The 72,089-nt window shown below is 34.4% G+C and overlaps 3 protein-coding genes and 2 long non-coding RNA genes across 6 annotated transcripts in view; 2 read left to right on the forward strand and 3 right to left on the reverse strand.

Annotated features, from left to right (window-relative positions):
• The first annotated feature begins 6,561 nt into the window (after nucleotides 1–6,561).
• Nucleotides 6,562–8,423, forward strand: LOC129870979 (uncharacterized). 2 transcript variants are annotated; one of them, XR_008762164.1, is made up of 3 exons: nucleotides 6,562–6,888; nucleotides 7,092–8,082; nucleotides 8,187–8,423. It is a non-coding gene; the product is annotated as an uncharacterized LOC129870979 (long non-coding RNA). The 2 variants fall into 2 exon arrangements; XR_008762165.1 differs by having other exon boundaries at nucleotides 6,620–6,888; nucleotides 7,092–7,180.
• Nucleotides 8,424–38,097: 29,674 nt separating this feature from the next.
• Nucleotides 38,098–38,827, forward strand: LOC129871647 (uncharacterized). Its single transcript, XR_008762284.1, has 2 exons — nucleotides 38,098–38,447; nucleotides 38,584–38,827. It is a non-coding gene; the product is annotated as an uncharacterized LOC129871647 (long non-coding RNA).
• A 530-nt stretch (nucleotides 38,828–39,357) lies between these two features.
• LOC129871646 (glucose-1-phosphate adenylyltransferase small subunit, chloroplastic/amyloplastic-like) lies at nucleotides 39,358–44,403 on the reverse strand. Its single transcript, XM_055946602.1, has 9 exons — nucleotides 44,129–44,403; nucleotides 42,295–42,591; nucleotides 41,640–41,909; nucleotides 41,358–41,537; nucleotides 40,764–40,867; nucleotides 40,555–40,666; nucleotides 40,134–40,232; nucleotides 39,858–39,977; nucleotides 39,358–39,640 (listed from the first exon to the last, which is right to left on the reverse strand). The coding sequence occupies exons 1-9, from the start codon at nucleotides 44,375–44,377 to the stop codon at nucleotides 39,524–39,526; spliced, it is 1,548 nt and encodes a 515-aa protein (XP_055802577.1). The 5' UTR covers nucleotides 44,378–44,403; the 3' UTR covers nucleotides 39,358–39,523.
• A 16,232-nt stretch (nucleotides 44,404–60,635) lies between these two features.
• LOC129871587 (ras-related protein RABB1c-like) lies at nucleotides 60,636–65,667 on the reverse strand. The gene is made up of 6 exons (XM_055946542.1): nucleotides 65,439–65,667; nucleotides 63,150–63,289; nucleotides 62,811–62,893; nucleotides 61,944–62,148; nucleotides 61,795–61,863; nucleotides 60,636–60,904 (listed from the first exon to the last, which is right to left on the reverse strand). Exons 1-6 carry the CDS (start codon nucleotides 65,482–65,484, stop codon nucleotides 60,812–60,814), a joined length of 636 nt encoding a protein of 211 aa, XP_055802517.1. The 5' UTR covers nucleotides 65,485–65,667; the 3' UTR covers nucleotides 60,636–60,811.
• Nucleotides 65,668–67,671: 2,004 nt separating this feature from the next.
• LOC129871590 (subtilisin-like protease SBT5.3) overlaps nucleotides 67,672–72,089 on the reverse strand; it is a 7,607-nt gene continuing 3,189 nt past the window's right edge. Inside the window, exons 6-11 of the mRNA XM_055946545.1 lie at nucleotides 69,950–70,490; nucleotides 69,381–69,478; nucleotides 69,057–69,302; nucleotides 68,814–68,928; nucleotides 68,517–68,730; nucleotides 67,672–68,334 (exon numbers count right to left, since the gene is read on the reverse strand). Of these exons, the coding sequence (XP_055802520.1) occupies nucleotides 67,787–68,334; nucleotides 68,517–68,730; nucleotides 68,814–68,928; nucleotides 69,057–69,302; nucleotides 69,381–69,478; nucleotides 69,950–70,490 (1,762 nt within the window). The 3' untranslated portion in view covers nucleotides 67,672–67,786. The remainder of the gene's footprint in view (nucleotides 68,335–68,516; nucleotides 68,731–68,813; nucleotides 68,929–69,056; nucleotides 69,303–69,380; nucleotides 69,479–69,949; nucleotides 70,491–72,089) is intronic.

The following is a 72,089-nucleotide window of genomic DNA, read 5'->3' on the forward strand; positions in this document are numbered from 1 at the left end:
AATTTTGCTTCACCACTCAACACTTTGTCTCGAATGGCCCTCAACTTTTCATCTTCAAACTGGTGTGTACGAATCTGGTCCATCAAAGTAGACCTAGCCTCCACAAATGCCAAAATACCATGATGTGTAGAAATATCCAGTCAGACCAACTGTCTAGCCAATGACTGAACCTCTAACTCCAAAGGCCTCTCCACAGCCTTAAGAAAGGCCAAACTACCCATGCTAGATGCTTTGCGACTCAGGGCATCCGCTACCACATTAGCTTTGCCCGGATGATAAAGTATGGTAATGTCATAGTCTTTCAATAACTCTAACCACCTACGCTGCCGCATGTTCAGATTCGGCTGAGAAAAGATATACTTAAGGCTACGGTGGTCAGTATAGACCTCGCAATGCACTCCATAGAGATAATGCCTCCACAACTTCAGAACAAACACCACTGCTGCTAACTCTAAGTCGTGGGTAGGATAGTTCTTCTCATGTACCTTCAACTGTCGAGAAGCATAAGCTATAACTCTACCTTTTTGCATCAATACACCACCCAAGCCGACTCCCGAAGCATCACAAAACACAATAAATGCCACGCCCTCCTCGGGTAAGGCTAGAATAGGTGCTGAAGTCAATAATTCCTTGAGCTTTTGAAAGCTCGCCTCACACTCATCAGTCCACTGAAATGCCACGGTCTTTTGAGTTAGCCTAGTCAATGGGGCTGAAATAGAAGAGAATCCTTGAACAAACCGACGATAGTAGCCTGCCAACCCAATAAAACTCCGAATCTCGGTAACCGAAGTAGGCCTACCCCAATCACGAACCGCTGCAACTTTGGCTGGATCAACCATAATACCATCCTTGGTCACTATATGACCCAAGAATGTCACGGACTCAAGCCAAAACTCACATTTGGAGAATTTTGCATACAACTTCTCCTCTCTCAATCTCTGAAGGACTGTCCTCAGGTGCCTAACATGATCCGCCTCATTCTTGGAATAAACCAAGATGTCATCAATAAACACAATCACAAACGAGTCCAAATAAGGTCGAAATACCCGGTTCATCAACTCCATAAAAGCAGCCGGGGCATTAGTCAACCCGAAGGACATAACCACAAACTCATAATGCCCATAACGAGTCCTGAATGTAGTCTTCGGGATGTCAGATTCTCGAACTCTCAACTGATGGTAACCCGACCTCAAATCAATCTTTGAGAACACCAATGCACCTTGAAGCTGGTCAAATAAATCATCAATGCGAGGGAGAGGATACTTGTTCTTGATAGTGACTTTGTTCAACTGTCGATAGTCAATACACATCCTCGTAGTCATCTTTCTTCTTCACAAATAAAACCGGTGCACCCCACGGTGATACACTAGGTCTACTAAACCCTTTCTTCAATAAATCTTCCAATTGTTCTTTCAACTCTTTCAATTCTGCCGGAGCCATCCGATAAGGAGAAATAGAGATGGGTTTAGTGTCATGCTCCAAATCAATCACAAAATCGATATCACGATCAGGAGGAACTCCCGGCAAGTCTGTAGGAAATACATCCATAAACTCTCTTACCACCCTCGTAGTCTCTATATGAGATGACTCCGTGGTGAGATCACGTACATGAGCCAAATAAGACAAACAACCCTTATCCATCAAGCGACGAGCACGAATATAAGATATCACCCCCTTAGGGTATGAACTCGGATTACCCTTCCATACTAAGCTAGGTAAACCGGGATAAGCTAAGGTCACGGTCTTTGCATAACAATCTAATATAGCATGATAAGGAGATAACCAGTCCATACCCAGTATCACATCAAAATCAAGCATGTCTAATAAAATCAAGTCTGCACGGGTCTCTCTACCCGAAAATATCACCAAACATCCCTTGTATACCCGATCCACTACTAAAGATTCACATATTGGGGTAGAAATAGTAATAGGCACAATAAGGGACTCACTCACATAATCAATACCCACATCAAAATAAGTCGACGCATAAGAATAGGTAGACCCTGGGTCAAATAATACTGAAGCAGAACGATGGCAAACTGGAACAATACCTGTAATAACTGCATCAGAGGCTTCTGCCTCATATCTACCCGGTATAGCATAGCATAACTGACGGTCACCCTTAGCCTGCGAACCACCACGAGCACCACCTCGTACTCTACCCCTAGCACCATGGGTGCCACCTCTAGTATTCTGCGAAGAACCTCGAATAGTTGGAGCATCTATAGAATGAACAACTGGTGCCCCAGGCCGTCCATTAGAAGGAGCACGTTTGGGGCAATCTTGGGCCTTATGCCCAAACTCATCACACACATAACAACCTCGAGGACCTGAACTCCGTGGGGAATAACTAGAATTATCAAAACGACCTCCGGAGCTCGAAGAACCCTGAATAGCTGCCTGGACTGGTCTGCCCTGATAACCATGGGTTCCTGAACCCGAATATTCTCTACCCTTGGAGGAATGATCGCTGAATTGACCCTGCCGACGGAACCTCTTGGCCCCGCCCTGTCTAGCACGTCGGATACTCTCTATCATCCTGGCATGATCAATAATACTCTGAAACGTACCCCCAGACAGTACAAGAGAGGCTGTAGCCTCCTGGAGATAACCGGCGAATCCCTTCACTAGTTTGCGAATCCGCTCGAATTCGGTGGGAATACTCGACATAGCATAACGAGATAACTCATGGAAGCGAGTCTCGTACTCAGATACAGATAAGGAGCCCTGCTCCAGTCTGTCAAACTCATCCCTACGCTGATCACGAAGGCTATATGGCACAAATCTCTCAAGGAACACCTCAGTAAACTGTTCCCAACTCATCATAGGAGAACCAATAGGTCTACGAGCAAGAACTGACCTCCACCATTCTTTGGCCACTCCCGCAAATTGATATGAAGTGTAAGCAACTCCATGTGCCTCTAAAATGCCTAGGTTGAACAACCTATCTTGACACTCAGTCAAAAAGTCATAGGCTTTCTCTCCGGCTTTACCATCAAACCTTGGAGGTGCCAATCGAACGAACCTCTCGAAACTCTTCTGCTCAGCTACCGACATGGCAGCATTAGCAGAAACTGGCGGAGCTGCAAATCTCGGAGGTGCAATAGAAGGCATTGAAGATGAACCAGGAGTCTGAAATCCTACACTAGGCCCCTGAACTGGCGGTGTAGCACCAACTGTGATAGGAGAACCTATAGTACCTGAAATAATACCAGAGGTAGGAGCACCATCCAGTCTAGCTAATAATCGAACCAATAGCTCTTGAAGCATCGGAGTACTATCGGGAACCACAAGAGGCTGGGATGGCCTCTCCTCCTCAGTCTTCTGCTCTAAGTCATCCTCATGCTCATACATGGGCTCAGGTGATAGCTCTCTAGCCCGTCCACGAGCAGGTGCCGCTCCCCTTGCTCGGCCTCGTCCCCTGACTCCACCACGTCCTCTACCTCGCCCGCGTACTGGGGCTTGAGCAGCAGGTGCAGCCTCACCCTCAGTAATTGTGGCTCTAGTCCTCATCATCTGCGCAGAAGGAATAGATCAGAGGTATACAACACTTGATATGAATAAATCGCACGAAGGGAGTAAAAAGAAAGAAATTCTCCTATTAAGTATCTTGTAGCCTCTCGAAGATAAGTACGGACGTCTACGTACCGATCCGCAAGACTCTACTAGACACCCTGCTTTTTAACTTATAAGACCGGTGAACCTAGTGCTCTGATACCAATTGTCACGACCCAAAAACTGAGGTCATGATGGCACACATCTCAAAACCCAATCTGATGTGTAACCCTAAAAATAAAATTCATACAAGACTTCCAAAGAGGAAAGTGATTCCACGATTTAAATAAAAAGAAACAAAAACAATGAAGAAATTATCCCAAAACCTGGTGTCATAAGTATAAAGAGCATCTAATACAAGGTTCGAATCTGAAGATACAACATAAGTCTCTGAATGATACAAAAGACTGAAAAATAAAGATAGACTAGTGACGATCCGAATTCTGGGACCTCACCACTAATCTGAGAATTACACAATCCGCTAGAATATTAACTGCCACGTGGGGTACCCCGACTAGTATCTGCATCAAAAAGGGACACAGAAGTAGGGGTGAGTACAATTCGCATGTACTCAGTAGGTTTTAGCTGACTGAGTATAAGGAATTAATCAAACCTATGAAATAAACTAAGGAACGCTTCCACCTGCATATAAAAAAGTCCCACTTCGGCATCGGTGCCGCCAGTTTATATATATAGTGGCACGAATAAAGTATAATAACAACTCATAATCACAATTAATCAAATAATTCAAGCAGCACAAATGTCAATGCAATGCAATGCAATATGATGATGCAATGATGTGGTGGTACGGTGGAATCAAGACTGTCGCACAGCCTGTCGTATATACCTGCCGAGCTGTGCTACCAAGCAGGACCCATGGGGGTCTCGCAGACCATATACCTCAATCACAATATCTCATTATCCTTGCCACCTCCTCGTGGTCAAGGGATCACAATGCATCCACTACCCTGCCGGAAAACTACCTCGGTCAGGGACTCAAGATACAAAGGTTGGGATCACAATGCATCCACTACCCTACCGGAAAACTGCCTCGGTCAGGGACTCAAGATACAAAGGTTTAAAGGTGTTTCATTTTCTTTCTCAAAAAGAATTTCCATATTTCTCAACTTCCCATGTTTCATGATGTGATGAATGAGGATGAATGCATCAAAACACATATGCATGGAAGTAATAATCAACTCACATGTGGTATAATGTTCAAAGTTCTCAAAACTTAACCTACACATGATATTCACCCTCAATAAATAGTAACGGGAAGAACACACTTTCATTTAAATATTCACCCCTTTCTCAACAATATTTCAATACTCAAGTATGCTCAAAACCCCCAACTCAATCTCTCAGGCGGCATCACAAGTCAAATAATATACTCAAGCCTCTCTCTTAGGCAAATCATAATTCACATGCTCTCAAAGCAAATAAGATAACAAATAAGGCCCCCACACGGGCTATGTAATACAAATAAACCCCGTCACGGCAACACATTAATAAATAAGCCTCCACACGGACATCATAATATATATAACATTCTCAACTCATACTACAACCCCATCCCAAAGTCTATAACATATGAATAATTAATTACCCCATCTCAATCTCAAAGAAAGATAGCCAAACCTACCTCAATTGCCGAAACCGCACTCGAATACCTCCACCGGACAAGTAACTCTCGAATTCAGCGCTCAGAATGACAACCCACTATCAACAATGAAACATACACGTCACAAGGAGTCCAATGACACCCATATTGATAGGTTTCGGAACCGGGGGTAAAATGGTCCAAAAATTAACTATTTTCGAAAAGGGTCAAATCTGTAAATTTATTGAACAATCCCATTCTATTGGTAATAAGGAACTCATGGTTGAAAAACCCATAAAAATAGAGCTCAAAACGAGTTGGAAATCACAATTTTCCTTAAATTCGGATTAGGGAAGAAACAAGGATTTTTGGGGTTTGAAACTAAAATTTAAGAGTTAAAATCATCAAAAACTTAATGAAAAAGGAAGGTTTTAGGTCAAAAATCACTTACCCAACACTTTGCCTCGAAAATCTCTTCTCAAATCACCTCAAGGAGTTCAAGAACTCAAACAAATGTTGAAAAATATTGAAATGAGAAGAAAGGGGCATTTTCTGCCCAAAAAGTTACTGTTCACGCGTGTTACTGTTCACGCGTGTTACTGTTCACGCGTGTTTTGTACAAATTTACGAAAATCACCCTCAAGGTCATTACAGATTTGTTGGCCCATGACCTTTGTTCCTTGAGGTAGATTGTTGATTGGAATTGTCTACTTAATTACCTCTTTATTTTAAGTCTTCCGCTGATTGAATGAATGAACGGATGTGTGATCAGGTCAAGTGGTTCGCTTGGGAGCCAGTAATGATTTTTGAGTGCCGGCCACGTTTAGGGTACCCTCTCGGGGCGTGACAAATTCATAATTGTATAAATTCATAATTTATATATATATATATATATATATATATATATAATTATCCTGTTTGTATATGATTTGTTGATACATTTGATTTATATAAATTCTTAAAAATTCTTAAATATGTATATACACAAAAATTATATATACTTGCTCTTTTTGTATATTGACAAGCGAAATATACAAACGAAAATATTATAGCAAACGAAACTATAATTATGAAATGTAATTAGATAAACTGTAGTGAAGAAGAATAATTAAAATACTTATAGTAATTATTTGGGAAATTTTCTTTATTTTTTTTTCAAAAAAATAATAATCATTTCCATCTCCCAACAAGGTTTCTCACCAAGTTGGCAGTTTTCAACTAAAGGAAAAATATTACTTTTGTGCCTAACTAAAGTGTATGTGTATCATCTTTACCAACTCATTGTCTTTCCGCCGATAATAATTTATGAATTCCGACTATAGTTGTCTTTATTTGACTGCACATTTTCCATTCAAAACATAAGAGGTTTGACACAAAGCTATATAGATTTGTAAGTCCAAAAACGCGTAACAAAAATGGCCAAATGAGTACTTTAGGAGGTATGTATATTTATTAATTCCCTACAACTTCAAATCAAATCACTCAATTTCTCAATTTAACACAAACATTAATTGTGTGACATACAAGGTCAGGAAAAAAATGAAGAAAATTGGTACTAGTACATTTAATTTTCTCGTAATATTTCTTATATTATCATTGTGTGCGCAAAGCGAATCGAGGATGTTGGAATTGTCCACTGCCGATTTTATAGAGACGAGTCAGATGAGAGGTCGCAGCATCAGGCAGACATTTAAACCCAATCCTTCCCCAATGGCAAATGCTCGTGATCATCAGTAAGTACATATAGTTTTTGAATATCTAAAATTTTAATTTAAAAATATTTAGTTGATTTAATTCATTTAATTAGCTTTAAATATCAATCAAATTTAACCCTCAAAAAGTGAAAAGTACTAAATAATTCAAAACGAAGGAAGTATCTCTTTTTCTTACAAAAGATTTATAACATATTATATTCTGATTATCGTGTTGAATGCAGATTTATAAGTCCACCTCCCATGATCATGAAATAAGGAAGAAGCTCATCCTGAAGATCCAAAACCTTGGATTGAACAACTGCATTGGATGGTATATAGTAGTATAAAAAAATAATTTTGTAGTTTTTTTTTTTTTTTTGTGGATGGAATGTACTGTGTAAATTTAAATTCTTCTGGAAAAATTGTGAAATCAATAGTCGAATTGAAGCAAACTGTGAGATGTTCTTTTCTTGCAAAACATATTGTCAAATTGTTTACTCCTAAATTAATGATTCAGAATAATAATTGAATTTGTGTTAAAGAACTAAAGACATGTGAACTATTAATATTATATTCTTGATGCCAGATGATATACTCGAGACTGATAACAATAATGTGAGAATAATGACGAAGTGAAAAATTTTACTAAGAAAAAAATTATATGTTGATCCTAATTTTCTTCCTGCTTCAAACATATATTGTGCTGATCACTTTTTCTTCTTTTTTAAATTGGAGTTGTGGAAAGAAAAATGAAATAGGGAACTATAAGTTGGGTAATCACCTTCATTAGCAAAGTAAGAAGTTAGATAATCAATCAGCCGAACTAATAAAATTTTCCTCGACAATAATAATTAATGAATTCTGTCTACTTTTTTCCCTTGTTTGACTGGAGATTATCTATTCAGACTCAGAGCTTTGGCTCAAAATTATGGGTACAGCAACGCGTTATTATTGAAAAATGTGTATTTTAAGATATATTTATTAAACAATTGACTCTATGAGTCTTCTACCTCATTTTAACAACACCCAATTTAAAATGAAGAAAATTGCTACTATTTCATTCGACGTAATATTTCTTATTTTATCATTGTATCTGCGAAACGAATCGAGGAACTTAAACTTGTCCTCCACTATCAATTTCGAAGAGAATATGGGTTTAATCAGAGGTCACAGTAACAGGCAGGCCCCGATTAAACCCAATCCTTCGCCTACGCCAAATATGCGTGGTCATCTGTACGGATTTAATTTTATTGATTTCTTCTCTCTTTTTTTCGTTCATACTAATTGTTTTTAGTATAGATTTCTAACAATAAATTATTTTTCTTGTTGGCACACAGAGGATGATCTAGTCCGCCACCGCCGATGACCATGAAATAAGGAAGAAGCTGATCATGAAGAACCAAAACCCGGGCAACGTTCCTAACGACTTGTATTGGATTAGAGGGGAAATTCATAATTTAAGTTTACTAATTTTGAATTCTAAATAACACAGTTTACTGTAGATCTTATAAAGTGGATTCTTAGACGTAACCTACAAAGTTTGAGCGAAAATTAATAATTTTTATCGAACTGTGTCCCTGTATTATATAAATTTAAATTTCTTATTTGTACTTGGTACTTTCTTTATGTAATTTTGGTAATAAGTAAACATAACTTTTTTTTTGCAATTTGAAAAGAAAAAAATTATAAAGGTTTTTTGTGTGTTATTTTTTATTTTTTTATGCGTAAAAATAATGTCTTATAAAAATACACAAAACTAAAATTGTTACTATAAAATAATTAACCACTGTGAATGTCTACTTTAGAAATAAATCATCCACTACGCACACATCTCTTTAATATGCCCCCGTGATCTTCCCGCATAACCTTCATAGTAATACCATATTTAAAACTACTTTTTTGTATGCCTATATGTAAATAGAGGCATGCAAATTTATATTCATCATAATTTAAATATATCTGAGCCTATGGCTAATGTATTTCTTAAGCCATAAATATTTATTGAAAGCGTAATTCCTAGGAAGAAAAGATAAGACACATGAATAAAAGATCTATCGTCCCAAAGTTCTCCATCTATATGTTGCTAATGAATAGGATCGGAGTTGTTAAAAGGTCTTATGCCTATTCGGTATAATTAGACGACTATCGGCATAGTCAATTCAGAAAAAGATTTTACTTGCGGAATTACGTTATGTACTCACAACTGTCCACAGGAAGTTCAATAGGTTATTTCCCTTTATTCATTTTTCGTTTTCTTTGAAATAATTTCTCTCTCTGGGCTGGATTATTAATAAAAGAAAAGTTGAAGACTAATCCGAATTCATTTTTCATCATCTTTGAGATAAATTCATTTATTTGTACATTTTTTTAGTCACGTTAAATTTGTTTGAGATAACGGTGTATATAATATAGCATATATAGTGCTTAACTGATAGGTAATGGAACTTACTATTTATCCATGATATTTGATATAGAATCTAGAAATTCATATTGATTTGATTTATTATGTCATTGATTGAAGTAAGCGTATGAATTCAAGTCTTACTCCATTAAAAAGTACAATATCAAGTTCGAATTTTGATGCATCATAATAATAATATGATGACTTTAAGTCCCAATTAATTATGTGTTGGAAAACTATACGTACAACGGAAGCATACTAGAATCATACTTTTTACATGAATAATAGATAAGACATACATTTATTGTGACACCTCAGAAATTTTTTCGCAAAGACTCAAACATTTCTTCACGTGTGGGTAGACTCGGACCGGAGGACTTGTAATTCTACACATGAGTTAGGATTAATTCCTAAGTATTTGAAGTGTGTTAGATGTGTTTAGGGGTCATAAGGGATCTCTAACACCAAGTCGAGTCCAAAGAACTCCAATCGATTAAGTTTTCGGACGAGTTAGTATAAGGGTCAACGTCAAACGACCATATCTCCTAGGATATAAAGAACTGGGTGGACCACGACCTACCAAATTAAAGGTATTTGAGTCTTCTTTCCAAATCCACCAAGATTGCAATTTTTGGAGTTTGAAGTCAAAAGTTAAGGCCATTTTACTACGGACTAGTAATGCAGGAATATTCTGGCATGGGCGAAATTTAGGCTTAGCGCTCCAGTGGCGCCCCACGCCACTATAGCGCCATAAAACAACCTCAGTAGTTTGGGGCTTGGCGCGATGCACCACTATTAGATGTGGAGGGTTTTAAGCCTATTTTGGCTTGGCGCTGCAGTGGCGTGCCGCGCCACTATAGCGCCAGCAAGGTTTTTGCCCAATTTTTCAGATTTTTGAAGAGGGGCAACTTGGACTTTTCCCTAATTATATATACCCTATCCTTGAACGTTTTGGGACCATTTTTCAGTCCTCTCTCTCTCTCTAAAAAGCTCTAAAATTTTCCCTCTCTTCTTCTTCTTCTTCTTCTCCAAATCCTCCTCCAACAAGAAGAGTTACAAGAGCTTCAAGATTTGAGTTCTCCATTGAAGACCCAACACAAGGTTTTCTTCAAAGTCTTCAAACAAGGTATGTAAGACTAACCTAAAATATGGATTGAGTTCTTCCATATGCCCATAGATGTGTTGATTAGGAGTTGTGAAAGAGTTACACCTTCTAGAAAGGTTTTCTTGAAAGTTTTCCCTAAACTATGGAATGTTTTTAGATACAAATGGTTGATTGATGATTTTAATGACTTGAGTTACTAAATAGTTATTTTTCATATTATTAACTACAAATGTATCTTTGTATATAGATTTATAGGTATTGACGATATTCTTGAGTTGAGTTTTGTTGAAAGTATGGGTTCATGTTTCATTCACATGAACCCAAGATGAGATTTCTTGTCATAAATGTCTTGAGGTTGAGATGGATAGTTGTGTGTATATATGTATTGTTAGAAAGGAATGAATGAATTTGTTAGTTAAGAATGTCCCTTTGCTTCTATAAAATGAACATAGGACAAAAATAAGGATTTTGGGGTAGATGTTTGATGATTGATGTGATGATGATACTTGACAATGATGTGATGATAATGTTTGACGATGATGTAAATGATAATATATGATGATGATGTGATGATGATGTTTTGATGACGATGTGAGTGATGACGTGAATGGTGCTTATTTAATATGTGTAGAATGATTGATGAAGAGGTATATTGATGAGGATGTTATGTGATGGAGCGGATTGGAGTCTAATGTGATTATGTGATATGCGATTTGCATAATCTGAGTTGATTGGAGTCTTATGAGTATTTTGAAAATAAAGGATCTTTTGAGAAGGAGTTTTAAATAAATGATTTGTGAGCATTTTTGCATAAACTATTTATACACTATTTTTGAGTTTAAGAAATGATTATTTTCATCTATGATTTAAAAAGAGTTTAAGCATGAGTTGAGTTGAGGAGTCTTTCAATTATTTTGAACACGAGTATTTTGATTATAAATGAGTTGAGCATTTTACTTGTTAATATGTCTTATTGAGCTCTTTAACCATGTGATTATGTTTGTATGAGCCTTTATGTGAGTATGAGTTGATGAAGATGAGTTGTTAAATATGTTTTATTGATCTTTTTAATTATATAGGTTTGATAAAGGATGTTATTTTTTTAAAAATGTTTCCTATTATTAAGTGTCGATTTAAAGTCTTGAAATTGTGATGAGTCTCAAAGATTTCTCAAATGGATGGAGGAAATGATTGGTTATGTCCATATGTTGCTATAAATGTGCATTTAAATTTCTTTTGAAAGATATGATTGAGATTGCTCGGATAGTATGATTGGAAGAGATTTGATCGTGATAGAGTTGATGAGCTGACAAGGTTGTAATAAGACTTGTCGATATGAGTTAATTGAGTTGATTGGATGGAGTTTTATGAGCATTGAGTCTTGGGAGGAGTATCGAGCACCGAATTAGGCAAGAGTATAGTCCATACTCGAACCCAATACCTGTGTTGCCAAACGTAGGGGGGATTGAACTGCTAAAGTTGGATGCTTCCCCGAGAGTTTTGTCCTGACATTATAGGACTTGGTTGGATTGGATCCATGAGTTGTTGATTCGTTCATACCCTGGCAAAGTATGAACGAACGCAGAAACAACTTTGGTTTGTTGTACTTTCACTGGCTCATAAGTGATGGTTGTCGGTTAAGAGAAACTCCCAAATAGGTCTTGATAGTAATCTGAGTCAGATTGAGTTGAATGGTATGTGATTGGTCCCGTCTAAACCATTTCTTATTAGAGCTGGGGACACTTGAGTGAGTTGTTACATAGTTATTGAGTTGAGTCCTTTGAGTTGATTGTTGAGTTGATTTTATATGATTGGATTTGGTGATGTGTGATGGATTGGATTATATGATATGTGATTGGATAGTGTACGATGAAAAGGTATATGATTGGATTTGATCGGATCGTATATGACCGGATTGAACCGATTATATACGATTGGATTGAATCGGATGGTATACGATTTGATTGAACCGTATTGTGTATGATTGTATTGGATTGTATGATATGTGATTGGTCTTTGCCTAAAAAATGTATTCTTACTTTAGACTTATGACGCCTTATTTGAGTCTCTCTTATCTTTCTGATTCGGAGATATTTGAACCAACGTTATTCTTCCTTGAGGTATGTTTCATTCTGCCATATTACATACTCGTACATTCCATGTACTGACGTCCAGTTGGACCTGCATCGTTTCATGATGCAGAGACAGGTTTAAGAGATCGTCAATAGAAGCACCATTAAGGATCTATACACATTCAGCGTATTGGTGAGTCCTTCCCTACATCCGGAGGACACTGCTTATATCATTCTTGCATCGAGTTAGCCCTTTTCATTTTGAATTGAGGTAGCCATGAACATGTCATTGGCACCAATTAGATATTAGTGATAGAGGCTTCATAGACTAGAAAGTGAAGGGTCGATTGAGTATTTCTTTCCTTACATTATTCTTGTCCAACTATTTTTAATGACAAATATTAGAGTTGATTTGTTGGCCCATGGCCTTTATTCTTTGAGTTAGATTGATGTTTTGAGTTGCCCACCAAATATTCTCTTTATTGTTTTTGTCTTCCGCTGATTGAATGAATGAACGGATGTGTGATCAGGCTATGTGGTTCGCTTGGGAGCCAGAAATGGTTTCTGAGTGCCGGTTACGTCTAGGGTACCCTCCCGGGGCGTGATATTTATGCTAAAACACGTACTATCATGCTAGAACATATAAACTTTTTGAAATTTAATTTGATAAATACCCCTTGAAGCGTGAGCAAATACCTTCAAGCGAATCCACAAGTTAGAGTGCAGTCTGCGATCTTCTACAGTGATCCCAAGTTCACAGCCGAACTCTCTCAACACTTGGGTGGGCAAGTATTGTATAGAAAACTCTCTCTCTATCCTAGGTTAGGAGAACCCCTATTTATAGGGACCTTTTCCTAGTCCAAAAAGGAGAAGAAAACAAGATTTTAAGTTCTAGTTAATTATGGTCACCGTAGGGACCACAGAATTAACTGAGGCTCCCTATTATGAAAATAATTCAAATAATTAATTTGATATTATTCTTACCTTAATAAATTACAAATAATTTCACTAGAAATTCGTAATTGCACTCCTTCATTTATATTTCAAAATTCCTCATTAAACACTTATGTAATTCCCCATGTTAAGATTACAGATACTAATCAATAAATTAAATTACTGACGAATTTAATTTAAAGATTAATTTTCTTTAGAGAACTGCTTAACTTATTTCATGTGTCGGATTCATAAATCCACTTGCAAGATTTGACACGATGAAAACTTATAAGCTTCTCAAAAAGGCATATCATCAATCTCTATATCGAGACATGGATTCCAATAACTAACTTATTATTTCACCAATATATATTATTATCATCCAATCTACCAGACATATTGACCTATCTCAGAATCTCACCTTTTAATAAATCAAAACGATAATTGATATATACAGATCATAATAGTTATCAAGATTGAGAATATAAGTACATTTAATAGTTTAGTAATATCACGCCCCAGGAGGGTAGCCTTGACATGGCCGACACTCAAAAACCATTACTGGCTCCTAAGCGAACCACTTGGCCTGATGACACATCCGTTCATTCATTCAATTAGCGGAAGACTTAAAATAAAGAGATAATTAGATGAACAATCCCAATCAACAATCTAACTCAAGAAAGAAAGGTCATGGGACAACAAATCGAACTCCAATCTATGTCATTAAAATAGTCTGATAAGAACAATTCAAGGAAATAAAATACTCCATCGACCTATCACTATCTAGTCTATGAAGACTCTATCACTACTATCTAATTAGTGTCAATGATAGGTTCATGGTTATCTCAAATCAGAATGAAAAGACTAAACTCAACGCAAGAATAACATAAGTGGTATCCTCCGAATGTAGGGGAGGACTCACCAATAAGCTGAGTGTGAATAGATCCTCAACAGAACGCCTATTGATGATCTCTTAAATCTGTCTCTGCATCATGAAACTTTACAGGTCCAAATGGACGTCAGTACGTGGAATGTACGAGTATGTAATATGGCAGAATGAAACATGCACTAAGGTAGAATAATACCAGTTCAGATATCTCAAATCAGAAAGGTAAGAGAGACTCAATCAAGGTGTCATAAGTCTAAAGTAAGAATGCGGTTTAAACAGAGACCAATCATGTACAATCCAATTCAATCCAATCATATACAATTCGATCCAATCCAATCATATACAATCCGATCCAATCCAATCATATACAATTCTATCCAATCCAATCATATACCATCCAATCCAATCTAATCATATACAATCCGACTCAGTCCAATCATATACCATCTAATCCAATTCAATCACATACAATCCAATCCAATCTAATCACAATAAAGTATTCAATTAACTTAATAATAAACTCAAAGGACTTGACTCAACAGGTATGCAAATTAGAATTTAGCAATGTTTTACAATTCGACTTAATCTTCTACAATCTCAATCAAACCAATCATATCATGCACAATCTACTCAATTTAGGAGTTTATCTAACCGACAATCATCACCTATGAGCCAGTGATGTGCAATGAGCCGACGTTGTTGCTACGACTATTCAATACTTTGCTAGGGTATGAACAAATCAACCAATTATGGATTCAATAATCAATCAAGTTATATCATGTCATGACAGTGAAATGGGAAATATCTGACTTTAATGGTTCAATACTTTCCTACATTGGCTACGTAGTTCATGGGATTCGAGTAGGGACTATACTCTTACATAATTCGGTGCTCGATACTCCTCCCAAGACTCAATATGCTCATATCTATCAAGTGAGTAAAATACTCAAAATACTCATTTAGTCTCTTTTGGAATTAGTTCAAATCAACTCATTTAGTCTCATTGGACTCTTTTCAAAATCAACTCATCTCAATCATTAAACTCTTTTCTTTAGATTTGATACAATCTCAACTCAATGAATGCAGTAAATATTAATGCATTCTAAACATAATTTTAACCCCTCAATTCATTCTCAAAATAGACGTTTTAATGTAAAAATGCTCAACTCGTTTATACTCAAAATACTCATGCTCAAAATAATAAGTAAGAGACTTTTCAAACTCAACTCATGCTCAAACTCTTTCTAAATCAAAGATGAAAATAATCATTCTTTAAGCTTAAAATAATGCATAAATATTTTATGCAAAACGTTCACAAATCATTTTTAAAATTCCTTCCCAAATAATTATTTATACTCAAAATCCTCATAAGACTCCAATCAAATTAAATTATACAAATTATATCATGTAGCCATATTAGACTCCAATCCATTCCATTTCAAGACATCATCATCAACATTACCTCTTCATTAATCATTTTACCTTTTTAAAGATAGACATCATTTACATCATCATCAAACATCTTGCTGCAAAATCCTCATTTAGCTCTATGTTCAATTTCATCAAACTCATTAAAATATGCATCATCTCACTTTGAAAATATTATTTGTATATGAAAACCATCAATCTCAACCTCAAGACAAATTATGACAAAAATAAAATCTCATCTTGGGTTCATGTGAATGAATACATGAATTCATACTCTCAACAAAACTCAACTCAGGAACATCATTAATACATATGAATTTATATACAAAACTCAATATAAATTATAGATAACTCAAGAACTCAACTCATGGAATCTCAAAACTCAACTCAACTCAAATCAATGAAGATGTAGGGCACGTGGATGAAATCAATCCAACGTTGTGAGTAGCCTTACATACATTCGAGTAGATCTTAAAGAAATCTTGATGTTAGGTCCTAAATGGAGAGCTTGAGTTTGAGAAAAAATTTATTGGAGATAATTTGAGAGAGAAGAGGATGAATTTTAGGGTTTTAGGGGAGGCAAAAGACTGAAAAAATGATTTCAAAACGCGTCCAACTTCGTATATATATAATTAGGGAATGGTCAAGTTGCCCTTACTAAAATATGAACATTTTTGCACAAATTTGAACTATATAGGAGAAGGTCCACGACGCAGAGGTGTTTCACCGTAGTTTATTTTTTCTAAAATTTCGAGTTGAAGCAAAAACTGGCCAAGTCCGCAACGCAGACTTAGCGCGCACCTCTCTGGTTAACTGGACATAACCTTTTATTCTGAACTCCAAAAAATGCAATCTTGGTGGCGTTGGAAAGAAGACTCAAAGACCTTTAATTTGATAGTCATGTGTCACACCCCGGGAGGGTATCCTAGACGTGACCGGCATTCGAAAGCCATTTCTGGCCTTCAAGCGAACCACCTGGTACAGTCACACTTCCATTCATTCATATTCTATCAGCGGAAGACTCAATCATAAGGGTACTATTCATAATTTAGGGCCAAACACCAACAAATACCAAATCAATAACTAGCTAGAATAAAACTAGGCAAAACGAACAATTCAACACTTCCACACTCTAGTCTATGAAGCCTCTATCAACAATCCAGGAGGTGCCAATGACAAGTCCATGGCTACCAATAATCAAATTAAAGGAAACAAAACAAATCTGTAAAGATAATATCGCTATCCTCCAAAAATTGGGAAGACTCACCAACTAGCTAGAAGTAAATAGATCTTCAATGGTGCGTCGGTTGATGATCTCTAGTACCTGTCTTTACATCATGAAATGATGCAGGCCAAATAGCGTCAGTACATGGAGTGTACGAGTATGTAAAGTGGCCAAATGAAACAAACATCAAGGAAGAATCAAATCAACTCGAAATCTCAACTCAAGAGAAAGAACAACTCGATTAAGTGTCCTAAGTCTGAACAAGAATATGGTTTAGACTAGACCAATCACATACAATTCAACCCAATTCGACTGGAGTACTATCAAGACCTATATGGGAGTTTTTCTTATCTGACAACCATCACTTATGAGCCAGTGATAGTACAACGAGCCGACGTTGCATCCGTTCATACCTTGCCAGGGTATGAATGAATCAACCAATCATGGATCCATATCCAACCAAGTCCTATTATGTCAGGACAATAATTTGGGAAGCATCCGACTTTAACAGTTCAATCCCTCCTATGTTTGGCGACGTAGTTATTGGATTCGAGTTATTACTTACTCTTACCCAATTCGGTGCTCGATACTCCTTCCAAGACTCAATGCTCATAAAACTCCATCCAATCAACTCAATCTAATCATATCGACATGTCTTATTTGGAACCTTGTCAAATCATTAACTCAATCACAATCAAACCTCTTCCAATCATACTATCCAATCAATCTTAATTGTATCTTTCAAGAGTAGTTTAAATAGGCATTTATAACATCATACAATCCTATCAAATCATTCCTCTTTTCATTTAGTAAATCTTTCCGAGACTCATCAAGACTCCAAGGTTCTAAATAGACAATTTAGGATAATCAACAAATTTAAGAAAATTAACATATTTAAAATAATCAACATATTTAAGAAAATCAATAAAGTATGTTTAACAACTCATATCAATCAACTCATACTAACATGAAGAATTTAGCAATTTCTTGACTCAACAACATCAACATAACAAAAATTAAGATAATAGACGAAAAGACTCATTTGGACATAAGCCTATCAAGAAACTCTATTTTTTTATGAACATTTAACCTCAAAGAAGGTGTAGGGCACATGGGTGGACTCAACCCATGCTTTGAGTAGCCTTACATACCTTTGTGAAGACTTTGAAGGACCCTTGATGTTAGGTCTTCAATGGAAAGCTTGAATCTTGGAAATTCTTGAAGGCAATCCTTGTTGGAGATGGATTGAGAGAGAAGAGAGTGGAGTCTAGGGCTTTTAGAGAAAGGCACAAGGCTGAAAATTATGGTCCAAATCGTGACCAAATCAGTGTATATATAATTAGGGAAAATGTCCAATTTTCCCTTCCTCAAAAATCTGGAAAATCGGGCTAAAACCCTCCTGGCGCTATAGTGGCGCGCCACGCCATTGCAACGCCAAGTCAAATATAGGCTTAAAACCCTGCACATCTAATAGTGGCGTATCGCGCCAAGGACCAAGCTACTGAGGCTTGTTCCTGGCGCTATAGTGGCGCGTCGCGCCCTTGTAGCGCCAAGCCTAAATTTTCTGGGTTCTGGAAAATGGGCTTAAAAATCCTACACATCTAATAGTGGCACGTCGCGCCAAGGACCAAACTACTGAGGCTTATTTCTGGCGCTATAATAGCGCGTCGCGTCCTTGCAGCGCCAAGCCTAAATTTTCTGGGTTCTCGAAAATGGGCTTAAAAACCCTGTATATCTAATAGTGGCGCGTCGCTCCAAGGACCAAGCTACTGAGGCTTGTTCCTGGCGCTATAGTGGTGCGTCGCACCACTGTGGCACCAAGTCCAGGTTTTTCCTCAGTTATGGTCCAGGTCTGAAATTCCTGCAGCACTAGTCCGTCGTAAGATAGTCATAACTTTTGACTCCGAACTCCAAAAAATACAATCTTGGTGGCGTTGGAAAGAAGACTCAAAGACCTTTAATTTAATAGGTCATGGGCCACTTAGTTTGTTATATCCAAAAAGATAAGGTCATTGGAAGTCGACCCTTATACAAACTCATTCGGAAACTTAGCCAAGACGAGTTCTTTGGACTTGGCTTGATTTTAGGAATCCCTTATGACCCTAAATCACACCCGACACTCTCCTATTTCTTAATAATTGATCCTAACTCATGCATGCACTTTACAATCATCTAGTACGATCATATACATACACGAAGAACGGTCCGAATCTTAGTAAATGTTTTTGGGGGTGTTACATCATGAGCCAGCCAATTCGTTATATTTTAGGAGAGATGGTCGTTTGAAGTTGACCCTTATACGAACTCATTTAAAAACTTAGCTGATAGAAATTCTTTGGACTTGGCTTGGTGTTAGATATCCCTTAGGACCCTAAACCACATCTAATACACTTAAAATACTTAGGAATTGATCCTAATTCATATATACAATTAGAAGTCATTCAGTTCGATTCTATACGCATATGAAGAATGGTTCGAGTCTTGGTGAAAAAATATTTGGGGCGTTACAAGAGAATATGTTTTTGTCAGTCAGTCTAAAACAACTATGTCTACTTGGTCCTGTTCAATACATACAAAATGCACTAGCACAAGAAGTTGGAACTGTACCGTTTCCATAATCAAGATAAATTACATGTAATCTTGTGCTACAATCATACCGATGTCTTGTCCAATTTCCATCTTAGATTGTGAACAAAAAACTTTATACTTATAAGAACCGATGATTTAATCCTCTGTGTATAAGCCAAAACTCTATATACTAAATCATCTACTATATAAGTAAATGGACACATAAACGAATATATGATCTATTAAAACTTTTATTAAAATTGAATAGACAATTGTTCTATAATAAATACTATATCTAAACTCATGATTAATAGTATATATTCCATGATTAATAATATATATCCCAACATTATGGTCTAACAGACCTTCATATAAACAAAATATTAGATTCAAATCTCAATATTCTATATGAATGATATAATAATTACTAAGTAAATTAATGAGCTCTTAACTTGACCGGAGATTCTCCACACACAAAAGTCTACAACCCATATATCTCAAAAACACCAAATTTATAATGAAGAAACTTCCTACTACTACAACATTCATTTTTCTTTGTAATATTTCTTATTGTATCATTGTGTGCGCAATGCGAATCGTGGAACTTAAACTTGTCCTCAACTGTCATTTTCGAAGCGAATTCGAATTAACAGTTAGATCCTGATTAAACCATATCCTTCGCCTATGCCAAATCCTGGTTATACGTAGTACGAATTTTATTACTATCATTTTTTTGTACTTATTATTCTAATGAAAGATTTCTAACAGTAAATTATTAGTTTTGTTGGCACACAGAGCGTATAGTCTGCCGCCGATGATTAGGAAATAACGAAGAAGCTGATCATGAAGAACCAAACCACGGCAATGTTCTAATCACGTTGTATTGGAAATTACTCATACAACTTAAGTGGATTCTTAAACATAAAATATAGAGTTTGAGTGAAATTTCTTGATTGTATTGGATGATATAAGAATAAATCTGTTATTCGTATTTAGTACTTTCTATGTAATTTTGGAAATGAGTGAACATAATCCTTTGCAATTCGAATTAAAAAAAATAATAATCTTATAAAGATCTTTTGTGTGTTATTATTAGATTTTTTTATATCTAAAATTAAAAATATTATAAATTAAAAGACTACAAAATCAATTGTGATATAATTATAAGTTGAACTTTCCAAAAAACTGTGAAATCAATAACTGAACTGAAACAAACAGAGAAATGCTTCCATATATATATATATATATATATATATATATATATATAGTCTAACACATAATAATTCTGTTTTAATTTCTCTAATTTTTCGATTCTAATTGTTTCCTTACTAAATTACCCCCCTCCCCCTCCTCTCTCTCTTTATATATATATCAATGCTCTCATTCGTTCCTGCTAATAATTTTTTAATTTAAAAGATTATGAATTTATTTTTGAACCTGAATGATTAACATTAAATAGAATTTCGATTTTCTTGTCTATGCTTTTTTTTTAGTTGATTTTATCTATCAATATTTAGGTTGGTTCATAATGTTTCTACTAACAAAAAAACTTGTCGGAATTATTACCTTTATGTCAGTGGTTGTGTAATATGTCTTTCTACTTACAATTCTAGTACATTATCATTAGAATTAATAATAGAGATAAGTGTCAAAAACACAGTTGAACTATCCTTTTTTTTTGAGTTTCACACTCTCAATAGTTTAGATATGAAACTCAAAAAAAAAGCGATAGTTTAAATGTGTTTTTAATGCTTATCTCTTGATAATATCTTCAATTGCATTCTCATTTTGTACATTAAATAAAGCGATAGCTTGATCTTTGAAAATCTTACTTATTATTTTCAATAACTTGAGTTGGCTATGTTATTTAAGCACTTGATCGGAGTATAAAATCAATTGGGTTATAGGTTGAACCGTCAGCTAGTGGGGCATTTGATGGGTCAATGAAATGAAACATCTAAGTTCAATTTAGTAGACAACTCATTTGTATTGCATGGATAGCTGATTTGATTGTTTGATTTTAGAACCTCTTCCAAGTGTTTAGAGACGAGTTTTAAATGGTGCGGCTTGAGCAGTATTGATGCAACAATATTCAAAGAGGTTGTATTTATTTATATTCATTAGCGTTATTTTTCAAGTTAACAAAATGATAGTCATTTGTTGCAAGACATTATCTTGGATTTTTTTATCAAAAAATTTATTGACAAACATAAATTGCTACCAAAATACTAGATAAAATTTAAAAATATTAGACCAAGTTCTTGACTAATTAAGGGTGTAAGTTCTGACTGTTGTGGGAATGAAAATTAAAGAAAAAATGTTCTGCTATTGTAGTGGATTTGTTGAAGTAAATTTCAGAGAAATAGCTGAATTTAGACTAGAAGATTCTGCAAAATGTGTTGTAACGAGGAAGGAGATAATTGGACTATGACGATCTATATACCAATATTAAGAGAGTAGTGCACAAATACCTGCTTTTTTTTTTGGTAACTAATCAGGTATATATTGAGTAAATCTTATCTAAATTCCATAGTGATTCTTTTCAATTATATTTTATTTTTGGTTTTTTAAAAATAACGCGAAATTTCTTCTTTTTGGTCACTTTCGGATACATCATGTACATTCTGATATATCACGTAAAGTGATGTATCCAACGTCCTGATACATCACGTAAGTGATCTATCCGATCGATACATTGTGTAAAGTGTTGTATCCGACCGATACATCATGTACAATGATGTATCAGAGAGTAGACATTTTTGTAATGTTTTCAAATGGTAAAATTTTTTAAAGAATATGATAAAATAAGTTATGTATTTAGATAATTTTTCCATATGTTATATTAATCACCGAGCAATCTTTACAAAGCCATAATTCAGTTCACACAACTGACTATCTCATATGGGAACATAGGGCAGCCTATACGTTGCTCAAAGCAACGAGGATAAAATATTGAAAATACCCGCTTTGATATAGAAATTTAATTAAAATTAAGTTTATATATTATTTTTTTTGCAAGTTTACTCATTTTGGGAAAAAATTCAGACAATCACATATGAAATTTGATAACTTCAGATATTCGCATCTGAAAGTATGCCTTTGTGAAGGCTAAGCATCATATGTTTTCTAATGCTTAATATAGCTTGCAAGGATAGAAGTTCGGACATTTTTGATTGAGGTGCAAGTAAAAATTAATTAAATCTTTAGTCATGTATGTTTACATCTTTTCATTATGTTTGTACCTCAGTCATATATGACTGAATATATGTAAAAATGGATTGAAATTTTATATATGTGCGTTTGAACAAAAAATAATAATTTATTCTTCGAATTTCAACAATTCAACACATGATTTAACATTTAAATATATTCTAAATTGTAATGACCTATTCCTTCGTTACTAAAAATATTTGCGGTAAAGATATACGAATCTCATTCGTCATAAGATTAGAATCAATTCCTTGGTATGCTGTCACGCCCCGGGAGGGTACCCTAGACATAACCGGCACCCGAAGGCCATTTCTGACCTCCGAGCGAACCACTTGGTACAGTCACTCATTCATTCAAGCACATTCTATTAGCGGAAAACTCAATTAATGAAATACTTCTCATAACATAAGGGCCGAAGGCCAAACATTTACAATCAAAGAAGATAATTAAAATAGGACTCCTCAAAATGACCGCTCGACCTCCCACACTCCAGTCTATGAAGCCTCTATTCAAGTCAAAAAGGTGCCAATGACAAGCCCATGGCTACCGACAATCTAAATAAAGGAATGACAATCAAAAACTGTACAAGAAGGCCCAATATCCTCCGGAACTAGGAGGACTCACCGACTGGCTGGGAATGTAAGTGGATCTTCAACGGAGCGCCGGTTGATGATCTCTAGTACCTGTCTCTGCATCATGAAACGATGCAGGCCAAATGGCGTCAGTACATGGAATGTACGAGTATGTAAAATGGCCGAATACAACGAACATCAAGGAAGAATAAATCAACTCGGGAGCTCAACTCAACAGGAATGACACCTCAATCAAATATCCTAAGTCTAAACAAGAGTATGATTTAGACTGGACCAATCATATACAATTCAACTCAATCTGACTCAGAGTACTATCAAAACTTATTTGGGAGTTTCTCTTAACCGACAACCAACACTTATGAGCCAGTGAAGGTACAACGAAACGACGTCGTTGCCACGCCCGTTCATACCTTGCCAGGGCATGAACGACGAACACTCATGGATCCAATCCAACCAGGTCCTATAATGTCAGGACAAAAGCTCTCGGGGAAGCATCCGACTTTAACGGTTCAATCCCCCCTACGTTTGGCAACACAGGTATTGGGCCTGAGTATGGACTATACTCTTGCCCAATTCGGTGCTCGATACTCCTCCCAAGACTCGATGCTCATAAAACTCTATCAAATCAACTCAATCAACTCATATTGACAAGTCTCATTACAACCTTGTCAACTCATCAACTCTATCACAATCAAATCTCAATCTCAATGCTGTATCTCAATCATATCTTCAAGGAAGTGTTAAATGCACATATATACATCATCTAGATATACAATAATCATTACCTCCATCCATTTGAGAAAAATCTTTATGACTCATCACATCTTCAAGACTTCAAATCGACATTCTTATAATAGGCAACATGTTTAAGAAAATAGTATACTTATCAAATCTATATAATTAATAAGACCAACAAAAACACATTTAGCAACTCATTTCTTCATCATCTCGTACTCACATAAGGGCTCGTTTTAGGAATCTCTTAGCTCAACAACATTGGCACATAAATAAGTAAATAAGATGAAAACAAAACTCATTCGAACATGTACCATACCAAGAAACTCCATTTTCATGGATATCTAACCTCAAAACAAGAATAGGGCACATGGGTGGACTCAACTCATGTTTTGGATAGCCTTACATACCTTAGTGAAGACTTGGAGAAAACCTTGAGGTTGGGTCTTCAATGGAGGACCCTAATCTTGAAGCTTCTTGGACTCCTTTTTGGTTAGAAGTGGAGAAGAAGAGAAGAGAGAGAATCTAGGGCTTTTAGAGAGAGGGAGGGCTGAAGAGAAATGATCCCAAATACACAAGGCTTGTGTATATATAAATTTGGGAAATTTCCCAAATTGCCCTTTCTCCAAATTCTGAAAATTAGGCAAAAACGCCCTTGGCACAATAGTGGCGGGTCGCGCCCTTACAGCGCCAAGGCCAATTACGCCCAAAACCTGCACAACTTTTAGTGGCGCGTCGCGCCAAGGACCAAACTACTGAGGCATGTTTCTGGCACGATAGTGGCGCATCGCGCCCTTACAGCGCCAAGCCCATTGCTCTGAATTCTGGGGATTTGGCCTGAAAAACCCTACACACTTTTAGTGGCGCGTCGCGCCAAGGACCAAACTACTGAGGCATGTTTCTGGCGCGATAGTGGCGCATCGCGCCCTTACAGCGCCAAGGCCATTTCCCCAGCAGTTGTAACCCAGGCCAAAATGAAATCCCTGTCGTGCTAGTTCATCTTCGGATCGTCATATCTTTTGACTCCGAACTCCAAAATTTATGTTCTTAGTGGCGTTGGAAAGAAGACTCGACGACCTTTAATTTGATAGGTCGTGGGCTACCCAGATTGACGCCTTTCAAAAGATAGGGTCATTAAAAGTCGACCCTTACATGAACTCGTCCTAAACTTAGCCACGACGGATCTTTTGGACTTAGCTCGGTCCTAGGGGTCTTCAATGACCCCACATCACCTCCAACGCTCTTAAATTCCTCAGGGACTCATCTTAACTCAAGTACATACTTTGAAATAAATACGATGGGCCCCACACGTATACAAAGAAGGCCTGAATCTTAGGAAAAATTTTGAGGGGTGTTACATAGGACTGCATTAGTTGTGAATTAAGGTAGTACAATGCTCCTATCTCAAAGTTGAGTTGAAAGTGTTCTTCTGATTTAGTTTCAGACTTGATTTTAAACTAAGGTCAAATTCAAACGACCAAATCTCTCAGCCTATAATGATTAGGTAGCCCATTACCTATCATATTAAAGCTCTATGAGTCTTCTTTCCAATGCCACTGAATATGCCTCATTTGGAGTTCGAAGTAAAAAGTTATGTCCATTTTACTAAGTATTATCCGTGATGGGCCGCTGTGGCAGAATTTGACGGGCCATAATGAAAAGGATGCATATTTTTATTGTCTCCTTCTTCCTTTAAGTGTCAAAATAGATGAGGGTTACCCTAGAAACCTTCAAAAAGTTGTTCTAGGCTTGGAGAGAAGGGAGGAAGAGATTCCTAGTGCAAGAAATGCTACAACCCACAGATTTTAGGCCCGTCTCCATAGTTTTTCCCTCCAGAAGTCAAGGATCGTGCTATAATCCTTCTACAACTGCTTGACGCCCAGGTAGGCTAGGTTTTCTTAATTGAGTAGTTATAAATTCGTTTCCATCGCTTAATATAATGTAGATTGATGGGAGATTTCATATCTAGTCCTTTGGGTACGGAGTCTGGATGGTTAAATGATTGTCAATTGTTGTTTTGAGTGAGAATGTATGTTGTGGTCATGATTATTATGTGACTAATGATAAAGGTCCAATCTTTGAATGTTAATCTTGGTGAATTTGATTAGAAGACCAATGACTCCTTTGAAATTAAATGTAGACAATAGCTAGGCCATAATGGAATTCTGAGACGTGGGATTATGGGCTATTGATGCATATAAGAATGGGCTTATACAATAATTGTGTGTATTTATGCTGATTATTCCCTATGAATTACTTAAGTAATGCATATCATGAAATAAAAGACGAATGTGAATGACTTAGTGTTGATAAACTGCATGTCATAAACCTATTTGATTACATGTGGTCGTAGGTTATGATTTAGTCTATATCATAGAGAGACTCTTAATATTGATTGAGTAATGTTTACCATGAATTTAATTATTGTGGTAGGGTGATTGATATGTTGTTTTGATTGGTCTACAATTCCAAGACTGAAATCCATAATCTTGAATTTGCTCTATCAAAAGGGATGTCTTAAATAAAAAAGGCTTGATGAAATATTGTTAATGAAGGGAAAGATAGAATGAAACCAATGAAATGACTATTTGTGAATAATTGCATGCAATAAATCTGTTACTTAATTGTGCAAGTATGTAAAATATTTATTGTGTACTGTGATTGTGTTTGTGATTGTGATATTGGATCGGATGTCACATTCTGATACATATATTAGATTTGATGTCACGTTCTGATGCATATATTAGATCGGGTGTCACGTTCCAACACATATATTGAATCGGATGTCACATTTTGACACATACTAATTATTTGGGTCTGAATTCCATGAGAGAACCATTGTGTGGCTATTATCTATGAATTGATCTTGACTATATGTGTGATGATAGAGAAACTGACCTGATTATAACTGAGCATGCCTCTCTTATGTAATAATTGATATAAAAGGACTGAATGTCCAAGTTTTACTATGTTGAGTGTTGTATTTGAGATTTATACTGTGAAATTATATATTGCCTTTGAAATGGTAAATTGATAATATGTTTCTGTATATATATATGTGCAGATTATATTATGGTGGCTAGATACATTTGTATCGTAGGTATGATATCGTGGTAAACAAGTAGAGAACAGTTGATGTGTGATTTAGTAAGATTGGTGACTTAAAGTGAGATATTAATGTTGTCTTGTTGGTATATGTGAAGAATTGAGATTGGGAGAGAATTCGAAGATTCTGTCTTCGAGAAGACCACCCTTGCGAAAGGAATCCCACTGTGGCGAGGCCGCCAAAGTGGGTTAGGTCCCGCCATAGCAGGCCAATACGGTTAGAATATGAGTCTTAGTCCACCTAAATATTTTTCTCTTTCAAGTGACATGCTAATTATTCTAGGGTTAGGTGTTGGTGTGAAAGCTAATGGTAGTAGTGCCCCATAGTTCAAAAACTTCTCTATGTGATAGAAGGGCTAGGCCTCTATCTGTATTATAGTTGTATCACAACCCCGACCCGCCGTGACTGGCACCCACACTAACCCTCCAGTGTGAGAACCATTTTTACAGCCCAAGCTAACAACACTTGTGAAATATAAATAATTTTAAAATGTGGAAGCAGGTTTAATTAATAAGAAATACTGAGTTCCCATAAACTCAAAAAACAATCTAGTCATCAAACTTAACACGCCAAAATATCCTAAGAACTGAAAGTCAATTGTACCAAAACTCTAAACATCGAACAAATCTAGAAAAGAGAATGCAATCCCCCAAAAATATCATTAAAAGTTAACAAATGTTTGAACACCCAAGTCCCGGACAAAGGACTAGGATAAATGAGAGAGTCCACGGCAGCATGAAGCAATAGCTCATCCTTGGTCTCGAACAAGATTACTCCTCTAGGCGAAGTCTCTCTGCAATCGAGTGAATATGTCCTGTACTTAATAAAAGACAGAGCAAGTGTAGTATTAGTACACAAATCAACAGTGTATTGGTAGGATCACGCGGCTAGCCAATAAGCGAATCATGGACAAGCAAACTCAACATAATAAGCACATATATACAGAATAACTTAACCAGTGTCATCTCAAACAATATTCAGCAAGATCACAATTTAACAACCTCAAAATCATATAACTTCACACAAGGGTCCTTTCATGGGACCTACAAATACTCAACTTGTTTTGGAATGTGACACTCGGTCCAAGGTTTGTATTGGAATATGACACCCGATCCAATTTATGTGTCGAAATATGACACTCAATCCCAACATACAAAACAACTACAATTACATTCAGTATTCAACATTATGTCACCAAGAACAGGTTCATCACAAAACAGGCCAGCAAGTGATTATTTCACATAAACTCTAACATATTTCCCTATTCATATAGACATATGCATATCGTGAAGCAATTTAGCAAGTACATAAAACATATACGAAAAGCAAAATCATCACCAACCTCGAATTCGAGCTTCAACAACTCTAAAGTGCAAGAGCTTTCCCTTTCCAAGTTTGTTTCGGTTGTTCTTGATCTAAAAATAGTAAATAGATGTAAAGAGTCAACAAAATGTCCTAACTCTCACGAAAAATAACATAATTCTCATCCTAGGTCAACCCATGATCCTAACCCCCATTCTAGGGCTACTTTCCACCATTAGTTTTTAGACTAAAATCTTCCCTCAAGATCATCCACAATAGATTATGATTTCTAGGAATCAATTTACAAGTTTAGGGAGTAAATTACTTACCTTTGGCATAAATTGGGGTGGAAACAAGTAGGAAATCGCCTTAGGTCATTTTTGGTTCTTTAAGAACGAAGTGGAAATGAAATAAGCCGTTTTGGGGTTTTTTCTGACTTAAATTCTCGACTGTCCTGCTCTGGCGGGATCCATCCTGCTCTGGCGGGATATGCAAAAACAATGAGCTTGAAACTTGAGCTTCAAGCCTCCATTTCACAACACACCCCCTTCCAAAGATATATTGAATTATACTTTTCACACCAAGTCCAATTCCGAGAGTTTTACTCGCCCGAATGCGATTCTGCGTAGCCGTAAATATTTCACAACATCTTTCTTATTAAATAAAATTAGAGATTCGATCCCGTACCATTCTCAAGGTCACTCTAGACCTCACCTGACTCAGAATTCGTCCAATTCTGGCATAGGCTAAATTTTTCCGAAGTTACTACCCTAAATTTTCTGGCCCAAAATCCCTCCCCATTGCCTATCCATAACGACAAGGACAGAGGCCAACTAGAAGGGATGAGAGTTAGGCTTGAATGACTTTAATGATATTAATGAGAATGATAAGAGTTTGTGCATAAAGGTTTGACGGTATATTTCCTCAAGAGTATATTTTCTTCTTGTTGATTTCTTTATATTATGCGGTGGGTTTTGCGTTGGCTGATGATGTCTACCAGTATGTGTTGTTTGTACTAATACTACTCTTGCTATGATACTTGACATAGTCTGGTTACATGGTTAGTGATGTTTCTTAGGTGAAGATGAAGATGATTTTCCAACAACTTCTACTCTTCTTTACTTATGATTGGAGGTGTGTCATTACTCTATTTATACTCTATATTTTTAGAAGTTCTTGTACTTATTTAGAGTAGTATTCTTGGGGGGTGTTAGATTTTTTCTTGTAATAAACCCTGGAGTTTTTAAGTTAATATAAAGTGATTTCATAACTCTTGTAGCCTATTATTTGTATTTTGTTAAACTTTCGCATGTTATTTTTGTTTAGGAGATTGAGGGTTCTTCTACTTAGGTGTTAGAGTAAGTACCCACACGACCCAGTGGGTTGGATCGTGACACAAATAAGCTCAAATTTGAATTCATATATCAAAAAGAACAAAACACACTCATTAATTTATCAAAACACACAAATCTAACAAAATCATTTAATATTTTTTATTTATTTTTAAAATTTGCACTTTACATGACTGAATTACATGTAAAAATAGGTTGAAATTCAGACTTGCGAGTCTGACAGTTTTCGTATATATATATATGTGTGTGTGTAAAATTTAAGCACCTAAATCTATTTCAAATAAGCTCAAATTTGAACCATAAGTTTCATGTATCATAAAGAACAAATTTCAATCATCAATTTGTCAATGTAACAATAAATCTAACAAACTCATTTAAAACTCTTTTAATTTTTTTCGTATATATCTGCGATCAGTCATACATGATGAAAACACGTGGTAAAATTGGCTATACTTTCAGTTATATGTGTCTGAATGCAGAAGAAAAAAATAAGTATATAAATGAGATAATTTCAAATATATACAATAGATTAATTAGTTTACAATAAAGTAATGAGTTTACTACAATATAACCATGTTTTTGTTTACATAAAAAATAGCCAAAAATCATACTAAAAATATATACTAACTATGCATTATGATACACTCAAAAAGATGAATACAACTTACCTATACAATATTTTTACATTGACTATACATTATGATACACTAAAAAAGCTAAATATAGTTTAGCTATACATGATGTATACATTGATTGTATCAAACTAATATTTTTCTGAATATTTATTAGGCTGATTAAAGAACAAGGAAAAGGATGAGAAATAGTTAAATGGAAGATTGATTGTGAAGAAGAAGGTGATTTCGGAAGCAAAAATGATTTTATTGCAAGTAATTTTACTTCTTTCTATTCAATTTCAACTAACTCAAAATCCCTTCTAAGCGCGCAGTCTCAAATTTTAGATATGAAATCCTCCAATATTTTGAAGATTTTGATATATAATTCACTTGAAATAATTTTTATTTATGGTATGCCAATTTTTTTTTAAAAAAGGGGAAGAAGTAGGAGGAGGAGGAAGAGGAAGAGAATTAAGAAGGGGGAGGAGAAAGAAGAAGAGGAAGAGGAAGAGAAGAAGAAGGAGGGAGCAACAAGAAGAAGAAGGGGAGAAAGACTGCATCTCAACTTGTAATGTAAAGAAAGACCATTTTTTGGTGAATAATATGGTCGAGCGTTCATTATCTCTAATTTGTATAAATTGGGCTAAATAAATAGTAAATAAAACCTATGGCCTGACATTCTGCATAATTAAAAGATATCAGCCCATAAACGTTACTTATCATGTATTTAGCCCAACTTAAGCAAATTAGGAGAAATGCTTGTTCGGCCATATTATTTAGGTAAAATTACCCTTTTACACATATTCCCCTAATATATTTACTTTTATTCCCATATACACCAAAAAAATTCCAAATTCCCTCTTTTTCCTTTCTCTCTCTATACCTCTCTGATACATCCGCCTATTCCTTTATTCTTGCCCTAATTTGCTCTAGTTAATTTGTTACTCTTCAACTGTTAATCAATTTCAAGGTTCCAAATAAGGTATATTTCAATCTTTCCTTATATGGAATTTTACTTCATCCTCATTCAATCGGATTTCTCCTAAAATTTGTATATTTTGATTTCTTCTGAAAATCTTTGAAAAATCTTCTAAATTTTTATCATTTGTTTTCTTCTGTAAATCTTTCTGTTTTTGTTTCTCATACCTTCAATGGAATCCGTTCATGGTCTCAAACAGTCCACTAAAAATTAATGAATTCTTGTTTCTCCTGGTTCTGATTCGTCTTGGGAAGGTTACGACGAAGTTAGATCCAAACATCGTAACGATCCAACAGTGATGAATAAGCTATGTGAGAAATTGAAGTCGAAAGCTACAGTTAAACATGCACCCAAAGAAATAGACAATAAGATTGAAGGGGTTACAACACGCCGTAATCTCCCAAAGGTATGTGTTCAATTGAGTTTTTTGTTTTAGAATGAAAATTTTGTGAAGGTTTTAATGATTCTGATACATATCATTTATGTATCAGATTCATAATGTATTTTTAAAAGGATTTTTTTTTGGAGATTTTATATTTCTGATACATCATGTTTAAGTGTCAGTTTCTGTTGTTTTAATTTTTAATGATTCTGATACATATACATTTATGTATCAGATACATAATGTCTTTTTCAAATGTATTTTTTTGGAGATTTTCTATTTCTGATACATCATGTTTAAGTGTCAGTTTCTGTTGTTTTAATTTTTAATGATTCTGATACATATACATTTATGTATTAGATACATAATGTCTTTTTCAAATGTATTTTTTTTGGAGATTTTCTATTTCTGATACATCATGTTTAAGTGTCAGTTTCTGTTATTTTAATTTTTAATGATTCTGATACATATACATTTATGTATCAGATACATAATGTCTTTTTCAAATGTATTTTTTTGGAGATTTTCTATTTCTGATACATCATGTTTAAGTGTCAGTTTCTGTTGTTTTAATTTTTAATGATTATGATACATATACATTTATGTATCAGATACATAATGTCTTTTTCAAATGTATTTTTTGGAGATTTTCTATTTCTGATACATCATGTTTAAGTGTCATTTTATGTTGTTTCAAGTTTTAACGAAGCTGATACATATCATTTATGTATCAGATACATAATGTCTTTTTCAAATGCAATTATTTGAGATTTACTATTTCTGATACATTATGTTTAAGTCCCAGTTTCTGTTATTTCAAGTTTAATGATTCTGATACATCTACATTTATGTATCAGATACATAATGTCTGTTTCATATGCAATTTTTTGAGAATTATTATTTCTGATACATCATCTTTAAGTCTCAGTATTTGTTATTTTCAAGTTTTAATGATTCTGATATATATACATTTATGTATCAGATACATAATGTTTTTTTCAAATGCAATTTTTTGGAGATTTACTATTTCTGATACATCATATGTAAGTGTCATTTTTTGATGTTTCAAGTTTTAATGATTCTGATACTTCTACATTTATGTATCAGAATATAATATATAATTGTTTCTGATACATCTTCTGTATGTATCAGATTCTCATCTCATGCATCAGATATTTTAATGCATATGATACATCGTATTTATGTATAAAGTTCAAGTTGTATTTAACCATTTTCATGTCAATGCAGGAAATGAAATACGTCATCAAGAAGATCCCGTCCCACCCATTGAGATTCGGAACGTCATATAGGGCTAATTTTCTTGATGATTTTGAATCATCAATAGGTGGAGATATTGTTGTCAGAAGGTCATGGATGGTTATGTTAGCGATAACGACGATCCAAAAAAAACTAGGAGAGACATCTCTCCAAACCAAGGAGAACTGATTGATGTCGAGTAGTTTTTTTTATAGTAAACATTTTAAGTGATTCTGATTCTTTTAATGTATCTGATACATAAACTGTAATGTATCATATTTAATATGTTTTAATATTTCTATACATCAGATTTACTATGTTTTTCTCTGGTGTTAAAATCGAATATAAAATCAAAGTTTATGTTTTATATTTCCACTGTATCAAACTTGTATCGAGTATAATATTCATAAGTGTCACATTTTGTGAATTCTGATACATGAATCAAGTTTTATTTATTATGACACATCATGCACATGTATCAGATTCTCATTTCTCAATATTTAATGATTCCGATACATTAATTTTTAAAATTCACGTACATAACTGTCGCCTTCTTTAATAGATCAGTAATTGATATAAAGACCCAATCTTTTATCCATAAATAGCTGATGTGCATTAACTATTCTATAGCTAAAGTTATGTATCAGATACATAACTTATGTATCAGCAAAAGTGAAAAAATAACTGAAATCAAATTCGGTATGAATTGATGCTCTATTTTTTCCATTCGAGACGACGCTCTGTTTTTTGGCTTGAATCTTCATGGACATAACAATTGATTTTTTTAACAATTGATGTATCAAATACATAACTTATGTATCACCAAAACTGAAAAAAAAATTGAAATCGAAGTTGGTTTGAATTTATGCTCTGTTTTTTTGGCTTGAATCTTCAACTTCACAACCGTTATTTTTTTTAACCAAATTAATCCCATTAATTAGATTAGTAATTGATTTAAAGAACCAATCATCCCTTATATTAAGATATTATCCATAAGTAAATGATCTTCATTAATTACTCATTAGATAATTGATATATCAGATACAAAACTAATGTATCAGAAAAGTTGAAAAAAAAGGGGATATCGGGTAATTTTGATACAATGAGGGATGTATAGTAATTAGACTTTTCCATTATGGGATTTAAGTAAAGTTTACTATTATTTATCAAAAATGGCTAGACACCCCACCCCTCCTCCTCCTTCTTCTTCTTTGTTGCTTTTCCTTTCTCTTTAAAATTCAACGTGCTATAAACATGAATCGTTTTGAGTGAATTATATATTAAAGGACTCAAAACATTGAAAGCATTTCATATCTAAAATTTAGGACTGTTTAGAGGAGATTTTAAGGTGGTGGGGGATTGAATAGTCAATGTATATTTCATGTATAGTTAAACTATATTCACCTTTTTGAATGTATCATAATGTATAGTCAGTGGATAACTCATATATAAATAAGCTATATATTCAGCTTTTTGAGTATATCATAATAAATAGTTAGCGTATAGTCAATGTATACTTTCTACGACTAGACTATTTTTTATGTAAATAAAAATATGACTATATTTGTTATAAACTAATTAGTTTATTGTATATATTTGAAACTATCTCTATATTCTTTTTACCGAAAGTTATCTAATATTGGATATTCGTACAAAAAAAACATAAATTGGATATTACTTAAACGGAGTGACCAAATAGGACATCCCTTAAATTTTTTACCAATAATAAGTTTTTTCTTTCGGTTTTTCATGCCGTATGCAATATTAGTATTGAAGTCGACCTAATATGAATTGGTGATGCGTAAGATCATTATAGCAAAATTCATTACTTCCTCCATTTTTATTTATATGTCATCATTTTAGATTTTACGTTCCTTAAGAAACTAAGTAAATTTATTATTGTACTCTTATTTAGTGTTCTCTTGAAATTAGTTTTCAATAAATGAATATAAATTAATTTATTTTAATTAATAAAATTGACCACTGAACATGAAGTAATCATTTAGTTTTTTTTATGTTAATCAAATTAATACTTTCAAGAGTAAAATAGAGAAAATAATATTATTTATGTATTAATTTTGTAAAATAATAAATATTAATAAATATTTATTTTTAATAAAGGCGGCATATAAATAGAAACTAAGGAAGTAGCTAGCTAGAAAGCCTTTTCTCGAAGAAATGATGACTTTGACAAAATAAATGCATTAGTTTCGTAGATAATTAATTTCAATATACATTTTCCACAAAAACATACAAAAGTCTATGCATGAGCTGATTCCATCCATATTCTTCCCCACTAATGGGCCCCTTTTGGGACGAAACTTGCTTTTATTTTTCAAAAAAAGAAAAAGGAACCAAAAAGGTTAGGCCTATATATTGGACTAATTTTTTGCAAAATAAGTTTTTCAAATTCATGTGAAAATCATTTTATTCACAAAATTTCAACCTCTTTTGAAGTTAATTAATATAATTTTTAAATATTTTTTATTTTAACTAAATATTATATTAAAAAACTTATATATATATATATATATATATATATATATATATATATATATTAAATATCGAAACACCTGCTTGAAATTTAAATTATTTGTCCAAAAGATTGGAGAAAATCCAAGTTTCACCTCCTTAGAAGAAATAGTAAAAGTTAGTTTCTCAAGTGAATTGTTTTTTCTACGAATAAAATTTCATATTTTCTTTTCAAGTGAAATACATGTCTAAACATAATTTCAATTTTCAAATATTACAATTTTTATATCCAAACACTTGATAAGATCCGTATGTCGCCGTAGCTGCTTCTTGAACATTATCACTATTAGGCTTGTTTTGTGGGAGAAATAAAGAATAATTAATTTCGTGATTAAATTAGAATGAGTATGTGTATGTCACATATTTGATTGAGATAAAATTTTGGAATTAATTATCTCAAAATTGTAGCGTTTAATTCTATATTAAGATAGATAACATTAATCCTGAGATAACTAATTATCCTAAGATAATTAATTCCGAAATAACTTATTTCCAGCCAAACAAATCCTTAATGATCTGAACATACAAAGTTTTGTTGTTAATTAGGATTCTGAGTGTATAGCTCATGCATATTTTGTTCTCATTATAAAGCGTATCTTTTTTAAAAAAAATATATACTATTTTTTAAACTCGTTATAGCATTTTCTGAAGTCTAATAGAATCTATATATTACTGTATTTAGATTAATATTAATTCAAGATACCAATTAACCAACCAATAAAATCACTTCTTATAAAATTTTCTAGTCCACTCAAAAAGGATAATCATTCTCAACCTCAATAATTAGATTTCCAATATCAAAATATATAGAATAGTCTTCATTTCTATCCTTCTCAGATGTTCATATAATGAATATGATGAGCATAAACACCCTTTTTAACGTCTATTCTAACAGATTAAATATCTTTTATAAAAAATAATAATATAGTGAGATAGAATGCAATAAAAACAAAATAAAGAGTGGATTATTATATTGTTAAGTCATCTTTATAAGGTAACTATTTAATTTTCAAAATTATAAATTATATATTTTAAAGATATTTGCTTGTAAATACCTTTAGAAGATCAGACAATGTATTTTAATTGACAATGTATATAACTTAACCTTTTTTTTTATTTATGAAAACTAAAAATAACACTATTTAGCATAAGTTAGTAGACTTTTCAAATGAAAACAGTGATTTAACTTGGTCAAATGCATTCCATTAGTCACAATTGTAGGTTCCATTAATAAAGAAAAAGAAGAAAAAAGAGTACAACACATTGACTTTACGGGTGTATTCAGAGGAAAATAATTGAAATGACCTTTTTTTTAGTAAAGAAAATAAATTTCATAAATAATACATGGTGATTATGTTTTCTCCACCATTCAAATATATTTCATTCTCATTCACCCTCATAGCCCCAATTCCGACCACTCCTACCCCATCCCCATCTTTTATAGTATTTGTCTAGGTTATATATAAATTTTTTTAGGACAATACTTTGCATAAGTACCCCGAATTATGACCGAAATTTCAGTGATACACCTTAATTTAATTAGGGTCCCTATTACCCCCAAACTTATTTTTTTCGCATTTTCATGCACCCTTTGTGCTGACGTGGTCACCTTCAACAAAGTAAGCTGGTTGTGTTTGTACACGCGCGCCTGGTACTAAGTAAATATTTCTTTTTATTTTTTTAAAAAATAATTAAATTTTTAATTTTTTTTGACTCTTTTAATCTTCTTATTTTCTTTATCTTGTATTTAAATTAAGTTAATACACATATTTTTTTAAAAAAAATCCTTGTATTTAAACTTTTTTTTTTACCTTCATTCATGGTCTTTTCTCTTTTATTTTTCTATTGATTTTATTTTCTCTTTTTATTTTTTTTTGTATTTCCTTTTGATTTGATTTCAAATTTAACTCCAAATGTCTTGTATTTAAAATAAGTTAATTTAGAATGCATATCAAAATAAGTGAAGAAAATCAAATAAAATAGAAAAAATTAAAACGTTAAAAATAAAGGACACTTTTTAATTATTTTTTAAAAAAACACATATAACTTTTTAAAAATATTTAAAAGTGAAAAGATAAAAAATTAATGAAAAACCAAAAATTTAAAGTGAGGAAGAAATTAAAATAAATATTTTACATAAAAAGAAACAAAAATAATTAAATATATGTAAATTTTAATATCAATAATTATATGTACTAACTAATTATAAAGTTACCAATTAAAAATGACATGTGTTCAATTTTTTCACTCATTACTTGCTTTCAAGAGAGTGTGCACACTCTCTATGCCACATCAACTTTTAGGATGTATTTATTCCATTATAAAATAATTTAGGGGGTAATAGGACCCTAGTTAAGTTAATGTGTATCGCTGAGATTTCAATCATAGTTCAAAAGGAGTACTTATGCATTATTCCTATAATAAAAGATAGGGAACTCTCATCCCCTTCACATAAAATCATATAGAATACCATTTGATAGACATTCAAAGGGATGGTTTTTGATATATTTGGCTTACATTTGAAACGTGTTTATTAATTTCTTATTTTTTGTCTCAACTCAAATACTTTGACATAAAATGAACGGAAGGAATATGAGCCATGAGGCATAAGCAAGTATGAGTCAATCATTGTCTATGTAACAATTGATTATTATATTCATTAGTTTGATATAAACACGTAAATAAGTTTTGACTCCCTCTTTTGGAATGAGACTTGCTATAAAAAGAACATATTTGGAGGCCAAGATGTTAACCAAGTTTAGTGAGGAAGAGGAAGAAATTAAGTATGTCTATCAACAAAGGCACTACTACACGTGCTTTGTTAGTGATGGTTTTAGTTGTGTTCTCCATGAATTCTTGGTGTGAATACGGTGAAGCAGCAAGAATATTCTTAGACTTCTCCACAAGTATTCAAGGTGTTACATTTCTTCCTTTTTTTATTCTCTCTTATTCTCTCCTTGTTGTTAATTAAGTCGTCGTCGTTGTAGGAACTTACATTTTAAATTTTGAATCCGCCTTTAATCATTTGATGTGTTGAAATTATGATGGCAGCTATGCGAAGGATGGACAGCCTGGGCAGCAGCCACCGCCGGAGCACCAGGGCATCGCCCCGTGGGGGCAATCCTTCCCCGGCAGCGAATGTGAACGACCATGTCCATCACTAGTGCTGTATCTCTATTTTGTTGTGGACTTAATTCTCTTTTGTCATTTGATTATAGTAAAGAGACTTTGTTTAATTTTATTTGTGTTTATGAGATTTCAAATATAAAAGGAATGAAAGTAAAATTTAACTTAGGCTTGTCTGTCCATGATTAGAGATCTCGATTACAAATTCTGATAATAGAAAAACCCTTGATTGGGAACGCCTCTGTCTTATTACATGGATAACCATAGAAGGAAACATATAATAACAGAGAAATTAAGAAGATGGTCTTCATAATTTTCTCGAGCTAACATAATTATATTCAACTTTCAAGATCACAATGCAATATTTTTGGTTCATTGACTTTTGATCACCAAGAAATTCAAAAAGTCAGTTGAAGGAGCGCAAAAGTCATTGTTACAAAGTGTTTAAATTCAAGAGTTTATTAACGTCAATCTGAAAAGAGACGAGCTTAGACTCAAGTAAATGAACATAAATTTTTGTTCAATATTCAAGATTACATGTAGTAGTAGTAGAAGGAGGAGGAGGAAGGGAGGAGCCACAGGGAGAACCTAGCATAGCAGAGTTAGTCGCGATGATCGGGGTCAATAGATGGCTATTGGCAAGGATTGACATTCAAAAAATGAATGCAAATAAAAATAATTGCAAACAAAAACGAGGAGTTTATGTCATGATCAGCTTTTATTGAGACGAAAAGTTGTACGAAAATAACATAACTAAAAGCAAAATGTACATTTAAATCTTTAAAGCACAGCAAGAAACTAGCATCTTTTAACTCATTGCTGTTTGGCAAAACAAATATTTGTAGAGGAATCAAGTTTCACCACATTAGATGATGGTATCACTGGGAATTACTGCATCCTTGATAACGGTAACAATTCCGCTCTTAATGAAGTATCCATCTGACTCCCTGGCTGCTTCTTGAATATTGTCAATATTGATGATCTGACGATACAAAAATTCCTTTTTAGGGACTTAATCGAGCTCACAGCTCATGTGTATTGGTTCGAAAATTGGAAAAAAAATGTGTGATGACAAGAGAAGTCAGCAGTACATTTACGACCATATGCTGCCTAGAACACTCGGTACGTGTATTAAGTGAATGAGATTTTCGAACATCATTTAAGTTGAGTGGTAATAAGAGAATGATTAGTTAGCCAACCTTCACATTGTCCCCTATACGAGCATTCTTGTCGATAATAGCTCTCTTTATGTGACAGTTCTTGCCGATGCCAATTGGAACACTACCCTTTGCATACAGAAGCATCCTGTCAGCATCCGTCTGGACCAAGAAAGGAAGCAAAGTAAGTTTAACAACAAATCAAAGGAGGCATGAAGACAATTACAGAGAATTTATTTCATTTTTCAATTTGCTCCATGCTATCTCGCGTACAAAGTCCTTTTTTTTACATATAGTTTGTGAATTTTTAACCATGACCTCATAATAATCTGCTCCCATCAAAAGTGTGTCTTTGATAATTGTTCCCGCTGAAATGCATGATCTGAGTCCAATCACAGAATGGTGAATTTTACAGCTCTGCACAAAACAAAGTAACTATGTGAGAACCATAACCTGTGAAGTATGTTCTGGTTCACCGTATGTACACAATTGTTGAGGTTTAACTTGTGAAAAATTAAACATCATGACATGAAACTGGAACAAGTATGTCCAACATTCCTCAGAAAATGCAAGCAGCAATTATTTTGTCAAGTATTAGAGATGTCCCAAAATTATAAGACACCTCCCAGACAGCCAGCCTAGCGGGTGATAGAGGTGAAGTCCTGCGTGTTTGCTTTTGGGAATGAACAGAATATGTAAATTAGAATATGCTGTTGGTAAGAAACAGATTATTAATTACCTTGATGACACAACCTTCACCAATGACACTATCTGTGATATCGGCATCAAGCATCTTTGAAGAAGGCAAGTATCGAGGTTGGGTGTAGATTGGAGCTGAACGATCATAGAAGCTGCAAGGAATATTGAAGACAACAATATTAGTGCTTACGACCAGAGAAGAACAATAGATAATTGCAACTAACTGGAGAGAACTATCAGTGAAGTTACCTAAAATCTGGCACTGGCTTTTTCGTTATGCCCAAATTGGCATTGTAGAAAGCTTCAATGGTACCAATATCCTCCCAGTAGTCATCAAATAAATAAGCTTGCACCTGCACTTAGACTAGTAAGACCACTACAAGTAATACTAAAGAAATTTGAACATTTGAGTACAGATTGGTTCGTCATTATTTCAAGCAGTTCCGTGATGACTAGAAAAAAGAGATATATATACTATACAGAGACAAGGTAAAAGGAAATAGAGGAAAACTTGATAATTGTTTCACAAAGTTTAAACTATAGCTAGCCACAATAAGTCCTATAACCTATATTGCTCGAACTCTTCAAAAATGTCGACAGGTGTGTCGCGGATACTCCAAAAGTAGTGCATTTTGGAGAATCTGAAACAAGTGCGGAAACAATTTTGGAGAGTTTGAGCAACATATCATATAACTACTAGAATACTGTGGAAGTAAAGTTTCATATCCTAAAGGAAAAAGTTTTCAGAATTTAAATTTAAATCTTATGAAAAAAATGTAAATATAATTCTTCTAGTTTTTGTGAGTAGAACTGTAAATGTTAATGAATGAAGAATTTACATACTCGCATTCCAATGGAAGTTGCACCAGGAATTACTTCACTACCAAAGTCATTAGCTGCAGGAAATTTTTGCTGGAGGAGGTTTAACATCACATCTTTGGTAATGACATATATACCCATACTTGCAATATAAGGCTTCTCTTTAGCTCTTTCGTCATCAAGGCCTAAAATAGTAGTATCCACCTGAAATGCACCAAACACAAATTATATTCTTCCGGGAAACAAGATATTTGTACCATCTATTTGTGTATGTGTCTTTGTTCGTATAATATACATGCATGTTACCTTCATTGCTTTCAACTGCTCTCCTTTTGGTTTCTCTGTAAATTCAATGATACGTCCTTCTTCATCAATCTTCATAAGACCAAATGAAGAGGCACGTTTTTCATCCATTGGTAGTGCAGCAACGGTAATATCAGCATCCGCTTCTCTATGGGCTAGAATGAACTTTTCATAATCCATTCTGTACAGATGATCTCCCGCAAGTATTAGGAATTCCAGAACATTATGCTCCTCAAACAACCATAAATACTGCCTGACAGCATCAGCAGTTCCCTGAGAAACAAGTAATTTCTTGTTACACTAGTTTGGGAAGAAAACTAGTTAAATGGCTAATACTAAAATGCATGTCATAAGTAAATCAGAGAAGCTGAGCACAAATAGTAACCTTAAAGTGGCTTCAAACGTGCTTATATACTTGACGGATTGATATATTAGGTTATGATTTTCAAAAAAGACAGTCCGATGCACATAGTATTCCATGTTAGCAGGGTTCGGGGAAGGGCAACCTACCCCAATGCAAGCATTAGTGGGCTTGAATCCGTGACCTATATAGGTCACACGGAGACAACTTTACCGTTGCTCCAAGGCTCCCCTTGAAATCAAATCACTGCAAAATAAAGACGTGTGAAATGTGTGCATTAGGAAGAAGGTTAGGTACCTGGAACCAATCGGGGTTCTCTGGACTTTGCTGAGCAGCAAGAACTTCCACAAAACCTTCATTTTTGTAACCACCTATGTTACTTGCATAAGCCCGAGAAAGATGGCGATTTAGTGATGCAGAGTTGAACTGTGTGAGAACATAGATCTTGGATATGGTACTGTTAATACAATTGCTCACAGGAATATCAATCAGACGATAATTTGCTCCAAGTGGAACAGCTGGTTTTGCTCTCTTTTTGGTTAGAGGATACAGACGTATCCCAACTCCACCTCCAAGAATAATACCCAAAACACTCTACAACAAATTAGATTGACATTATAGTTGCTCTATTCAGTAAATACTTTCAAGCTTTGAAGCATCAAGATACCAAAACTTACTGCATTGATATTTTTACTATCCAACGGTACTTTACTCCTACAAACTTAAACTCATGGATGCGACACAGACACTACTAATGTCTGATAAACAAAAAAATAAAATTCATTATTTATTAAGCTCATCTGTATCAATTATAATTACACTATCCAGAAGATAATGCTAGTGTAACAGCTTTTGCCGGCAAAGATTTCATCCAGGTGAAAAAAAATATTTTTTCCGTCACAATTTATGTGACACATTTTTCTTTTTAGTTTGTCTTAAAAGAAACGTCACCTTTCTATGATTAAATTAAAAAATGACTTTAAAATTCTCCTTTTACCTGATGAATGCCTCTTTTCTCTTCTCTGAAGTCTACAACAAACAAGTGGGAGAGGCAGGATTCGAACCTCGAACCTACGTAGAAAAACTTGCCTTTTGAATAGAAGATGTCCATGAAAAAATATTTTTTAGAGGAAGATAAAAAAAAATGCGGGATGAAATGATTTATACTCATACAAATGTGTCAAATTTATTTTACACCACAAATTTCAGAACTCTTCCTTTCGTGAACATTGTACCTAAAAAAACAATGGGAGAGAGTGCAATATTTACCTCTCGACGGACATATTATACAAAAGAAAACTTTACACATACAATACACATTTACGCCTTGTTTGGATGGTTGTTACCAAGTATTGTATTGTATTATTAGTTTAAATACAATATTTATTTTAATTATTACTTAAATTTTATTGTATTGTATCGTTTAAATTCATACTTAGGTAACGACAAAAAGACTCATTTAATGTAACGACAGATTTAGTGTAATCACATCGTTACCTTAATATTTTTTTCTCATTTTGTCTTTATTTTTTATTTAATAATTATATTTCACATTTTACCCTACCTTTTCATAGAAGTTTTATCCCGTACCCTACTTTTCAAATCATGAATGTGTGACATTATGTAAAGACGGAGAACGATACTCCCTCCATTCCATATTAATTTTTAAGGTAATGCACACATATTAAGAAAAGCATTCAAGGACAAAATTTGAACCATATTTTCCTCTATTACCCTTTCATTTAATCAACCCCATAAAGACGATTAAATGTGAAATCATAAATACAAGTAGTCCTTTATTGGAGTATAACTTTGTAAGTAGTGTAGTTTATTCCTAGAAAATTACAAAAGTTCATTAATGGAAAGGATAAATATGAAAAAAGTTTCAAACATTTCTATTAAACTTTGAACAATGAAAAAAGCTCTAGAAATTCAGTTAATATGGAATAGAGTGAGTACAATCTATCCAAACACTGTATTCATTAAAACAATATAGTACGATACAATACAAAACAATACAATACGATACATTATGAAACAATAGGTAACAACCATCCAAACAAAATATTATGCTAATTTGTATAATCAAAATTTCCAAAATACATCTACATTCGATTATTTTCGCACTTACTCGGCTAGCATCAGGATCAAGACATGTCTGTGAATTGTTAAAGTCAGAAACAGCTTTAGGGGACACGATAATTGCAGCGCCGCTATGAGAAATGCATCGTCCAGAACGCAATGACGCTGGTGAGATCAATTTGTCGCCGGAGAAATCTGACAATGCGAAAGAGAGACTTCTTGCAGGATCAGCATTATCGATTCTCTCATTGATTATAGAGTGAAGAAAAGGTTTCAATGTTCCCAGAGATGCCGCCATTGTTACTCCATTGGCTGCTACTCTTCTTACTGACCTATGATATTCAGGAACAAGTCAATATATCTGTTTAATTTTTTTTAAAAAAAAAAAGAGATACAAACTTAGTCTAATGTGGTATCTTATTTGAACAATTCAAATTAAACTCTAAAATATGAAAAAATTTATGAAGTTAAATATACAATTTTTAATTTCTTCTACAATGATATAGGAATGCATAAAATTTTCTTTGCAAGTTATAATTAATTTAATTCTTCAGCAAAAATCTTTTTATAACCTGTAGAAAAATACTATGATATGTATTGCAAAATTAAAATAAACTTTTTATTACTTTCTTATATAATCATGACATTAGTAATGCATTAAATTTTCTTTTCAAATTTGAAATTTTTAGTTAAATAACATAGAACTTTATTTGATATTTTAGAATTGTGAATCAAACTACCTAAAATTTATTATCTATCAATAAATTTTTTTAGACTAAAAACCAAAAATTGTATTAGAACAATTGGCTAACATTTTAACCACTTGAAAAAATATCCTCAAGTTATATAATAACCTGACTCTTTCCATATAGAGTTACTAGTTCTCGGACACATACGTTGTACATGTAATCCATCTCAATTAGCATAAACTTTTTAAATCGGTATATATAATACTAATAAATGTGTATAATGAGTAATTAAAATTGAAAGGGGAAAAGTTCAAGCTCAAATTGATGAATAATTAGTGAATATCTAATGACATTGTATGTGACATTGTATGATTGCTTTATGGATAATGATTATCTTGTAATTGATGTAGACTTAAAGAGGCAAAATAATATTAACAGTAAGGATTTTTTTCAAACTCAATCCTGCTTGCTTGTTCGGAAGGGCCTGGAAGAGGAAGTGATCCCCTGACACTAAAAACTAAAATCCCAAAAAGAAGCCGAAAACACAAAATCCCTAAATGGGGTAGCAAATAGTTCCTTAGAAAAAATATAAATAAAGAGATACTAAATAAAATCATAATCAAAATAAATAGATTAATAAATAGGTATTTTCTCTTTGAACGAAAATAAAAAAAATCTCAAAATAAGGATCAACCCCACCCCATAATCACTAAAAGGAACAGCATGAGACACTTACCAGTTATTCGAATTGGCATTACTCTAACAGCGAAATGCCCAAGAAAGGCTGCAATAAGAGAGAGAACGCCTCTAAAGAAAAAAGGTGACATAATAGGTCAGAATTTATTCTTAGCTAGAAGAACAAGAAATACATGGATCTATACGCAATCAAAGGATTTCTCCCCCAAAAAGATAAAAATTACCCTTGCTTTTTTTTTTACTCCGCTCGTGCGTGGCACTCTTTGCTGGAGGAGCAGCATATCGAGAAAAAAAATCCCCATCGGATTCAAACCGATGACTTTCTTAGCCTATTTCTAAAGGGCGAACTGATCAACTGTGCTAAACATACGACTGAAGTAGCATGATTAGACCTTCTTATCACTTTTTCGTCTAGCTATAAACTGAAAGAAAAGTCAACAAAGGCTACTAAGTAATGTCAAATTCAAAAAAGAAAAAAGTAGACTGAAAAAGTAGGCAGAAAAAGGAAAAGAATTTTCTAGTATAATTGAGTTTTCCTTTTCCTAAAAGGAAAATACAAAGTTTCCATATATTTGGCTGGTCCTTTTCTTATAGAAAAAGGTTTATGACTCTATAAATATAAGCTCATTCATTCTAACATGACAGTATTCACAATGTAGTTCTAAGGACTTTGAGAGTTTTGTGTAGGAGAGAGAGAGCGTAAAAATACAAAGAGTGTTATACACCAAAATAAATATTGTATTCTTGAGTGTCCTCTTTAGTAGTTGTTTCTTTTACAAGAAAGGAGTGTTAATTATTGTTTTCTCCTTGTATTTGAGAGCGGTGTACTCCATATCATAATAGTAAAATCTTTTACACCGTGATTTTTCTACTCTATTTGTTTGAGGGTTTCCACGTAAAATTTTCGTGTCCAATTTATTTTCATTATTTATCATCATATCAAACTTTAGTTGTGGTGCTTCCTCCCCCCAACAGTGGTTACAGAGCCCTCGGTCATTCTGTCTGTTTTATACAAAGGTACTATTTGTGAATAGTAAATTCGGTGAAAAGTACTATTCACGTGAATAGTAAATTTCGGTGATGGTATAATTTGTCATGATTGTTCGCAAAAATATTCAAAAATGGTCTAGAAGGGTGTGAAGCAAATAACAATATCGAATACAACAAAGTTTGACGTTGAGAAATTCAATGGGACTAATTTCTCATTATGGAAAATGAAAATAGAAGGGACTGAACGTGCGGAGTTTCTACTTTAAAGTATGCCTGACTCGTATGATCAACTCATCATCAACCTGACGAATAATACAAACAGTCTAGTTTTCGATGAAATTGCAGCCACTGTCTTAGAAGAAGAAAATCGGCGCAAAAATAAGGAAGACAAACAAGAAAGTTCGCAGCAAGCTAAAACTTTGATGATGGTGAGAGGAAGACCAACGGAACGTGGCCCTAGTGGGAGTCACAATCATGGTAGATCTCAATCAAGAAGTAAAAAGAAGATCAAGTGTTTGAGGACAGATAATAGAGGAGAATACACTGGTGATGAATTTGATAACTTCTGTAAATAAAAAGGTATTAAAAGACAGTTCATGGTGGCATATACTACACAACAAAATAGAGTAGCAGAGTAGATGAACAGAACCTTGTTGGAACGAACAAGAGCTATGTTGGCAACTGTAGGGTTGGAAAAATAATTTTGGGCAGAAGCAGTCAAAACCGCCTGTTATGTGATCAATCGATCATCATCAACCGCAATTGATCTGAAAATGCCAATGGAGATGTGGACAGGAAAATCAGTTGATTATTCTCGCTTACATATATTCGGAAGTCCTGCTTATGTTATGTACAACACCCAAGAAAAATCGAAGTTGGATCCAAAATCTAGGGAATGCATGTTCTTAGGGTATGCTGATGGAGTCAAGGGGTATCGCTTGTGGGATCCCACTGCCCGCAATGTGGTAATCAACAGGGATGTTGTATTTGTTGAAAACAAGATACAAGCAAAAAAAGGTAGCACTTCAAAAGAAAAATCAGAGACTACTACAGTTGAAGTTGAAGAAATAAAAGAAGTTTTAGTTTCTTCTGAAGCAGCACTAGAGCACGAAGAACAAGAGCAAGCTGAGAACGAAACTCCACAAATTCGACGGTGAACTAGGGAAAGAAGAGAACCAGTTTGGCACTCAGATTATTCTATGAAGAGCAATGTTGCATACTGTCTATTAACAGAAAATGGAGAGCCTTCAACCTTTCACGAGGCTATGAAAGACCAAGAATCATGTCTGTGGATGACAGCAATGTAAGAAGAAATTGAAGCTCTTCATAAAAATAAAACATAGGATCTTGTTCAATTACCACAATGAAGGAAGACCATTGGAAACAAATGGATCTACAAGATCAAACGCAATGGTAATAATCAAGTGGAGAAGTATCGTGCAAGATTGGTGGTGAAAGGATTCGCTCAGAAAGAAGGTATAGACTTCAATGAGATATTTTCTCCGGTGGTCCGACTCACAACAATTCGAGTGGTCCTAGTGATGTGTGCTACATTTGACTTGTTCTTGGAGCAGTTAGATGTTAAAACTGCATTTCTTCATGGAGAACTTGAAGAAGAAATTTGCATGCTCCAACTAGAAGGTTTTGAAAAACAGGGAAAAAAGAACTTGGTTTGCAGGTTGAACAAATCTCTATATGGTCTCAAAAGGCACCGAGATGTTGGTATAAAAGATTTGATTCCTTCATTATAAGCCTTGGATACAACAGACATAGTTCAGATCCTTGTGTTTATTACAAGAGATTTGGTGATGAAGATTTTGTTATTTTGTTGTTGTATGTTGATGACATGTTGGTAGAAGGCCCTAACAAAGATCGTCTTACAAATTTAAAGGCACAGTTGGCTAGGGAGTTTGAAATGAAGGACTTGGGACCAACAAACAAGATTCTAGGGATACAAATTCACCGAGACAGAAATAATAGGAAGATTTGGCTTTCTCAAAAGAATTACTTGAAAAAAATCTTGAGACGCTTCAAGATGCAAGACTGTAAGTCAATTTCTACCCCACTTCCTATTAATTTCAAGTTATCCTCAAGTATGAGTCCTAGCAATGAAGCAAAGAGGATGGAGATGTCTCGAGTACCGTATGCATCAGCAGTGGGAAGTTTAATGTTCGTCATGGTATGTACAAGACCTGACATTGCGCAAACAGTAGGAGTGGTTAGTCGATACATGGCTAATCCTGGCAGTGCAAGAGAAATCATACAAAAATGATCGGATCTTGGTACGCCCCGAAAAAGATATGAGGTGCTCGGAAATGGTCGAAGTAGTTGAATAGGAAGTTACCAAGGAACCATGCATAGCACTGAATAGGGAGCCGCCGAATACACCAGCCACGCCTAACATGTGAAATGGGTGCATAAGGATGTTGTGCTTAGCCTGGAATACAATCATGAAATTGAAAGTACCAGAGATTCCTAGAGGCATACCATCAGAAAAACTTAAGAGTATCTCGAGATATATCAAGGGTACCTCAGATGTTGCAATGTGTTATGGAGGATCAGAATTTACTGCTAAAGGTTATGTTGATTCAGATTATGCAGGTGATCTTGATAAAAGTAAGTCCACCACAGGTTATGTGTTTACTCTTGCTGGATGAGCTGTAAGCTGGGTTTCAAAACTATAATCTATTGTGGCTACATCTACGATAGAAGCAGAATATGTAGCAGCTACACAAACTAGCAAAGAGGCAATATGGATGCAGATGTTACTGGAGGAGCTCGGGCACAAATAAGAGAAGGTTGCTCTATTTTATGACAGTCAGAGCGCTTTGCATCTTGCAAAGAATCTGACATTTCATTCAAGGACAAATCACATACGAGTTCAGTATCACTTTGTCCGTGAGAAGGTGGAAGAAGGCAGTGTGGATATCCAAAAAATTCAGACTAATGACAACCTAGCAGATATGTTTACAAAGCCGATCAACAGTAACAAATTTAAATGGTGTCGATCTTCTATTGGCCTAGCAGAAATGTAACATTGTAGTGATTGGGTAGAAAGGATGGTGTGAAGACTTAATTGATTCTCAATTAAATCTTCAAGTGGGAGAATGAAAGAAAAGTCAATAAAGGTTGCTAAGTAAAGTCAAATTCAAAGAAGGAAATAGACAGAAAAAGAAAAAGAATTTCCTAGTATAATTAGGTTTTCCTTTTCCTAAAAGGAAAACACAAAGTTTTTATATATTTGGCTAGTCCTTTTCTTATAGGAAAAGGTTTATGACTCTATAAATATAAGTTCATTCCTTCTAACATGACAACATTTACAATGTAGTTCTAAGGGCTTTGAGAGTTTTATGTAGGAGAGAGAGAGCGTAAGAATACAAAGAGAGTTATACACCAAGATAAATATTGTATTCTTGAGTGTCCTCTTTAGTAGTTGTTCCTTTTACAAGAGAGGAGTGTTAATTATTGTTTTTTCCTTGTATTTGAAAGCGGTGTACTCCATATCATAATAGTAAAAATCCTTCTACCCCGTGGTTTTTCTCCTCTATTTGTTTGAGGGTTTCCACGTAAAATTTTCGTATCTAATTTATTTTCATTATTTATCATCATATCAAACTTTAGTTGTGGTGCTTCCTCCCCCCCAACATAAACTTCAACCCCGTTCTCTTACTTAGATGGAGAAATAAGTAATCAAGACTTTCTACCCTGCTTTTATTTTCTTAAACAATGGCGAATTACACTGAATTTTATCTTCAACCAAGCTTTTCCGTTCCGAAATCGAGAAAGATCACTCTGAAAAGTCAATCTTTTTTTATTATACGATATCTTTACCGTGGATGATAGAATTCCTCCTGGAAGCGAAGGCAGGAGCAAAGCCTATTGATTCACCAGTTTGCTAACCTACTTGTCGGCTACCCGCACTCTATAACTAGAATAGGTCTCTGGACTTAAAACCACCCGCTTTTAGAAGTCTGGAAGGATGTGCCTAAACTAATTGGACTTGCTTGAATCGATAGGCTTACCAGACTTCTCTATCTATCCAATTTATTTTGTTGCAGACTCTTCCCCACGCCTAGGCCTATTGAGATCTTTCCCTGCGAAGGTAAATTTGGTCTCACGAGGGGAATACCCGTTTCATCAAAACTTCAACCAGAAGAGATAGGCTCGGGTTCCTGGTATAGGTATAAGAAAGCCAATAGAGTTAAATAGAAGTATAGATTGTACTGCTATGCGTACTGAGTTGAGGTCCTCTCTGCAGGGATAAACTATCTTTTCCATGCTTTCTTGATAGATGAGATTTCCACAAAAGAAAGCACGGATAAGAATAATCTTAATATGTAAGGACTGAGGAGCGGAAAGTCAATCATAAGAGAAGAAAAGTTCACAGAAGGTTGGAAAATAGTACTCCTGGTTCACCGGACTCTATCACTGCAGGGCCCAATTATACTTAAAAGAAGAGTTTGATATTGGCTCAGAAGGAACGCTAACTATATGTTTAACATATATAAGTCGAACATTGTTTTCGGGAAGCGGCGCAGAAGATGCTAATAGCCTTGTTTTATGATTTCAGTTTCTAAAAGTATTAAAGTGCAGCCGTTGGTCTTCATATTCTGAAATTATATAATCAAAATATTAGTTTTTAATTAGATATTTAATCAGATTTTAAATTTATGAAGGGGAAAATGGTAATTCAACTTTGTGCTTAGGACCTTTCCACTCTTAGTATAATATGAGATTAGAGGGACATGCCAAACATTTAACATTTTAAAGTAATGGCTGCTATGCAGTCATTAGGTGGTGAGGAATAACATTAAAGAGTTGTAATAAATGGTGAAGTTGCAGAAAAGAAAACATAAAGCATGAAATCAGATTCACCTTCTACTCGCTTGTCAGCTATTGATCTACTAATAATTATTATATGTACTTATGTGTCGACGTCACGCCAACATTTTAAAGTGTAATAATATTTTACTTAAAAATAATTAATATGAATTGTTATTGAGTAACAGAAATGTATGTGTAATACTAATTAAAGTGACATGTGTCAAGAAGAATCAACATAAATTAATTCGTAATAACAAAACAAAACAAAACTTTCAATAACAGAACAACTTGAGAAATTCTTGCAAAAGCAAATCTAGAAGAAACAATCAACATAAATTACAAAATCATAAAACATCACATAGCATGTATCATACTATTAATTTTTGCTCATCGTCATCTCATAACCATTTATTAGTGTTTATGATTAAATTGTTTTGAAAGATATATCTTTAGATGATGAATATGGCGAGATGTATTCGTTAAAAAAAATGAGATGGTTTTATTGTTTCCATCGAATCTACTCGACGAATTCGATAAATATCATAAATATTTTTAAATAAAATTCATGTATTTATTTAAAAACATTATTGTTTAACTTAAAAAAAAAAGATAGAAACTTTATGTAATTTGGTTTCTTATTTGAACAATTCAAACTAAACTCTAAAAAATATTTTATTTATTTATGATAATGAAAAGTTATTTATTATATGGAATTAAAATCATTTTCAAGCCATTTTAATATATAATTATATAATTTCTTGTATAGTAAAATAGGAATTCATAAAATTTTCCTTGCATATTATCAAGTTTTTATTTCAATATCTCAAGTAATAATTAATTTAATTTTTCAGCAAAAATCTTCTTAACCATTAGAAAAATACTACTATATATATTACAAACTTACAATTAATATTTTAAAAAGTCCATTTATTTCCTTATAAAATCATGACATTGGGAATGTATTAAAATACTGAACAAAATATGATAAACTCACATGTGACTTGTGAAAAAAAAAATTAGTTTAATCATATATTGCTAATCATTGGTTATAAATGTGACTTACTTATGGAAAATATCTCATTTTATGTAACAATTTTATACTTTTATTTTGTCTAGAAAATAACATTGTTTGTTTTTTTTTAAAAAAAAAAAAAAAGAAGACGTTTCTCTCGTTTCAGAGACTGTATAATTTTAGCACCCATACCCAATTTTATACTTTTATTTTGTCTAGAAAATAACATTGTTCGTTTGTTTTTTTTTAAAAAGACATTTCTCTCGGTTTCAGAAATTGTATAATTTTAGCATTCATACTTTAGGGCTGAATTGAATGAAGTAAGATAATCAATATCACTTATCTAAAAGCATAATTTTGATATTGTACGCACATTTATTTACATACCAAAGGCTTATTAATTTTTATAAAACTATGTATGTGTTTTGTTAGTTACCTAGGCATTATTGTGTTGGACTTCGATTAGGAATAATAGTACTCCCTCCCACCCATGTTCAGTTGTTTTGACAAACTGAATTTATTCAAAGTATGTATGCCTTAAAAATAAAAAAAATAAAAAAGTTATTTATTATGTTGATAATGCTCAGTGAAGTTGGTTTTGATGATTTGACAAACTCAGGGAACAGGTAGAGGACCTGGTCCATTTGAGGACATCTGCTGATAACGACAGCAGACAAATAGTACAAAACAGATCCTGCCAAGTTTGCAGGTTTGTGTATACACGGCCGAGTCCCTGTGCAGAAGTCCAGTTGTCTAACCAATACAAATCGTCCAACGCATGGTATATCATTGATATATACATTCTTTACAACATTTTTCATTTGGCTTTTTGAAATCACTAAAAAGAAAATATCCATTTAAGCTCATGCTCTCAAGTATCTGAAATTTGCTCTTGAAAAAGACCAAGGATCTGATAGAGTTATCAGTGTTTTATTCTTGTTTTAGAGTTGTAATTTCTTGTTCTTAATCTTGTAAGGTCTACTCCTAATCTGTAAAGGAAGTTAGATCAGTTCTTATTTCCATTTCTTTTGTTCATTTTTCGAAGTAACTAGAGCTAGTTATGGAGACCACCTGAACTCTAAATCATCTAGGAGGTTAGTGATTTTAGGAAGCAGTAGAGTTATTGCTTCAAATTTGTAACAGAGTTGTTACAAGGAGTGGAGAGGGATTGTGAGTACAATTCGTAGATTACAATAGCTTGTAATCTGAATCTTTGGCTTAGTTGTTCTAGTGTAGTTTTGAGCTGAAATCTTGTGGGACAGGTCGCAATTTTTCTCCCTTGAGCAAGGAGTTTCCATGTAAAAATTTTGTATCTATTTTATCTTTCTGTTCTTTAAGTTTCTGCACTAATTTTTGATAAGGAACCCAGTCCCAATTGTTCTGGTGGAAGCATACATCATAACAATTGGTATTAGAGCAGGTTTTCTCTATCTGGTTAACACCAAGAGAAGTTCCTGTAAGAATGGCTCCTCCACTAAATTTGGAAGAAGGTCATTCGTCAACCAAACTTCCTCAATTCAATGGTCAATTCTATAGCTGGTGGAAAACTCGTATGCATGACGTTCTTATGGCTGAAGACAGTGAATTTTGGGACATTGTTCTTGATGGTTCGTATGTTCCCACTGTTGAAGAAAAAGAAGGAAAAGTTACAAGGATCATTCCTGAAACTCGTAGGAAGTATACTAAGGCTGACAGAAAGAAGATTGAGAAGAATTATAAGGCTAAGAAACTGCTGGTATGTGGCATTGGAGCTGAAGAATATAACAGAATCTCTGCGTGTGAGTCCACAAAAGAAATCTGGGACTGTCTGAGAGTCGCTCATGAAGGAACTGAGCAAGTGAAAGAATCAAAAGTGGATATTCTGACCACTTAATATGAAAATTTCACAATGAAATAAAGATAGTCTATCTATGATATGCACACCAGATTCTCTTCCATCACCAATGAACTTTGAAGTCTTGGTGAACCTGTTTATCCTAGCAAATAGGTCAGGAAGATTCTGAGGACTGTTCCCAAATTATGGGCTAGAAAAGTGGATGTAATAACTGAAGCAAAGAACCTGAAGGTTCTTACAATGGATGCCTTGATTGGGAATCTCCAAACACATGAAATAAATCGAGCTCAGAATAGTCTGAAGAAGGAGACAAAGCAGGAGAAAACTCTTTCTCTTAAAGTTGCTTCAAACGAACTCTCAACTGAGGATGAAGATATGACATATTTGACTAAGAGATTTCATAAGATTGTAAGAGGGCACAGAGGTTTCGTCAAGAAAGGTAACTCCAGTCGACTTGCCAATGCCACAGACCTATGTCACAAATGTGGAAAATCAGAGCACTTCATTAGAGATTGTCCAATGCATAAGGTTGAATACAAGGAATATGTCAAAAATGAAGCTGAAAAAAGAAGGGACCTTATACTCGACAAGAAGGGAAGGAAGGTTGTAAGCTAATTATGTTGTAAAAAGGGCTCTTACTGTATGACAAAACTCCTCAAGCGACTCTGATGAGTCTACTCATCCAGAAGATGCCTCCATGGTGATCGTAAAAGATGATGAAGAAATCTTTGACTCACTATTTGCATTTATGGCGCAGTTAGATGATGAAAAAGGTAATGATGATGATGAAACAAAAGTAACTCTTGCTGATCTTAGACAAAATTTGCACATCTACTTTGCTAAAAACTTGAGAAGCTTAGCAGCAATGTTGATTGACTCAGTCACTGAGTTGACAAATAAGAAAGACATGATGAATAACACTACTGATATTTTTCAAGATGAAAAACTTGCTCTAGTATCTCAAATCACAGATCTGAAAGAGAAAATTATAGTCCTGATAAGCAAAAATGTTGAGCTTTATTAAAGCTCAAGAATTTGAACAAAAGCAATAAAAATTGCCAAAATGAAGCCGGGAGTGTACAAGCTAAGCTTGAAAAAAAAGTTAAAAGTGGCTGAGATGAAGATGTATGATCTGGAAGAGCAGATAATGGTCTTCGTAGTTGATAATGTAGAGCTTGATATTAAATTCAAGAATCTGAACAAGAGTAGTAAAAGTTGCAACACTGAAGTTAGGAATAAAGAGGCTGAGCTTGAGGAGAAGTTGAATAAAGTTGAACTGAAGCTGAACTGAAGCTATCTGATCTGTAAGAGAAGATTATGGTGCTAATGGCTGATAATGCAGTGCTCAATCATGAGCTTCAAAAATTCAACAAGAAATGCTTAAAGGAAAAAGGTAAAGCTGATAATTTGCAGTTGGAACTTGAAGATAAGTTGAATGAAGCTTTTATGAAGTTAGTCATGGCTTTTGAAAGAAACACTCAACAAGAAGGAGATCTTATTCAGGCAAAAGAAGAGTTGAGAAAATCTTTGAAATGGACATCTTTATCTAAGATGCTTGAAAATATAACAAATCAAGAGCATAATGGTGGAAGAGGATTAGGATGCCTGAACATCAGTCCTCCTTACAATCCTCACAGCAAATATGTCTTTGTACCTGATAATATTTTGTATCTCCATTATGGAAGAAATGGCCATCTGAAGGAGGAGTATTCTGCCTGAAAGTGCTCTCAACTTTTTTTTCAAACTATCTTAAACAAAAGCGAAATAGAGCAGAGGACCTGGTCCTCACTCTGCACATAAGGGTAGTATGAGAAATGTTATTTGGCAACACTGAACAAAACATTTCTTGATTATGTCATTATCTAACTACTGGAACTCCATTTGAAATGGGTTTCCAAGCTTAACAATTAACTTGTATTGCAGGAAAGTGAGTGAAGTGTAAACCAGTATTGGCTTTATGTTGAAGATGTGAACAAAATACATGGAGAGTAAAAGACTTCATCTTACTCAAAGGCACTATTAGGAGAAGGTGTTTCATGCGCTTACAACGCTGCTTGACTATGATCAGGATGTAGATATCTCTAATTTTTTGCATTGCCTTATTTATGAAAAGTCAATTAAGTACCTATGTAGGTATACACTCATGAGAAGTAATCTTGAATTAAAAGAGAACTGGAAGGTTGGAAATTTCGTTCTCATAACACTGAAGAGGGACTTGGTCATGCTACAAGGTTAGTATTCCTTAAATTGCTTATTAACTGACTGTGTGAATCGTTGTGGCTGTCACATGTCAGTTATCTGTCTTCTGACCGTTGTCCCATCAATTAAAACTCAAACGGCGTGACTTTTTCGAAGGGACCTGATACACTTTTTTCTTTCCTTTTATATAACATTTCCTTCTTCAAATCAAACCCTAGCTTGTCCTAGAAATTCACTTCTCTCTCAAAATTTTCATTTGTCCTTTTCTGTCTTCTAATTCCAAAATATCTAATCCAAGTTCAACCACTCTCGATATGCTCAAGGTCCTTCAAGATATTGATCCTACTGCATTTTCTGATACTTCTGACATTCCATCGTCTTCTGCTTTACCTTCAGACCCTCTTGAGGATGAAGTGTTAGAGAATCATTTTCCTATTTCCACCATTCAAGTTCATGAACAAGAATTTCCTATCATTTTTTCTGCTCTGCATTTAATGAACCCCAAAACCTGACACCTGATGAGTCTATTCAACCCAAATCCTTCTTTGAAATTGAGTTGTCATTATCCCTACCGGGTAGGTCTTCAAATGAAATTACAGAGCAACATTTCGAAAGAGATCTTCCAAAAATCAAAGAAATAGAGTCAAACATTTTTGCCATGAGTGAAGAGTTGGTAGTTGAAAAGTTGGTTGCAGAAAGTCTCGCAACCATGAAGAACAAAATTGTACCTTCATTTTTGGAAGAAGAACAAGGTAATGCTAGTCCTTCTCTTTGTGAGGAATTATCTCTTAAGTTGAACAAAACCCCGGAAACTACACCATCTGTGAACACCCCTGATGATGAAGATGATGAATTTAATATGCCCTTGTCTTGGGGATTGAAAAGGAAAATGGTGCCAGTTTCAGGCAAAGGTAAGGAGAAAGTAGTGAATTCTGCAGGCTTGAAATCAAAATCCCACTCCACTACAAGAAGTTTCTCACAAAAATTGATGAATGATGTCTTGAAAGTAAGCAAAGAGAAAAACTACAGAGAGAAAAACAAGAAGGTTGAAACAAATTGATGAGTCTGTTATACCCGAGAAAGACGAAATAGTTGAAGGGTCGAAAAGAGAAGATGAGGAGGAAACTGAGCCAGGCAAGGATGAGGAAAAGGTTGAAAGAAGTTCAAAAAGGATTGATTCTAAAGGTAAAAGGATCACAAAGCCCAGGACAAGGAAAGGTTTTGCAAGAATGTTAGAAAGCAAAAAGAGGAAAACAAAAGTTGAGAAGGTGAAGGAAGAAAATAAAAAAATTAAGAGGAAGATATCTTTTAAGCAGTCTGGAGAAGGAGATACTGATGAATTATTTATTGCATCTGATCCTAAACCTGAAAAGGGACCAGGTTCAAGCTGTAAAAGAATGAAGATTGAGAAAGAGTTGTCCAAAGAAGAAAGAGTTGAAATTCTGAGAACTCAAAAGGTTCTAAATGGAAGGCTATTTGACATTGATATCCTGGATAAGTCAGTAATGTACGATTTGGCTGATGCTATGAAGGTTTAAGATTGGTCGCATTTATTCAGAGATCATGTTCCTGTGCTGCATGAACAATAGGTTCGTGACTTTTATTATAATGTTGAGTTTAGAGATGATGGGTGTTTATACACCAATGTTGGAGGAATAGATATTTGCTTGGATGAATTTGTGCTTGGTAGAATATTGAATGTAAAAACTGAAGGTATTGGATTTGTTTTAGGGATGGGGTGCTCTAAGAAATTTGTTCAAGAGTATAGGAAACTCCAAAAATTGAATACAACGGGCATTCCCAAAAAATTTCTAAAAGGAACATATCAACTGTATTTTGAATTTATGAATAAAGTAATGCTTCCAAGATCTGAGAAAAGAACAGTGGCTTCTACTTCTGATTTGTTTATCATTGAAGCCTTGAGCAAGTTTGATTTTATCAACTTACCAGCCATCATTTTGGAGCATATGCATAAGATTGTCTCTGCCAAGGATGATAAACATGGAATGAGGTATGGATATTTCCTCACTAAAGTGTTCAACCATTTTAAAGTTTCTCTTGGTGCTGGTTTAAGAGGAACTGTGAAGCAAACATTCTCCATGAAAACTTTGGTTGAGTTTGAATATGTTGAGGGAAAAACTAGGCAATTAAGCAAGATGTCTGAATTGTTGTTCGAGCAAGAGTAGTTGAAGCATGAGTTGGATAATATGACAGCACTCTTAAGTGCTAAAGATGTTGATATTGCGAGGCTTAAGGCACAGCTAGCTACAACACAATCATAGGGACTAGGTTCTTCTGAATTGCTAGCACTCAAAGAAGAAAATGCTAGCCTGACAACACAAGTTGTCAGTCTAAAAAACAAACTGCTTCTACATCATGAAAGACATGCTGATCAGATGTCTCTTCTCCTCAAATACCACACCCAAAATCCCTCATCCATCTAATGTCATGTCCTTTTTTGAACTAATCACAATGGTTTACTTTTCAGTTAGTTTGTAGTATTTTGAATATTATCTCTTAGTTGTGATAAATGAATATTTCTATTTCTTCAATTAATCACCTGATTCATTGCTTATTGGCTTGTTCTTGTGTTGCCCTTAGTGGTTCTGACTTTTTCTATAATAGTGCATGCTCAGATTTTAATTTACTGTTTTTCTTTTTAATGATGTCAAAAGGGGAAATATAGTAAGCTGATGATATGTTAGGAATTTGCTTGGTGAAAGGGGGAAAATAGTGAAAAGGGAAAATTAGAAACTGGGATATTGGTGAAAGGGGAAACATTGATTTTTATTTTGTGACTTTTTGGCTAGAGAGATCGGCTTCTGATTCTGTTCTCAATTTGTAAAGGGGGGAATGTCGTAAAGGAGTTTGCTATCATCAAAAAGGGAAAATTGATAATGCTCAATGTAGTTGGTTTTGATGATTTGACAAACTTAGGAAACAGGTAGAGGACCTAGTCCCTTTGAGAAAATCTACTGATAATGATAGCAGACAAATAGTACAAACCAGATCCTGTCAAATCTGCAGATCTGTGTGTATGAGGCCGAATCCCTATGTAGAAGGCCAGTTGTCTAACCAATACAAATCGTCCAATGCATGATATATCATTGATATATACATTCTTTACAACATTTATCATTTGGCTTTTTGGAATCACTAAAAAGGAAATATCCATTTATGTTCATGCTCTCAAGTATCTGAAATTTGCTTTTGAAAAAGACTAAGGATCTGATAGAGTTACCAATGTTTTATTCTTGTTTTAGAGTTGTAATTTCTTGTTCTTAATCTTGTAAGGTCTACTCCTAATCTGTAAAGGAAGTTAGATCAGTTCTTATTTCTATTTCTTTTGTTCATTTTGTCGAAGTAACTAGAGCTGGTTATGGAGACCACCTGAACACTAAATCATCTAGGAGGTAAGTGATTTAGGAAGTAGTAGAGTTATTGCTTCAAATTTGTAACAGAGTTGTTACAAGGAGTGGAGAGGGATTGTGAGTACAATTCGTAGATTACAATAGCTAGTAATCTGAATATCTGGTTCAGTTGTTCTAGTGAAGTTTTGAGATGAAATCCTGTGAGACAGGTCGTGGTTTTTCTCTCTTGAGCAAGGAGTTTCTACGTAAAAATCTTGTGTCTATTTTATCTTTCTGTTCTTTAAGTTTCTGCTCTAATTTCTGATAAGGGACCCGGTCCCAACTGTTCTAGTGGAAGCATACATTCTAATATATGTTCTTTTTAAATTTATCTGAATGTTCCAATTGTACGACTTTAGAATAAACTTCTAAATCACATATTGAGATCGTAACTCAATCTAAATACACTAATTTCAGACGAGACAATATGACAAAGTAATATCACATAAAGAAGTGTTGTCCTTCGGAACCTCTCAACAACTTCCGTTCTTTTATGGACATTTAAAAAATTAAACCAAACAGTATTTAAATACACTTTTAACTAGAATTGTTATATTTCTTTGTTAAGGGATATGCAACTTTAAACGTACCAAAAAAGACAGGAGAAAGATCTGAAATGCAGTGATAATGAGGATATTTGCTTATGCTATGCTGTCACTTTTCCAAGCAAAGTTGTGCATTAAGTTTCAAGATAATATAAATAATGTATAGGTCACGTGATGTTTTGTGAACCGAACTGTCTTTTTTTCAGGCTGAAGTAATATAAATAACCGATAGATCACGCTGTGCTGTCACTTTTCCAAGCAAAGTTTTTGTATCTACTTTCAAGATAATATAAATAACCTATAGGTCACAGGATGTTTCTATACACATTTGGCAATGTCAAATATTACAAGGAGAGATCAAAGAATAAAGACAAGTCCCATATAAGTGAAGTTTGCTTATATTTGCCCATATATATTAACATAAACACAAACAAATTGGATATACCAAATTAATGTTAACAAGCTAGAAGATCATAAATAAATAAATAAAAACCACCAGACATTCCCAAATTTGAAGAATGAAATTTCCACTTTCAACTGCAACAAGCTCCTCCTTGAGAAGCAGCTCCATCTCGTCCGCCTGATGGCCCAGGAATGCCACCATAGCCAACTTTTATTCCATATGACTGCAAAGAGAATTAGAAATATTCAACTCTTTAGGTGACGGAATAGATACACCATCGACAAAAGCAAGCATTAAGCTTTTTGGCAACCTCGTTTCTTGTTACACCAGACAATAATCAGGTATTTAAGTTACTTGTGAATGGTTTTGTCATCAACACTCAAATGATACATCAGCATACAGAGACCTGTGTATATAAAGATATGCTCTACTGTTGGTCTATCTGATTAATTAGAATCTCGTAAAACAAAGGGAATGCGGATTGATAGGTTAGTGTGTTTTCCTTGATGGTCACTAATCTTTCAAATCTATGTATCATTTCAAAATAACTTCACTTCCCCTCCTCGAAATAGCATGTTATAATAGCCTAAATTGTATGCGCTGGAATCTGGTCTCAATTAGACAACACATTTCCATCTATTCTCAAGTTATCTAATAATGGTGGCATCCAAGCAAGTTCCCTGCATCTCAACTATTCCACCTGACACTTTTCCTCTGGTCTCAACTCTCCCCATAAAAGTTATCTTAGGGGTCAAAAACAGATCCCAGAAGCAATAACAGCATTTATGTTGGGCAGAAGGCAAAAAAAAAAAAGGAGAAGACATTGGAGTAGGCATTACATTCGTTAATATTGTTTTTCATTATTTTCTTTAAAGAAATGCGACAAGAAGTATGTCATGATCGGATCAGAAGGAAACATAACACACTGACTATTTCAAGGTATGTTGATCTTATTTCTTCTCTACTTTTCCCAACTTTTCTTACATCATTTCCTTTCATATACTAGCATTAGATTCTGGGAGAAGTTAAGTCTTCTCTAACAAGTAACAACATTTGCAGTCCATACCGAAACACATTAAGTAGAATATACATAAATAGTTAGATAAGGTATACCTCGTTTGATACATCAAACACACCATCCTGTATTTTCTTATAGATCGTGGAGGCTGTTTTGATAAAAGCCTGAAGAAGTACAATGAATTACTTCAAGACATCCATTGTATAACATAAAAGCTCTACTAGCACATTAAATGATTTTTTACCTCTTCAACATTCTGAGCTGTTTTAGCAGAGGCCTCCATAAATATCAACCCATTTTCCTTGGCAAACTGTTCGCCTTCCTCTGTGCTTACAGCCCTTCTGTGAGCAAGATCACACTTGTTTCCAATCAGCATTATACTCATGTTTGCATTTGCATGCTGCCTTGCATCTTCCAGCCAACTAGCAAGGTGATTAAATGTTTCCCTCCTATAAAATTTTCCGGAGGAAAGAAAATCATCAGTTCTTCACTAACACAACAATCCAGAGAAATGTAATTAGAGTGACCACAGGAATCTTAGATTCCTATACAATATGCTATTTATCCATTATGAAAGCAAATGACCTTATTTCAATATGAAGTTTAATTTGGGGTGGGAAACCATCAATTAACCACAAAGGCACAAGCACAGTGATACAGGAGGCAATATATTAGTGCCGCATTCGAATTCATGGATCCCACATCAAATCTAATTCGGGAGACCATATAATTGGTTCATTTATGTTAAGTAAGAGAGTAATTTATGAACCAAAATAACAGAGTGCTCACTAGCATTAGAGAAACTTCTTTAGTTCCTCTCTAACAGTAAAAGACAAATTAGATTCAGAACACCATTAGACAACATTTTGCAAGAGCACAATGTAATGTTCTACAATTAATTAAATTGAAGATTACAATGTATACTGCAGATGCAGCCAAAAGTTTGATATATAGAAACATGTATGTGCGACTAAGTTTGTTGAGAAATATTTCAAGAACTAAGTGAAAAGCTAAGACAAGAAGTACATATTATGTGAGAATGAGAGCAAATTTATGCTTACTAACTTCAATTTCAAGCATAAAGAGCGTCAAAACATAATGCAGGTAATACCTGGTAATATCATATACAAGTAGTGCTCCGGCAGCACCTCTGTAGTATGACCTCGTGATAGATCTGAATGATTCTTGGCCAGCCTGAAAAGAAGATCATTCATTAAAATCATGCTACCAGCCATTTAATGACAGCACAAGCAAATAATAATGAGAACAGTATGAAAATTATTCTGCTACCTAGAAAAGAATTTAATGCATTTACGTAGATAGTCTTAAGCTCCAAATGAAAAGAAAAAAAAAAGAGATTATCAGGCAGAGTTTAGACTAATGATCGCATCTCTTTTAGAAATTTGGCATATATCGAAGCAGAAAAAGAAAGAAAAGATGTGAAACAAACCGTGTCCCAGATCTGTAGTTTTATTGGTTTGTTGTCTATTGTGATCATTCTAGCCCCAAATTCAACCCCAATGGTCAAGTCATGGACCGGTTGAAATCGTTTGTCCGTAAATTGCAAGAGAAGACAAGATTTTCCGACTCCTGCGCAACAAAAATGTTAGAGATGATGTCTTATATAAGGCTTCAGCAATGTATACATCAACATTGGAAATATTCCATCAGAATTCAATAACTATACAGAAATGCTAGGGCAAAGTGCACTCGTACGAGGAATCACCCACAAAGTTGACATTGCTTATACAAGTAAGAACCAAGAGTTTAGAATGTCATCACAACGATTTCGAATTTTTGAGTGCCCCATAACCAATAAGAGGGTAGTTTCTTATAATGATATGTTCGCGAGACACGTGGGTAGCAATCTCAATTCTCACCACAAGCCATATGTAATTCATCTCTAAAATCATACGCTTATTGTTACGAACATTCAGAGTTTTAATCAACAGTCACTTCACCATATACAAAAAAGCAGACATATATCTAAGAAATATTTTCCAACTACTGTTTTATCATTATCGAATTACTTACTTTATTGATTTTTCAAAGGGCTTCAATTCAGAAAATAATCGATTTTACAAGTCAAAGGAGAAGCTTTGGTATAGTTGTAAGAGAAAATGTTTGGCTTTTTTGGCTGGTGGAATATAAAAGAAAACTAAGCTACTGAATAAAGAACACTCCGGATATGCAATTTCTTGCCTTACTCCTCAAATGATGAGGACTTATTAACTTCACGACCAAAGAGTCAAATCAAATAGAGATTAACTAAGAAATAGATTTGTTATGCCAAAATGGAAGTGGGTTGGGCATAACATGGGATTAATAATCTAGTGAAAGTATAGTGCTTTAAGGCTGTTTTAAGGATGGATAGATTTTGAGAAATTGCAGGAGAAAAAAAAGAGTTGATGAGAAGTGATGAAGTGAACTACGAGGAAAAAGAGCGAGGGAAGGAGAAGAAAATAGAGGAGGTATGTCTTAGACAATCTTTCTATTGAAACTACTGATAGATATCTTTTTTATGAGGGCAGCTACTTCAGAGGACGCAAGAGTTGCTGCCCAGAAATAAGCTTCCATAAGCCGTTTGACAGTTACTCAATAAACAGTCTATGATGCTGTCCAAAGAACCTATAATGAGTTGCTACTAAATCTTTTACTATTGTAAGTAACCAAAACATAGTCATACGTAAAATTTCCAAAGACACAACAACAAACTGAAAAAGTATACTGACTGAAGGATCGAGATACTCCAAACAATGAAACAAGAGACTAGATTCATACTAGAAAACTCTGAGTTAAGGTTCTCCTTGCACTTGCAAAATTTCTAGAACTTTTTATGCATAGTATCACTACAACTACATGAAACTTCTATGTCCCTGTAAGATATATGAGAGATTCAGTAAGCAAATGATGGGGTACTGAATAGCCACTAACACAGCTGAATTAATGCAGAACATCCATATAGCCAAATCCCAACTAGTTTTTCTATGATAGCTAGCTTTGGGGTCTGGCTCTCTCTGGGTTGTAACAATGGTATCAGAGCCACCTACCTCCCTTCGTGCTCGTTGAGCCTTGGATGGTGATGTCGGTATGGCAATGTTAGCTCGGGGCTAGTAATGTCTAGTGCACAACCGTCGAGAATGGCGGATGCAGAGCGTGGTGGTTTATCATGGTCTAGTCCCACATCGGTACTACTATGTGCTGAGGTGGGGTTTATATTGTCTTTTGATACAACATTAGGAGAACCACACCCCAAAAGTGAGCTATTGAGGTGAGACTCAATAGCAGGCTTTTGGGGTGCGGTTTTCCCAGGTTGTAACACCAACCAGACTTCAAATCCAACTAACTTGGCTGATAAATATGTTTTCCAACTGCTAAAACTCTAATTTATTTATTCTCATCGGAAAAAAAATCAATGATCAAACCCATGGATACAACACCGACCATAATTAAGATATCAAACAAATGCAACAGAAATAACACAAAAATACAAAAGACAAATATACTGTGAAGATTCTCATAATTGGCATAAATTCAATTGCCTGTATAATCATAACCACAAAATTAGGACAACCTCCATTGAAATAGAACCTTCCCGATCATTCCAGATCCATAAAAAACAAAACGAGAATATTATAAACGGGTGCAAAAAGGAAATCATTAGAATAAAAAGATAATTACAAATCAAATTGACGATAAAAGCTATCAAAATTGAAAAAAAAAAAAGAAGGAAAATTACCGGTATCTCCGATGATGATATACTTGAAAAGATAAGCGTACGACATGATTGATGAGATCTGAAGAAAGAATACGTAAATGATTACTTGTATGTATATATAGGAATTTGCTGGTAATTTAATAGAAAGTTTCAGAAGAAGAAGGCGAGGAGAGAGAGGGGTTGGCTCTGTAAATATTCAAAAACCTCTCTCTCTTTAACCCGTTGGGAGACCACCAAAAATAAAAAGAACAAGGTAAAAGGGCCAAAAGTGTTTCTCAACTTTGCAAAATAAAATGATTTTGCCCTCCGTTAATTTTGGTCCTAATTATATTTTTTATAAGTGAAATAATTCATATTTACCCCATAATTATTGAAAAAAAGGAATAAATTTGCCTGATTCCAAATATGTCTTTATTATTGAAGAACTTAGATCAAATTGTCTATCGAAAGAAGGAAGGAGGAAGTAAGGGTCGGAGGAGTCGATGGTTATGGTGGTGGTGGAGCACATATTATAGCGAGAACTGACTTTTTTATGTTTATGAGTGTTGTGAAAGGCGATCTCCTCGTCGTCAATGGCGAAAGGCGAGGCTAGGGGACCCTTCATCGCCAATTAGCTTTGTGGTGAGAAGATCTTCAAAAAGCGACGCCATGGAGACAATGGCGACAACGGCGAGAAGCAAGAAAGGCGTCACCTTTTATATTTTTTTAAAATAAGGCGACCAATTTAGGGTTTTAAAAATTAAAAGGTAATTTTAGGATTTTTCCTCCAAATTTGCACCGTCGCACTCTTAGACTACCACTGACAACCTGTCGACTAGACTAGACTTCTCCGGCGACCAACCAAACTTTTTCAGCGATTGATCCAAAGTCCAACTTAAATGTATTTCTTCTATTCTTCTAATTTCTTCTTTTTTTCTTTAGATCTTCCTCTGCTTCTTTTTCTTCTTCAGAGTTAATTCTATCTCTTTTTTCCTCATTGTTTTGACTTCTGTTCTTCTTCTTTTTCATTAACTTTTAGTATGTACTATCTATTTTCAGTTTTTGAATTGAAATATTTGCTAATATGTTATTGCTATTGAGATTATGATTATTTATATATGCAATTAAATATTTTAATTTTTTTGGTATTAATAGGCGCCACACTTCAAAAAGGCGAGCGTATCGCCGCTATCCTCGCCTTGTGGCGAGGCAGACCCTTGTCGCCTTTGTAGCCTTTCGCCGTCCAAAACACTGCATTTATGAGCATTCTTGTGTCCTCCAAGAGCTTGAGAAATGCAAAACTTGCGAGAGTATCTTTTCTATTATCGGTTCCCAACCCCACTTAAGGTTTATTAACCACCGGAATGGATTACACCTTTCTTTCCCACCGATTTCATAGCGTTGTTTTCAAACTCATGAGGAGTCAGTCAATGCACGATGAGGAACTTCCATCCGGTAACCAATTGGCGTCCTGACTTACGAGCAAAAGTCTTGGAAGAGTAAGTGCAGGGAAGGATATTTCTTTTAATAAAGAAGTCCAACCTTTTCTTTGCTTTCGTAGTGAATCACCTACTAAGATTGGCAATATAGTTACCGGCGTGGAGAGAAAAAGGAGGAATAAAAAAAGTTAAAATTTTAAAATTAGGGAGAAGGGTCAAATTTGTCATTATTGAAAGGTTTCAAATTTTCCTTTCATTTGAAAAATAATTCTTAATTGTGAGTCACATGGCATCACCATGTACTAAGTGCTTATCCTTTGAAATTAAGGGCAAATTTAGGTCATTTTAGTAATGTCGGAAGCATATTTGACTCCAACTATTAATAGAGGAAAATATTATTTCATTTCACATAGTTCAGGGAGAAATTTGTTCACTTTATAATTATGATATTGAAATAATGGTGTAATTGCGGTCTGATGTGGGACACTTGACATCAGCGTTGTGAAGCTTCTATCATTTAAAAATAAAGGCAAATTTAGGTCATTTTATTAACGTCGAAAACATATTTGACCCGAACTATTAACTAAGGAAAAGCATATTTCATTACACATAGTTCAAGACAAATTTGACCATTTTATAATTATGGTGTAATTGTGGCTGGAAGAAGTTTTATAATGTGTTATTTGCACAACTGATGAAAAATATTCTTTGGGTTGTACTTTTCATTTGCATAACAACCCCATCAAATATTTACACTTATTTAGTGAATTTAATATTGTATGGTATCATTCAAAGTTATTGAATTCATATGAACCCATTATTTCTTAGCTCATTGGGTCATTCACCAAAACATTCTCATGATATATAAAGCTTTGATGATTACAATTATTCAAATGCTCTTGAGCGCAATGAATAGTATTATACAAGTAACAATATTCATAGAAATGAATGTTACCTAACATTCTTACTAGATTTCACTACAATGGGACTTCTAACATAGTGCTTTTTATCGGACCAAATTAATTGGCCAAATACATAATCTTTTGGAGCCTTATTTCCTTTAAATTTCAGAGTGATCTTGAAACTTTTCTCCTCTCCAATCTTTTTAAACTCCAATGTGTTTGGTTCAACAACAACAGAAATTCCAATTGGGGATCGAATACGAGCTTTGTAAGTACCCGGGGACCCTACATTCTTCAATGTTCTTGTCACAACGATCGAGCTTTTGAGGTTGGGCACTGTGATTGAAGGTAAGTTCAAATTGCTGAAACTAATAGGCTCAGGACATTTGAAGTAGCCTTTTGTGAAGAAACTGATTTGAGTTTCGTTGTACCCTTGAGCACAGAGGAAGTTCATATAATCATCGATTATTAAGTCATAAACCAAGCCAGGGTCCATGGCGCGGTTTGGCCATATGTGTCCTGATCCATAAGCAAATGGTGATGCCTTGAGGTGAGTTGAATTTGTCATTGGGTTAATCGTGTTGTCACGTGTTCTTGCTGCACCAGAAGAAGAGTAAACAAGGCATCATAATCATATAAAAGTTCCCATAAAAGATCTCTTTTCTTGAAGCCTAATATGATCAAGAATTCAAGAAAAGTTGCATTTAGAACTTAAATTGTATAACCAGACAGCAGAAGCAAATTCATATGCCTAATCGAAAGGTTTGGTTAAGTCCTACCGGATGTCATAATGGCGGATTTGATGGCTGCAGGACTCCAAGTTGGATGGAGGGTCTTCAAAAGGCCAACAACACCAGCCACATGAGGACATGACATTGAAGTTCCTGTCATTGTGTTAAATTTAACTCGACGATCATCTAATCCTATTTCTGCAGACCCTTGAACTCCTGTAAACGCAGCTAGTATGCTCACTCCCGGGGCAGTAATATCTGGCTGGAAAGACAATACCATATAAATACTCGTAAAAATGAAATTTTAATAGACTTGAAATTAACAATATTGAAATGGTAAAAGACCTTAAGAATCTCTGGTGTCACCATATTAGGTCCAATGGACGAAAAGGCAGCCATAATTGGTGCTGGTTTCGTTCCCAATTCAGTTGTTGGCCGAGTAATGTAAGCTGTAGCTGTCCTGATCAAACCAACAACGATGTTTAACAAGAAAATAAAACAGTAAAAGAAGGGGAATACAGAGGATTCTTCTTATTATAGCCATGTATACTATGACATAACGCAAGATTCGTAGACTGTTTGTTATACCTTGATGAGTTGACATAAGATGAGACTTGAAGTCCATCAGAGTAACTGATAAGGGTTGCAGGGCAGAGGTAAGGTTCAGCATACATTTCATTTCCAAAGAATGCGCTGTTGAGTATAACGATACCAACAGCACCTACTAAAGTTGCTTGTGTGCACTTCTCAACTGCTGCACTACCCCCTCTATGGCAAACCAAAATAGCCCCCTTCGCCTTCTTAGGGTCCAACGTCCCCGCTATGCAAAAATTACTGCAGAAGCACACAAAAAAAGGTTAGCAAATTTAGATGAATTAGTATTAAACAGTAGGCAAGAGAGGTAATACTCACGCTTCTTGAGTTGTCGCATTGGCAACTTTAGCAAATGCACCAGTAATAATTGGGAATGATTTGCCTTCGGGCAGTGCTCCAGTTGAAAGACTTACTCCCTAAAAACAAAAATCCGAATACTAATGAGAACTGACGCTTCCTAACTCTCCACAAAGAGTTCCAATCCCTACTTCAATTAAAGCTTCCTCAAAGAAAATACAGTCGTTCCTCTTTATAACAGTCTTGTTGTTCTGATATTTTTTTTGGACTGTATAGCGATAGACTGTTATACACCTATAACAACATCTGACATTTAAATCTTGTTTGGCTGTTATAGACAAAAGTTATCGGAACAAACTAAAAGTGAGAAATAATCAATCAAAATCAACTAATATTTGAGGAAGGTTGTTATAAAGGGGTTATTTTAGAAAGAATATACTATTACAGGTAAAACTTCGTTATAGAGAAGTAACGTATAACATAAAAAATAGGCTGATATAATGAAATGTTGTAATATAAGGTAACTAGTATAGAGAAGTCTAACTGTATCGTTTTGCAGATAAAAAGAATAGTGGACAAGAGAAACATACTCTGTAACGCTTATTGTTTCCTAGGATGACATAGCTGGAAAACTCGCGATCAATGGTGCTTGCCCCGACAGTAATGAGCCAAGGTGCAGTGTTGGCTATTGTACCAGGATAAGCACCAGAATTCCCACCCGAGGTAACCACAACAATGCCATGTTTAACAGCATGAAACGAACCAATAGCAATACTGTCTTGTGCATATGGCACAGGCAATCCTCCCATTGATACTGAAAGCACGTCAACGCCATCATGAATTGCCATATCAAATGCAGCCAATACATCTGCATCAGTACACGAGTCGGATGGAATAATACGAGGCCAACAAGCCTTATAAGCAGCGACTCGTGCTCTTGGTGATCCTCCCTTTGCTGTTCCATTGCCATACCCGAAAATGTTAGCTCCCTCGACAAAATTACCTCCGGCTGTGGACAATGTGTGGGATCCGTGCCCTAAAGTGTCTCGTGGCGTATAGAATTTGGAGGTTACGAGAGCTCCTGCTTTAGCAGCAAATCCTTTGATGAAGTATCTTGCTCCAATTAACTTCCTTCAATATTTAAAGGAAAACTCCAAATGTCAAAAACATGTATAAATGGTACTTCATTTGTTCCAATTTATATGACCAACTTTCCCTTTTCACAACGTTCAAAGAATTCAAATTCATTAAACTACTCAAGTATTAAACTTTTGATGTGATTTTATCATTCTATTAAATACACTTTAATATTACGTTCACTACTAGTAATATGTATTGCATAAGTGGAAAATTATTTAGTCAAATACCATACCGTTACATCATATCATATATTACTAAAAATGAAAAGCTCTTAACCTCAAAGTTGAATTACGATTTTATCCTTTAATTTAAAAATTATGCATTTGATATTTTTATTTAAAAAATTGTATATATTATCATAAATAATAAAGACAAAATTGAGCACATTCATTTTCTGTACAAATCTAACGTTTATCATCCTAATTCATTATATGTGTAAATTTTCCAAGTTCAGTCATTATCAGTTATGGAATCATAATTAACACAGTTGGTCTCATACACTACGATATGCATGTAGAATACATAATGTAGTGCATATTAAATGAAGGTAATAATATCCATAACTGTAGGCTGATATAAAATACTATCATCTTTCACATTTCAATAATTATTTGCTTGTCCTTTGAGTTGAGTCTTGGATCAACTAGTAAAGTTGTTATCATGTGATCGGGAGGTCATGGGTTCAAGCCTTGAAAACAGCCTCTAGCAGAAATGCAAGGTAAGGCTGCGTACAATAGACCCTTGTGGTCGGATCCTTCGCCAGACCCTGCGCATAGCGGGAGCTTAGTGCACGCTGCCCTTGTCCTTTGAGTTTCTACTGTTACAATAATATTTATACATAGCTTTAGTTTGTAATTTATATAAGTAAGACACTAAAGTGTCGAATCATTTGGTACCTTTTTTTTCCTCCACGAAAATCTACTCTTTTGTTTGTTGTATTTTGGTCAGCTAGCTCCAACAATAATGTTCAGGTAAATTTTATTTTTCTCGATTAAAAAAGTTTATTTTCTGCTAAATGCTATGATTGAGGTGTTTGTATATTCATGACTAGCTTGGAATGTTTTATTGTATGTTATCTAATTGGTTTATTTCTACTTTAGTGTTCACTAATTATATTTTTAACATATTTGTAGCCGAAAAAGGTCTCCATATATTTGCAGCTTTACAAGGAAAGACTTTTTTTTTCTTTATTTCTTTTAAGTGTTCATGAAACTATATACTTTTGTTTATACACATTTTCACTAAGCAACACTCTCCATTTTATTGAACTTTAAGAAACTATTTGGTTACTTTAATTTTAGGCCATCTCTATTTTATAAAATTTGTATTGGACGGCTGATAGATGTTAAATTTGATACATGATTATTATTTTATATTTCGTAATACAACTATATTTGTACAATATAAATTTTCTTAGTAGTGTTTTTTCATAATTTATTTTATTCTGTTATTTTCTTCTTTTCCTGTTATAAGATTGTTAATTCATTTTTTTCTTTTTATAATAGTCATATTTATGGAAAAAAAAAAGAGTACTGATATCTAATTTTCTTTATATATTTAATAAATTATAAGTGCATATCTCTGCATTGT

Source organism: Solanum dulcamara, chromosome 10 (genome assembly GCF_947179165.1).
Source record: "Solanum dulcamara chromosome 10, daSolDulc1.2, whole genome shotgun sequence".
Lineage (NCBI taxonomy): Eukaryota > Viridiplantae > Streptophyta > Magnoliopsida > Solanales > Solanaceae > Solanum > Solanum dulcamara.

Coding starts and splice junctions, on each gene's coding strand:
- LOC129871587 (XM_055946542.1), bottom strand. CDS start 65,484: ATGTCGTACGCTTATCTTTTCAAGTATATCATCATCGGAGATACCG. Junction 62,149..62,810: donor CTTGTATATGATATTACCAG/GTATTACCTGCA, acceptor AAAATTTTATAG/GAGGGAAACATTTAATCACC. Junction 61,864..61,943: donor CAGCTCAGAATGTTGAAGAG/GTAAAAAATCAT, acceptor GTACTTCTTCAG/GCTTTTATCAAAACAGCCTC.
- LOC129871646 (XM_055946602.1), bottom strand. CDS start 44,377: ATGGCGGCATCTCTGGGAACATTGAAACCTTTTCTTCACTCTATAATC. Junction 40,233..40,554: donor GTGAAGGTTGTGTCATCAAG/GTAATTAATAAT, acceptor TGTTTTGTGCAG/AGCTGTAAAATTCACCATTC. Junction 39,978..40,133: donor TGGGAGCAGATTATTATGAG/GTCATGGTTAAA, acceptor TTCTTGGTCCAG/ACGGATGCTGACAGGATGCT.